The sequence below is a fragment of the Heterodontus francisci genome, unplaced genomic scaffold (genome assembly GCF_036365525.1).
Source record: "Heterodontus francisci isolate sHetFra1 unplaced genomic scaffold, sHetFra1.hap1 HAP1_SCAFFOLD_78_2, whole genome shotgun sequence".
Taxonomy (NCBI): Eukaryota; Metazoa; Chordata; class Chondrichthyes; order Heterodontiformes; family Heterodontidae; genus Heterodontus; species Heterodontus francisci.
Genome location: NW_027142277.1, coordinates 2,726,374 through 2,798,462, shown reverse-complemented (window position 1 = coordinate 2,798,462; position 72,089 = coordinate 2,726,374). Strand labels below are relative to the sequence as shown.

General features: G+C 42.8%; 1 protein-coding gene across 1 annotated transcript; it reads left to right on the top strand.

Annotated features, from left to right (window-relative positions):
- The first annotated feature begins 41,937 nt into the window (after positions 1 to 41,937).
- LOC137366897 (probable G-protein coupled receptor 139) lies at positions 41,938 to 52,945 on the top strand. Its single transcript, XM_068028457.1, has 5 exons — positions 41,938 to 41,964; positions 45,718 to 45,736; positions 45,851 to 46,707; positions 47,549 to 47,690; positions 52,908 to 52,945. Exons 1-5 carry the CDS (start codon positions 41,938 to 41,940, stop codon positions 52,943 to 52,945), a joined length of 1,083 nt encoding a protein of 360 aa, XP_067884558.1.
- Positions 52,946 to 72,089: the final 19,144 nt, after the last annotated feature.

The following is a 72,089-nucleotide window of genomic DNA, read 5'->3' as shown; positions in this document are numbered from 1 at the left end:
CACAATTCCGTAAGCTTTAAAATACTCATGGACAAAGACGAGAGTGGTCCTAAAGGAAGAGTGCTAAATTGGGGGAAGGCCAACTATACCAAAATTCGGCAGGGGCTGGGAAATGTAGATTGGGAGCAGCTGTTTGAAGGTAAATCCACATGTGATATGTGGGAGGCTTTTAAAGAGAGGTTGATTAGCGTTCAGGAGAGACATGTTCCTGTGAAAATGAGGGATAGAAATGGCAAGATTAGGGAACCATGGATGACAGGTGAAATTGTGAGACTAGCTAAGAGGAAAAAGGAAGCATACATAAGGTGTAGGCGGCTGATGAAAGACGAAGCTTTGAAAGAATATCGGGAATGTCGGACCAATCTGAAACGAGGAATTAAGAGGGCTAAAAGTGGTCATGAAATATCTTTAGCAAACAGGGTTAAGGAAAATCCCAAAGCCTTTTATTCATATATAAGGAGAAAGAGGGTAACTAGAGAAAGGATTGGCCCACTAAAGGACAAAGGAGGAATGTTATGCTTGGACTCAGAGAAAATGGGTGAGATTCTAAACGAGTACTTTGCATCGGTATTCACCGAGGAGAGGGACATGACGGATGTTGAGGTTAGGAACAGATGTTTGATTACTCTAGGTCAAGTCGGCATAAGGAGGGAGGAAGTGTTGGGTATTCTAAAGGGCATTGAGGTGGACAAGTTCCCAGGTCCGGATAGGATCTATTCCAGGTTACTGAGGGAAGCGAGAGAGGAAATAGCTGGGGCCTTAACAGATATCTTTGCAGCATCCTTAAACACGGGTGAGGTCCCGGAGGACTGGAGAATTGCTAATGTTGTCCCCTTGTTTAAGAAGGGTAGCAGGGATAATCCAGGAAATTATAGACCGGTGAGCCTGACGTCAGTGGTAGGGAAGCTGCTGGAGAAGATACTGAGGGATAGGATCTATTGCCATTTGGAAGAAAATGGGCTCATCAGTGATAGGCAACATGGTTTTGTGCAGGGAAGGTCATGTCTTACCAACTTAATAGAATTCTTTGAGGAAGTGACAAAGTTGATTGATGAGGGAAGGGCTGTCGATGTCATATACATGGACTTCAGTAAGGCGTTTGATAAGGTTCCCCATGGCAGGCTGATGGAGAAAGTGAAGGCGCTTGGGGTCCAAGGTGTACTAGCTAGATGGATAAAGAACTGGCTGGGCAACAGGAGACAGAGAGTAGCAGTAGAGGGGAGTTTCTCAAAATGGAGACGTGTGACCAGTGGTGTTCCACAGGGATCCGTGCTGGGACCACTGTTGTTTGTGATATACATTAATGATTTGGAGGAAGGTATAGGTGGTCTGATTAGCACGTTTGCAGACGACACTAAGATTGGTGGAGTAGCAGATAGTGAAGGGGACTGTCAGAGAATACAGCAGAATATAGATAGATTAGAGAGTTGGGCAGATAAATGGCAGATGGAGTTCAATCAGGGCAAATGCGAGGTGATGCATTTTGGAAGATCCAATTCAAGAGTGAACTATACAGTAAATGGAAAAGTCCTGGGGAAAATTGATGTCCAGAGAGATTTGGGTGTTCAGGTCCACTGTTCCCTGAAGGTGGCAACGCAGGTAAATAGAGTGGTCAAGAAGGCATACGGCATGCTTTCCTTCATCGGACGGGGCATTGAGTACAAGAGTTGGCAGGTCATGTTACAGTTGTATAGGACTTTGGTTCGGCCACATTTGGAATACTGCGTACATTTCTGGTCGCCACATTATCAAAAGGATGTGGATGCTTTGGAGAGGGTGCAGAGGAGGTTCACCAGCATGTTGCCTGGTATGGAGGGCGCTAGCTATGAAGAGAGGTTGAGTAGATTAGGATTATTTTCATTAGAAAGACGGAGGTTGAGGGGGGACCTGATTGAGGTGTACAAAATCATGAGAGGTAAAGACAGGGTGGACAGCATGAGGCTTTTTCCCAGAGTGGGGGTTTCAATTACTAGAGGACAGAAGTTCAAAGTGAAAGGGGAAAAGTTTAGGGGGGATATGCGTGGGAAGTTCTTTACGCAGAGGGTGGTGGGCACCTGGAACGCGTTGCCAGCGGAGGTGGTAGACGCGGGCACGATGGAGTCTTTTAAGATGTATCTAGACAGATACATGAATGGGCAGGAAGAAAAGAGATACAGAACCTTAGAAAATAGGCGACATGTTTAGAGAGAGGATCTGGATCGGCGCAGGCTTGGAGGGCCGAAGGGCCTGTTCCTGTGCTGTAATTATCTTTGTTCTTTGTTTGTTAACATTGAGAATCAGAAGGATCCAAAGCTGAAGAATCAGAGGAAATGTATGATTTTGCTTTTCACTAATTCTGCCAAGTTCATACTCTTGTGGATGATGAATGTTGCCCATTCAGTGTAATCGATAAATGCTGCAGTGTTTCAGGGAACATCAACACAAGCTCAAGGAACAGCACCTCATTTACTGATTCGGCATGCGACTGCCCACCGGGCTGAACATTGAGTTCAATCATTTCAGAGCATGATGGGCCCCCTTTTTATTTTTAGATATTTTTATTTTTAGTTATATTTTCTGTTCTCTTTTTCATTTTGATTAGTTAATTTTGTTTTATTTTAGTTTGTTTACTTTGCTTCGACTGTGCTGAACCATTGTTTTTTTTTTCTCATGTTTGTTCAATGTTCGGTCAATTAAGACCCTCTCTGTAATATTGCTTTGTCTTTCACCATACCTTCAGCATACCGTTTGCCTATGCTGCATGACCTTCTGGTCAGTTATTCTCTTTGACCTTCTCTTTTGTTATCTCTTGCCCCACCCCCTCTTTACTTGCTTAAAACCTTTAACATTTCTAAGATTTGCCAGTTCTGATGAAGGGTCACTCACCTGAAAAATTAACTCTGCTTGTCTCTACACAGATGCTGTCAGATCCGCTGAGTATTTCCAGCATTTGTAGCTTTTATTTTATATTACTCAACAAGTTGGGTTTATGTTGCAGCTTCTCAGTTTCTTCACAAACACTTGTATCGATGGACTGACTCAAAGGAAATTCAGAGAGCAGCTGACGAATGGGGTGAAATATTTGTTTACACTGAATGGGAAATTGTGTCAATAACAAGTATTGAATATTGACCTGGAGCAGGGCTTATAATACAACCAGTCCCTTTCCTACTCTGTGTGGCTCCATATCACACTGGGTGGGATCAGTTAACTCAACGCAGGTCACGAATACAGCCAGTCCCTTTCCTACGCTGCGTGGCTTGGTATCACACCAGCTAACACAGCACAGGCTGGGGCTGGAGTCTGGGCCCATCCTGCTCTGTGGACTCAGTAACACAACCCATAAAATGTGCTTTTTATAAACACTGCAGTGTAGTTTACCCCATGTTCAACTCTGTTTATAACGAGAGTAATTTATTGAGTGATCTCTTGAATCAAACAGGGTAACAGGCGGGGGTCTGTCTGCAGAGGGTTTGGGGGTGAGCTCTGATTCCTTACCCTTTCTGGGCTGTAAGAAATAAAGAATGTATGAGACAGAGTGAAGCAATGTGGGAGAAGGGATGAAGGAAGACTTTGTCCATGAACCTGATTAAAAGTGATCCAAACACAAGATAACATTGAGATATCAACAACAGAACATGAACATCATCCGAGCTCCGAGACCTGGTCAGGTTCCAATTGACCACAATGAGGGATGAGTGGGAGGGACAATGTCACTGGAGTTATAGTTTCTTCCAAAACAATGACAAGGGTTAGTAGTGAGTGTGTGGTTGAAATAACTCAGTTAGGAGAGTGTTGGACTGAATATCTAATGACTCTCAGTCTCAGCAATGAGTGATCATTTTGTGTCTCTGGCTTTGATTCCAATTCTTGAGCTCACAACCACATTGAAATTATTAACCCCACATGGAATGGTTGGTTTGGAATAGAGAAACATTAAGAATTGAAAACAAAAACAAGAAATGCTGGAATCACTCAGCAGGACCGGCAGCATCTGTGGAAAGAGAAGCAGAGTTAACGTTTCGGGTCAGTGATCCTTCCTCGGAATTGAAAATGAATTGAAAATGTTTATATCAGAACTCGGAGCAGGAGTAGGCCATTCAGCCCCTCAGGCCTGCCCCACAATTTAATAAGATCATGATTGATCAGTCCCAGGCCTCAACTCCTCTTTCAGGCCTGCTCCGCCTGACGCTCGACTCCCCAAGATTTAAAAAATCTATCTACCTCCTCCTTAAATATATTTAGTGACCCAACCTCCATAACTCTCTGAGGTAGAGAATTCCAAAGATTCACCACCCTCTGAGAGAAGAAATTCCTTCACATCTCAGTTTTAAATGTGTTTTCCCTTATTCTGTATCTATGTCCCCTCGTTCGAGATTCTCCCACGAGTGGAAACATCTTCTCAACATCTACCCTGTCGAGTCTCCTTAAAATCTTATATGTTTCCACAAGATCACATCTCATTCTTCGAAACTCAAATGAATAAAAGCCTAACCTATTTAGTCGTTTTTGATAAGACAAACCCTTCATCCCATGAATCAGCCGAGTTAACCTTTTCTGAATTGCCTGCAATGCTAGTATATCGTTCTTTAAATACGGGGACCAAAACTGGATGCAGTACACCAGGTGTGGCCTCACCAACACCCTGCACAGTTGTAACAGGACTTCCCTATTTTTAAACTCTAACCCCCGAGCAATACAGCCTTCGGGACTTTCTATCTTTGCTGCAGAGAACAGTATCCATTCCCCTAACTATGCTATCCCCAATTACAACTACATTTCTCTTTTCTCCTCCCACTTGAATGGCGCTCTGAACCATGGTGCTGTGGTCAGTTTGCTCATCCTCCCTGCAGTCTGTGCCCTCGTCCACAATGGGAGCAAGAAACTCGTACCTATTGAATAAGGGCAGTGGCTGAGGCTCCTCCAAAGCTAAATTCTGGATCCCCATACCTGCCTCACTCACAGTCACACCCTCCTGTCCCTGATCACGGTCCAGATTGGATGTAATTAATCTAGGGGTGTGACTGTCTCCTGAAACACAGTGTCAGGTAACTCTCCCCTTCCATGATGTGTCACAGTGTCTGCAGCTCGGACTGCAGCTCATCAACACTGAGCCGAAGTTCCTCGAGCAGCCAACACTTGCTGCAAATGTGGTCACTGTGGATCGCACCAGCGTCCACCAGCTCCCACATATTGCAGCTGCAACACATCACCTGCCCAGCCATCTCTATTCTATTTAATTAATTAATTTGATCACAGTATTTAAGGAAAAAAATACCCATACCTTTTTATAAAGTATGCCTGGAGAGTGACTTAATATCTGGGATCGTAACTGTAGGTGTTGTCCACAGTTTACCAGTAAAGAGAATTGACCTACTCCTCGGAAATGATTTGGCTGGATCAAAAATATCAGTTTCTCCTATAGTTACAGCGGAATCATGTGAAATTAAGGAAACAGAGCAATTACAGAAGCAAGTTCCGGGAATATTTCTGGCGTGTGTAGTTACCCGAGCAATGGCTAAACAGGATCCATTGTCGGAGGTAAAAGGTGCACCACAAATCGATAGCCAAGTATCTGAAACCTTATTTGGGGATTTAGATAATCCAAATGAGTTGTTTGACAGTTCGTCTATCACTGCAACACAGCAAGCTGATCCAGAGATCTACCAAATAGCGCATACGGCTCTGTCAGAAACTGAGGCGAAAGGCAATTATATGGCAAACGGGGTTTTGAAGAGGAAATAGAGAACGCCTCATAGGCCTGCCGATGAAGACTGGACAGTTGTTGAACAGAGAGTGGTACCACCTGAATATCGATCAGGATTATTCAGGCGAGCACACGGCATTCCTTTTGCAGGACATCGGGGAATTCGGAAGACCAAATCACACATAATCAAACATTATTACCAGACAGGTCTTACGAAGGATGTGAGGCAATTTTGTAGGCATGCCAAACCTTTCAAATGGTGGGAAAACCACAACGTACCATAAAACCAGGAGATGAAGTATTAGTGTTGTTAACATCACAGGGAGAACCAGTGAAAGCAGTGGTTCAGTGGCCCATATGGAGTGATCAAAAGAGTGGGTAAGGTAGATTAATTGATTGCCACCCCTGATTGCTGGAAGGAGAACAGGTTGTGACACATGAATATGCTCAAACCATATTACCACAGGGAGGAGGATAAGCCAGTACAGTTATGTCAGGTAATTGGGACTGCGGAGAAGGAAAAGGATCGTGAGGATGAGGCAGAAGTAGGCCTAGGAAATTTAGAGATTGAACCTCGAATTATCCCATTAGCGAATGCAGAATGGCTAAGAAAATTAAACCATAGGCTTTTATACTTCGAGGTGGAACCCAATTAATCACTGCCTTTCATTCGGAAAAAGACCTGCTTATTCCTACTCTTTGTTTTCTGTCTGCCAACCAATGTTCTATCGATCGCAGACACTGCCCCCAATCTCATGTGCTTTAATTTTACACGCTAATCTCTGACGTGGGGCTTTGTCGAAAGCCTTCTGAAAGTCCAAATAAACCACATCCACTGGCTACCCCGCATAAACTCTACTAGTTACAGCCTCAAAGAATACTAGCAGATTTTTCAAGCATGATTTCCCATTCATAAATTCATGCTGACTCCGTCCTATTCTACCACTGTTCTTCAATTGCTCTGCTATAAAATCTTTGAGAATGGTCTCTCGAATTTTCCCCACAACCCACGTCAGGCTGACTGGGCTATAATTCCCTGCTTTCTCTCTAACTCTCTTTGTAAATAGTGGGGTTCCGTTAGCTACCCTACAATCTATAAGAACTGTTCCAGAGTCTATAGAATCTTGGAAGGTGGCCACCAATGCATCCACTATTTCTAGGGCCACTTCCTTAAGTACTTTGGGATGTAGATTATCAGGCCCTGGGAATTTATTGGCCTTCAGTTCGATCAATTTCCCCAACACCATTTCTCTGCTAATAGTGGTTTCCTTCAGTTCCTCCCCCTCGCTAAATCCTGTGTTCCCCAACATTTCTGTTATGATATTTGTGTCCTCTTTTGTTAAGACAGAACCAAAGTATGCATTTAGTTGGTCAGCCATTTCTTTGTTCTCCATAATAAATTCCGCTGTTTCTGAATGTAAGGGACCTACATTTTTCTTCACCAATCTTTTTCTCTTCACATACGTATAGAATCTTTTAGTCAGTTTTTATGTTCCCCACAAGCTTACTCTCGTACTCTATTTTCCCCTTCTTAATCAATCCCTTGGTCCTCCTTTGCTGAATTCTAAACTGCTCCCAATCCTCAGGTCTGTTTTTTTTTCCTGGTGAATTGTATGCCTCTGCCTTGGATCTAATGCTATCTCTAATTTCCCTTGTAAACCATGGTTTGGCTATCTTTCCCGTTTTACTTTTGCGTCAGATAGGAATAAAGAATTGTTGCAGTTCATCCATGAGCTCTTTGAATGTTCGCCATTATCTATCCACCGTCATCCCTTTAAGTAACGTTTCCCAATCCATCAGAGCAAACTTGTGCCTCATACCTTCGTATTTCCGTTTATTAAGAGTCAGGACCCGAGTCTCAAAATCAACTACGTCACTCTCCAGCTTGATGAAGTAATTTATCATATTATGATTGCTCATCCCCAAGGGGTCTCGCACAACTGGATTGTCAATTATTCCTCTCTCATTACACAATACTTAAAGAGACAGATGTGTCAGAGGGATACTATCAATTTCCTTTGAAACCCCAGGGTAAGAGAAAATCAGCTTCTGTGACACCGGGTAGGATGTTCCAGTGTCAAGTGATGAAACAAAAAGTTAAGGGGTACTCGAGAAACTTCTCAGAGATTAGTGAACCCAGTAGTGGTCAGTGCTCCTAGCTCTGCAGTTCACCTGGCTGAGGTGATGGATACTTGGAAGGAAAACAGGAAACAATTGGAAGAGTATGCTTGTAAATTTGAAATGGGCTAATTGGAACAACCTTTTCAAATTTTAAAGCCAAAATGTTCTGCTGGAACTTGTTGTTGCTGTCTAAACACTTTTTTTTAGAAATGTGTATATCTGTAATTGTGGGGAAAAAATATGTTCTTTTTTTTAACCGATCATAATGAAATGTTTTCCAGGAATGGCGTTTCCTTCCACCAGGGGTTTGTTGGAGTTGTTCTGGTCCTATAGTTTATTTTTCCCGTGTAAATGCGGTGTACCTTTAAGGCTTGCAAAGGATCAGTACTACTTTTAGAGCCAACAGGTCTCCGGACTTATCAAGAAGGTGCATTTTTGTTGCCATGGATACAACCACTTGGATTGAGCATCATGCGATACATTTGTCACAATTTAATTTTGAACTGGCTTTTCGCTGAACACAGTTTATTCTAAGAGGGAACACAGACAGATAGCTCATGTTAGCCCCTGAAAAAAGAGCTCTCAGCCATTTAAACTGAAAGAAGAGAACTTTAGTCTGTTTAATGGTTATTATCTCTCAAAGTTTAAAAAAAGTCAAGCCAAAACGGAGATCTCTGATAACCTGAACTGAAGGAAAGGAAGTTAATGCATGATAATCTTTTTATCCCTCAAAATCTCTAAAGGCAGATTGATTCTATTGAAAATGTTTGCAAGTTGTTAATTGTTGAAATCCATTGCTGAAGAAGGAAGCATCACTTAATGCTGGAGTAAGACTACAGACTGTTCTATTGTGGAAGAACCTTTTTTCCTCATCGGACGGCTGTGAGGACTTCAAGCAACATTGGACTGTAAATTTGCAAGGACTCTAATGTTTTCGATTAAAATGTAGTTTATATCTTCATAGTGTTTATTATTCAGTTTTGTTTTATTTAACCGTTAATTTGTTGTTTTAAAGTCACCCGGTTTGGTAAGCCTCATTCCAGGGTTAATAGAAAGCACAATTTGGCTGGGCCTTTCTTTAATTTGGAAAGTTTAAAATTATATGTTCGGCAATCTGTGGAGAGATGGGATTGAATTAACAGTGCATTTCTCCCACCACAATCTGAATCACATATTTTGATTGGGGAATTTGACTGGAGCAGTCGGTCGCAACATTATACTGTCTTCAGGATGCCGATCACATCGAATAGCACGTAAATATTTAACAAAGAGAATCTCATCCACTGTCTCCACAAGGGCCAGTGCTTCAGAAGACAAAGTACTTTTAAGTCAATTTTATTTTCTTACCTTCCTAAGCTATGGGACATTTCCAAAACTCACCCATCAAATTTATTATGAAACAAGCTGGACTAAAATATCCACCAGGAAGATTAGCATGAGAAGCATAGTTTAAAAATCACCAGCTTCATGTTCTCTGGGTAACCGAATAGTAGGAACTTAAGTATGCAATCATCCAGATTTAATTTTCTTCATGTTTTATTTGCCGTTAAACATTCTCCACTTTAGCTTATTTCATCGTAGTAGTTAACTCCAGTACATCAAAAGTAGCTTCTGGTCAAATCTCAGTGAACAACCAGTTCAACTGAAAAATTAAGCTTAGCAATTGTACATTTTTTTTCCTGAGATTAAAAAGTCATCTTTCTATGAGGACCGAGTATGATTGGAATACCATCCTCTAAAGCGGATTGTTGATTGAAAGTTATTCCAGAACAGCGTTGCTTGATATCGAAACTAATATATTTAAAAACTCTCCAAACCGAAACAATTGTAAATTCCAGGATAATTTTATTTATTTATTTAGCTATTATTTTATATTTTACTTTATTTATTTATTTTATTTTTTTAATTTTTTATTTAGAGATACAGCACTGAAACAGGCCCTTCAGCCCACCAAGTCTGTACCGACCAACAACCACCCACCTATACTAACCCCACAGTAATCCCATATGCCCGACCACCTACCTGCACTAGGGGCAATTTATGGCAGCCAATTTACCTATCATCTGCAAGTCTTTGGCGGTGGGAGGAAACCGGAGCACCCAGAGGAAACCCACGCAGACACAGGGAGAACTTGCAAACTCCACACAGACAGTACCCAGAATTGAACCCAGGTCCCTGGAGCTGTGAGGCTGCGGTGCTAACCACTGCAGAACCATCCCATAAGAAAACATTAACATGTATCGTGATGATGGCTAAATGTTCCCCTTTATGATTCCAATGAAAAATTGCAGGATTTGCTTTTAGTTGAACACATCTCACTGAAAAGTACTGAACTATGGAGGCATCATTCAGGCCATAGACACAGTTATTCAGTCTCCAATGCTTTCTTAATGCATCTGCTGAGTCTTTGGGTAGTTGCAGAAACACTTGTTTCTGAAAAATTGTGTTGTATAGAGATACGGTGTGTATGTCAACTTACCTATACTCCCATGACTATGTGGCCAAAAAATCTGAAGGTTTTTTAAAGTTACATTTCCAGCTGTGGGAGTGTCCATTCAAACATCTGTATTGTACAGTTATTCTTCAAAACACTGAGCACCTCGACTCGCTTTCGACTTACAAGTCAAATTTACAAGGAGTTTTTCAGCACAAAACAACTGTTAAGACCAGGTGAGAAAGGTGTCTACGGGGTATTTTACTGTATTCACCTGGTCTTATTGTAGCAGGGTTTGATTTTTAAACACACTGTATTTTTAGCTCCCCCTTGATGAATCCTTGTTCACTCCTTTCCAATTATAAGGCAAATAAATCAAACAAACAGGTTTTCTTAGGTTTAAAGAAGAAAAGTGAAATGTTATTAAATTTACTTAACTCTAATTCAGTTAATGCCTATGGATATACGACTTGCCAACGCTTGCATGCACAAGTGATATGCACATGCAGATAGGGACAGAGAAGAGAAGAAGAAAATATAAGGTGAAAGGGTTGATGCAGTCTCTGAAGGGGGATTCTTGTGACTGCTTCTGGGTTTCCAGCTCACTGTAGAGTCGGTGATTGACAACAGCTCTTAACTTTCGTTGGGGCTCATGTGACTAAATTTGTCTGACCAATCCTACCCTTGTGTATTTGTCTTATTCTAGCAGATCCTGGAATGTCTACTCTACACGCAATACCTGGTGATCAAAGGCCTGTTGTGGATTAAATTGGAGCAGGGAATAGTCCCTTTGTCCTTTGAAGTACTGTCTGTTGATAGGCAAATGTCTCTCCAGCTAAAATCGGGCATTTTTATTTTTAAAGCCAGTTCTTTCTTCCCAACAACAGTTATTAAAATCAATGTTCATGCGGTGAAATTAATATTCCTCATTCTTGGCAGTTGGGGCCTGCAAGACACCTCCACTCCCAAGGGAATGAAATGCAATTTGAAACAAATACACATTTCATTAAAAAGTTGTGAGAGAAATATAAGATACAGGAAAAAGAAACCATGCATTTCTCTCATTCACTTCGATTCATTCATGAATCATAAAACTTATTAAAATTGTCTTTTCTGGGTGCCTGTGTTGCTTTAATTTCCCCTTTTGGCATCCCAACAAAGATGTGTTTCTTGAGGGAAGCTTTTGTTCAGTTTTCCCATTTCTATGGCTGCTTATGGTCTTTGAGATGATTAGTCATTTGACTTCGGGGGATGAGTAGTTCCCTTTTCTCTGATTGTGGGGGAGGATTCTTTGTGAATCTCCCCTTTGTTCTCCTGTACACTTCTGTCTGCAGGTATTTGTCTAGACTCTACTGTGGCATTTCAGCGAGGTGAGGCATCACCCTCACGGCTTCCCTGCCACGGAGAGGTCTTTCTTTGTCTCTGCAGGTTCCTGTAAATGCTGTTACCAGCTCTGGTGGGGTGCTTTTAGAGTCTGCATTTACATAGAAGTATGTGGGGTCTAACCTTTCGCTTTTTGGAGTTGGCTGACTGGACTGGAGGGGTTTTCATCCGGGATTCTTCGCAGACTTCCTTGAATCTGCCCTCTTGGTCACTTTTTTCCCCTTCTCTTTCTAAACTTTTGACAGCTTTGTGCCTGCCTGTCCCATTTCTTTATCAGCGGGAGTCCGGCACAATTCACCAGCCTTCTGCTGGAGAGTCCTCCTATCATTGGTACAGGACTTGGGGGTTCAGATTTCGCTGTAGGTTGTGTTTACCCCTCAACCTCGCACATGTGGCAACTCCTGCAGCACTCCATCACATCTTTGTGGAATTTTGGCCCGTCAAACTACTGTCTTATACAGGCTTTGATCTTTTGTATACCAGCAAAGACAGCCACTGTAGCCTCGTGGGCCCTTTTTAATATTTCTCTCCGGTACCTCTGCGCCACCAGCAACTAGTGAGCTACTGCCCACTCTTTGCTCTCAGGTCTGTGAGGAGAACTCAATTTCCTCATCAGTACCTCATTCTTTAAATAGTAGAAATCAGGGACTCCCTCTGCTTCACTTTCAGATTGGGCAGCCTGTGTTAACTTTATCAATACTGGGTCAGCTTGCTGAGCCTCACCTCGGGTAAATCCATTTAATTCATTCCCTGGGTCTCCTAACTTCCCAAGGAAAGTCTCAGACAGACAGATTTAGTCATCTGTCTGCAGTGTTAATTCAGTCTCCTCTGGGGGAGCTGGTTTTATCAAAGCCTGTTCCATTACACATTCAGGGAAACTGCAGGGGACTGTCTCCCGCCACTGCCCTGTCTCTCGGACCTCCTGCGGTCATTCTTTCACTACTGCGGGGGACTAACACCTTCATTCCCATCAGATCATTATCTAGGAGCAGGTCAACACTGTCCACAGGCAAACAAGGGACAATCCCGACAGTCGCTAGTCCTGAAACTAGGTCACACTCCAGGTGCACCCGGTGTACAGGTATAGTCATACACTGCCCTCCAATACCATACACCACCATTCTGGTGTTCACTGCACTCTCTGGGGGGAAGGTCATGCCTTTTCCCAGTAAAAAGTATCTGGTGACCCCTGTGTCTCTGAGAATTACCATGGGATTGCTTGTACCACTCGAGGGTTATGAGGTTATTTGCCCTGTTAACCTTCAGGAATCCTATTAACTTTTCCTGCTCTTGCAGCTGTAAGCTTCCTGGGTTGCACTCTTCCTGCAGTTAAAGCCACAGCTTGTTCTGCTGTGCTCATGATTTTGTACACCTCAATCAGGTCCCCCCTCAACCTCCATCTTCCTAATGAAAATAATCCTAATCTACTCAACCTCTCTTCATAGCTAGCGCCCTCCATACCAGGCAACATGCTGGTGAACCTCCTCTGCACCCTATCCAAAGCATTTACATCCTTTTGGTAATGTGGCGACCAGAACTGCATGCAGTATTCCAAATGTGGCCGAAACAAAGTCTTGTACAACTGTAACATGACCTGCCAACCCTTGTACTCAATACCCCGTCCGATGAAGGAAAGCATGCCGTTTGCCTTCTTGACCACTCTATTGACCTGCGTTGTCACCTTCAGGGAACAATGGACCTGAACACCCAAATCGCTCTGTCCATCAATTTTTCCCAGGACTTTTCCATTTACTGTATAGTTCACTCTTGAATTGGATATTCCAAAATGCATCATCTCGCATTTGCCCGGATTGAACTCCATCTGCCATTTCTCTGCCCAACTCTCCAATCTATCTATATTCTGCTGTATTCTCTGACAGTCCCCTTCACTATCTGCTACTCCACCAATCTTAGTGTCATCTGCAAACTTGCTAATCAGACCACCTATACTTCCCTCCAAATCATTTATGCATATCACAAACAACAGTGGTCCCAGCACGGATCCCTGTGGAAAACCACTGGTCACACGTCTCCATTTTGAGAAACTCCCTTCCACTGCTACTCTCTGTCTCCTGTTGCCCAGCCAGTTCTTTATCCATCTAGCTGGTACACCCTGGGCCCCATGCGACTTCACTTTCTCCATCAGCCTACCATGCGGAACCTTATCAAACGCCTTACTGAAGTCTATGTATATGACATCGACAGCCCTTCCCTCATCAATCAACTTTGTCACTTCCTCAAAGAATTCTATTAAGTTGGTAAGACATGACCTTCCCTGCACAAAACCATGTTTCCTATCACTGATAAGCCCATTTTCTTCCAAATTGGAATAGATCCTATCCCTCAGTATCTTCTCCAGCAGCTTCCCTACCACTGACGTCAGGCTCACCGGTCTATAATTACCTGGATTATCCCTGTTACCCTTCTTAAACAAGGGGACAACATTCGCAATCCTCCAGTCCTCCGGGACCTCACCTGTGTTTAAGGATGCTGCAAAGATATCTATTAAGGCCCCAGCTATTTCCTGTCTCGCTTCCCTCAGTAATCTGGGATCGATCCCATCCGGACCTGGGGACTTGTCCACCTTAATGCCTTTTAGAATGCCCAACACTTCCTCCCTCCTTATGCCGACTTGACCTAGAGTAATCAGACATCTGTCCCTAACCTCAACATCCGTCATGTGCCTCTCCTCAGTGAATACCGATGCAAAGTTCTCGTTTAGAATCTCACCCATTTTCTCTGACTCCACGCATAACTTTCCTCATTTGTCCTTGAGTGGGCCAATCCTTTCTCTATTTACCCTCTTGCTCCTTATATATGAATAAAAGGCTTTGGGATTTTCCTTAACCCTGTTTGCTAAAGATATTTCATGACCCCTTTTAGCCCTCTTAATTCCTCGTTTCAGATTGGTCCGACATTCCCGATATTCTTTCAAAGCATCGTCTTTATTCAGCCTCCTAGACCTTATGTATGCTTCCTTTTTCCTATTAGCTAGTCTCACAATTTCACCTGTCATCCATGGTTCCCTAATCTTGCCATTTCTATCCCTCATTTTCACAGGAACATTTCTCTCCTGCAAGCTAATCAACCTCTCTTTAAAAGCCGACCACATTTCAAATGTGGATTTACCTTCAAATAGCTGCTCCCAATCTACATTCCCCAGCTCCTGCCGAATTTTGGTATAGTTGGCCTTCCCCCAATTTAGCACTCTTCCTTTAGGACCACGCTCGTCTTTGTCCATGAGTATTCTAAAACTTACGGAATTGTGATCACTGCTCCCAAAGTAGTCCCCTACTGAAACTTCAACCACTTGGCCGGGCTCATTCCCCAACACCAGGTCCAGTATGGCCCCTTCCCGAGTTGGACTATTTACAAACTGCTCCAGAAAACCCTCCTGGATGCTCCTTCCGGATTCTGCTCCATCTTGACCTCTGACACAAGTGAATCCCAGTCAATGTTGGGAAAATTAAAATCTCCTATCACCACCACCCTGTTGCTCCTACATCTTTCCATAATCTGTTTACATATTTGTACCTCTATCTCACGCTCGCTGTTGGGAGACCTGTAGTACAGCCCCAACATTGTTACCGCACACTTCCTATTTCTGAGTTCTGCCCATATGGCCTCACTGCTCGAGTCCTCCATAGTGCCCTCCTTCAGCACAGCTGTGATATCCTCTTTGACCAGTAATGCAACTCCTCCACCCCTTTTACCTCCCTCTCTATCCCACCTGAAGCATCGATATCCTGGGATATTTAGTTGCCAATCATGCCCTTCCCTCAACCAGGTCTCAGTAATAGCAATAACATCATACTCCCTGGTACTAATCCAAGCCCTAAGTTCATCTGCCTTACCTACTGCACTTCTTGCATTAAAACAAATGCACCTCAGACCACCAGTCCCTTTGCGTTCATCATCTGCTCCCTGTCTACTCTTTCCCTTCGTCACACTGACTTCATTATCTAGTTCCTTACAGGCTTTAGTTACTACCTCCTTACTGTCCACTGACCTCCTCATTTGGTTCCCATCCCCCTGCCACAGTAGTTTAAACCCTCCCCAACAGCATTAGCAAAAGCACCCCCAAGGACATTGGTTCCTGTCCGGCCCAGGTGCAGACCATCCAAATTGTAATAGTCCCACCTCCCGCAGAACCGGTCCCAATGTCCCAAAAATCTGAACCCCTCCCTCCTGCACCATCTCTCAAGCCACGCATTCATCCTGACTATTCTTTCATTTTTACTCTGACTATCACGTGGCACTGGTAGCAATCCTGAGATTACTACCTCTGAGGTCCTACTTTTTAACTTGGCTCCTAACTCCCTAAATTCTGCTTGTCGGACCTCATCCCGTTTTTTACCTATATCATTGGTGCCTATGTGCACAACGACAACTGGCTGTTCACCCTCCCCCTTCAGAATGTTCTGCAGCCGATCTGAGACATCCCTGACCCGTGCACCTGGGAAGCAAGATACCATTCGGGAGTCTCGTTTTCGACCACAGAACCGCCTATCTACTCCCCTTACAATCGAATCCCCGATGACTATAGCCCTTCCACTCTTTTTCCCGCCCTTCCGAACAGCAGAGCTAGCCACGGTGCCATGAACCTGGCTACCGCTGCCTTCCCCTGCTGAGCCATCTCCTCAACAGTATCCAAAACGGTATACCTGTTTTGGAGGGAGATGACCGCAGGGGACACCTGCGCTGCCTTCCTGCTCTTTCTCTGCCTTTTGGTCACCCATTCCCTTTCTCCCTCAGCAATCCTAATCTGCGGTGTGACCAATTCGCTAAACGTGCTATCCACGACCTCCTCAGCATCGCGGATGCTCCAAAGTGAGTCCATCCGCAGCTCCAGAGCCATCATGCGGTCTAACAAGGGCTGCAGTTGAACACACTTCCAGCACGTGAACGAGTCAGGGACATCAGCCGTGTCCCTGAGCTCCCACATTGAGCAAGAAGAGCATAACACGGGTCTGAGATCTCCTGCCATTTTCAATCTTAAGCTTAACTTAGTGTTAACTTAGATAAATGTAAAAGGAAGGAAAAGTTTTTACCAATCACACGATTGGTAAATACCCTGTCTAGGTTTACTTCTAACATTGCTTCTGCTTCTTCAGATTCAAGGGAAAAATGGTTGGCCACAAGTCTTATTAGTTCAGACTTTCTAGCCTTGCGACGTTCAGTGATCTTACACTGCTCAGACATTTTCCTCAACTCCTCCATAGACTGTGTTTTTAACTTATCCCAAGTTATTTCACCCTGGCTTGAGAACTACTAGGTTCAATTGCAGACATGTTAGTTTTCAATCACACACAACCACCAGAAAACCTGTACTGAAATGTGATATTTTTGATTCGGAATGATTTGCCTTCCCACTTCCATTTGCCCTCGATTGTCTGTGGGTCACTTCTGGATGCTAGCACCCAATTTATTTGTTTTGACCAGGTGAGAAAGGTGTCCAGGGGTATTTTACTGTCTTCACCTGGTCTTATTGTAACAGAGTTTAATTTTTAAACACAATGTATTTTTAGTTCCCCCTTGATGAATCCTTGATTATTCCTTTCCAATTATCAGGCAAAGAAATCAAACAAACAGGTTTTCTCAGGTTTAAAGAAGAAAAGTGAAATGTTATTAAACTTACTTAACTCTAACTATGCGTACAGATATATGACGCGCCCATGATAGCGTGCACACGTGATGTACACATGCAGATGGGGACATAGAAGAGAAGAACGTATAAGGTGAAAGGGTTGATGCAGTCTCTAAACGGGGTTTCTTGTGACCTTTTCTCTGTTTCAAGCTCACTGTAGAGTATTTGATAGTAGACAGCTTTTACTTTTCGTTGGGGCTCAGTATTCTTCTTAAATCTTGTTGACGTCAAAGACTTTTCTCCCTTTGAGGTTCACGTGGCTTCACAAGATACAGTCCTGTGAGAAAGTGATGGGAGCAGACAGGAGAGAGATGTTCTCAGCCCAGGTGCAAAGAGCGTTCTGCCCCCATTCCAAGCTTTGTGGCCAGTTCAAATTCGTGTGATGAAACTGGTCTGACCAATCCTGGCCCTTGTGTCTAGTTCTAGCAGAACCTTTATTACTAAACACATGAGCATCTGTGGTACATGTTACCTCGTTTACTTCTATTGGTCGGTCAGAGTCTGAGATTTTGTAATGAATGGTGACTAATCCTGATGAAAGAAACTTAACAGTGCCTTCCCTAGGTCTTTTATGTATGACTCTCTGATTTATAGGATACTAAATCTCCTGATTTGAAGTCAGTCTCAGATGGTCTTAAACAATGGTTCAGTGCTCTTCAAATTCTCAATTAGTCAGTTATGCAGTGAAATGGAACTAATTATGGTAGCTTCTAGCACAGGAGGACTATTGCACAGAACAAAATGCGATTTGGGATATCGCAAATAAAATAATTAATAGGAACGATAGCCTCCAACTATCTGGAGTGAATTCTTTGTGTGAACCGCCCCTGCCAGGGTGGATGTCAACTTGCAGTGTGGTCACTGACCTGAAACGGTAATTTTGCTTCTCTCTCCACAAATGCTGCCAGACCTGCTGAGTATTTCCCAGCACTAATTATTTTTATTTCAGATTACCAGCATCTGCATTATTTTGCTTTTATTATTGCAGTGTGATTCCTCAGTTATTTATTTATTTATTTGCAATACTTCAGTAATCACCACCTGATTCCTTTCACAGAGTCCATTACTGAAAGGACTTTCAGCTGTGATATTCATGCTCATGATGTTGACACCTTCACCCATGTCTCTGAACACATTACTGGCAAATTCCCCTCCATTATCAGTCAGAAACTTTACTGGTGTTCCAAGTCCGTAACTGTCCAAGACTGTAACTTGTTATTACTTTACTAAATTAGTAACTAGTATCGTAATCAAATAAATAAATAAGGATTTACAGACATGGCAGAGCAGATGTGCCATAACTGCAATATGTGAAGCTTGTGGAGAGCATTGTGATGCTGGACAAGCAGATCTGTGGTTAAGTGTCTACAGCTCGAGTAACTTTGTCTCGAGTTGTTGAGGTGGAGTCTGAGCTGCATACATTGTGCACCCTCAGAGAGGGGGAGAGTTACCTGGACACAATGTTCTAGCAGGGGGGTCACACCTCTTAGGTTTATTTCAAGTTCGGAGTTAGTCAATGGTCAGGGAAAGGAGGATGTGACTGTGAGTCAGGCAGGTCTGGAGATCCAGCATTTAGTGATGGAGGAGACTTGGCTCTTGACTTTGACCAACAGGCATGAGATACTTTCTACCAGTGTGGATGAGAACAAGGACTGCTGGGTGGATGAGCAAACTGACCATAGCACCATGATAAAGGACGCCCTTCAATTGGGGCAGAAAAACAGAATGTGACAATGATAGGGGACATTATAGTCAGGGGATGGATACTTTTATCCATGACCTGGAATTCCAAAGGTTGTGTGCCTTCCCATTGCCAAGATGAAAGACACCTATTCACAGCTGGATCTGAATTTGGAGTGGATGGGGGAGGATCCAGCCGTCATGGTCCAGATAGGAACATAGAAAATATATAGAAACAGGAATGATGTTCCACTGAGAGTGTTTGAGAAGTTAGAGTCCGAATTGAAGTGCAGAAACTCAAACATAATGATCATTGATTGTTAATTGGGTCACAGACCAATTGGAATTGGGACAAGAAGATTAGAGAATTAAATGTGTGGCTCAATGTGTGGTGTGGAAAGGAGGGGCTTCAATTCATGGGGCACTGGGAAAACAGGGAGCTGTTCCATTGGTATGGATTCCACTTAAACCAGGCTGGGATTATTGTCCTGATGAATCGGAAAACTAGGGATATGGACAGGGCATTAAAGTAAAAGAATGTGGGAGGGTTCAGGTGAAGGGAGGTTTATAAAACTAAATAGAAAATTATCAGGAACCAGAGCAGTGTAGTGATTTGACCACAGGCAGCAGAGTAGGACAGGAGGGGACAAAGAGTTTAACGGTAATAATGCATCAGGGAATATGGTCTATGAAAAGAATATCCGTCCAAAAAAAATTAAAGGCTCCTTCTCTGAATCCATTATAAAATGGATGAACTAGTGGCAGAAATGAAGATAAATGTTTTAGATTTAATTGTCATTTAGATCCCGAGATGGAGTTTTGATGATTGAAGGCATCACCGGGTATGGTAGGGCAAAGGGATGGAGCATTAACATGGGTGTTAGAGCAAAAGAGAGTTGTGAGAGGAGGGTGGGTTTTAGTTGGGCTGGAGAATGTTAATGATGTAGAAAGATATTTTCATATAGAAGGATCTAAATTTATTTTAGAATTTTAGAACAAAGAACATAGAAAATCACAGCACAGGAACAGGCCATTCGGCCCTCCAAGCCTGCGCCGATCTTGATGCCGTCCAAACTAAAACCTTCTGCACTTCCGGTGACTGTATCCCTCTTTAAATTCAAGGTTTGGGGATCCTAGGACCTAATATAGTTCAACAAGAATATGCTTGGTGGATGGAGGAGCTTGGATGGGATCGGATGTGGACAGCAGAGGTTTAGTGGAGCTGAGCTTTGTTAATCTTGTCAGTGGAATGTCGACCAGGACCACATTGGATAAAGTGAGTCTTGAGATGACATGAGCAGGGATGAGCGTTTCACCAACACGTGGACTGTGGAGTGAATGGAGGACTTTGATGTTATGGAAGTAGGTGGTCTTTGTGTTGAGAGAATATGAGTTGCTGAAGCTTATCGTGGGGTCGAACAGGGAGCCAAGGTTACAAATATTATGGGTCCAACTGAGACAAAATCCAAGGAATAGTGGTGGAGAATGGAAGGTACAGAGTTTGTGCTGTGGACATGAAGATGGTGGCTCCTGTCCTCCCAAAGTTAAACTGGAAGAAACTGTGAATCATAAATGTTGCACATCATTCAAGCAATCTGAAATTCATTGGCACTGTAAGGGTAGAGTGTGGTAAAGGAGAGGTAGAAATAGATGTTGTCAGAGTCCATGTGGATGCTGACCCTTTGTGCTCTGATCATATCTTTAAAGGGCAGCATGGAAATGGGAAAGAACAGCTGGATCGCTGGCGTAGATACTTGGAGGCTCAAAGCAAAAGCAGGTCAACAGGTAAGAGTAGAACTACACGAGGACAGTACCAGTTATCTGGTGAATGAATCAGAGACATTGAAGGAGAATTGCATGATCAACCATGTCAAAGATTGCAGAGAGACTGAGCAGCTCTTGTGGATGGATACAGAGTTACAATAACTGTCACAGAAGGTGTGATATTTCACTTTGTTTGGGACAGTTTGAATATTGTGGCAGGGGTGGAAACCTGATTGAAGGGAGTCTAATATGATATAGTCAGAAGGATGCACACGGTTTTGGGAGGCGAAAACATGCTGAAGGAATTTGGAGAGGAAAGAAAGGTATGAGATGGGATTGGAGTTTTTTATAAGAACAAAGGGATTGGGCCTTGACTTTTGATGAAGGGGTGACAATAGTGGTTTTGAAAGGGATGGGGAAGAAGGCGAGAATAGAGACACATGTCAATTATCAACCAATATGAGGACCAAGAACTGGAGTGATTATTAATTGAGTAGAAATAAGCTCAAGGTTGTAGGAGGTGTCTTTCATGGACGAGACACATTTGCACAGAGACAGACGGGAGATAGGAGAGAGATTGGTGAAAGAGCTTTGTTTAGGACAGAAAGGATTGTTTTGGTGGGCAATAGAAGGCTGATTTCAACAGGAGCTGGTGAAAAGTTGCTTTTAAACTTAGATGAAAAGAAGGTGCAGAGTTTTTCAGACGTTGTTGGAGGTGAGAGAGGAGAAGGTAAGGGAAAGGGTTTATAAAGTTTGCTGTTAGTGAAGAAGAGATACAGGGGATATCTTTGCATTCCAGGATGACCCTGGAGAAATGACCACATAGAGGACAGTGAGGCTGCTTCATGTAGTCCAGCATGAACCAGCTGTGGAGAAGAAACAATCAAGAATCCATCAACTGACTTGGGACAGGAAATCTGAGGGCAGAACAAGATCTTCTATGAGTGTGTGAGAGAGTCAAAGAACCAGCAAAGATTAAATGTTTCTCTGAATCCATTTTGGCCTCTTTTGAGGAACTTTTTTCTGCATTTGTACCTTTTCTAATCATGTAAGTTTATTCTTGAAAAAATATAGTTGACATGAATTGATCCAATGGTGAATTGTAATGACTGTCAGAACATACTGCCTGAGGTTGTTCTCAGGGTGCAGAATTGGCCATTTATTATTACTGCTCCTTTATGGGGAATTAATTTGAAGTCTTTTGATGGTGTACGGTCACTGCAACTGCACAAATCCAGCAGTTAAATTGACATCTGGATATTTTATGTTCTATCAATTTGTTTATCTACATTAACATTTATCTTTAATATTATTGGTAATTATACATCACTATCCAAAGCCTTGTAAAAGATAATACGTCTTCTCATTGTTTTTCACCTGACCACAAGGATTTCAGGAATATCATGACCAGTGAATTATAAATCTATAAGCCCTGCTCAAGATCAATGTTAGTTATTTGTTATGGACACAATTTCCCATTCAGTGAAAACAAATATTTCACTCCATTCCTCAGCTCCTCTCTGAATTTTCTCTGTGTCAGTCCATAGACACAAGTGTTTGTGCAGACACTGAGAAGCTGCAACATCAACCCAACTTGTTGTGCAATATATATTGGGTTACTGTAATATTTGTCTGTATAGTGAAAGTTTTCCACTGGCTGGTCAATCACAAGGACAACATACGTCATCCACAACAGTATAAAATTGGCAGAAATAGTGAAAAGTAAAATCATGGAATTCCTCCGATTCTTCACTTCTGGATCTTTCTGATTCTCACTCTTGCTCCGGAGTCCCCTGCGAACTCTATTTGCCATGATAATGTGTCTGACGGTCAAAGCATTGAACAGCAGAATTAAACCTATTGGTAAGATTGGGTTTATGATGCCTTTGATACATGCGTGTGCCCTCCACAAGGGGGAGGTGAGGTAATCCGTTGTCGCACCACAATACCAAGGCACGTTGTCAATTATAAATACAGGGTCACCTGTAAAGTAATAGGGAATATTTACAAGACAGCTCACCACAAACAAGATGCCGATAATCATGGACGCTGTTTTCTCTGTGTTATATTTTGATTGCAGCTTCTGACAGCAAAATTTTTACAAAGCGATCAAAAGTGAAGGCAACAGTAAACCAGACAGAACAGTCTGCAGCTACAGCATATGCGACAAGGTTCACCATACACACAGGTGTTATAAACAGGAAACTAACTGGAAAGTACATGATATTAATCCGGTGTAATATCACATGGATGATAATCACCATTAGATCTGCCACTGCCATGGCCACCAGATAGTGAGTGATACATTTGGAGAGACCGCACTTTCCTCGAGACAAAATCACAATCGCCACCAAGTTAACTGTAAGAAACAGAAAACATGAAATTTACCTCGACACTGTCCCCAATCATTTTGAAGAATTATTGAAAGTTGAATAAGACAGTATGGAAATATAAGGTTTCCAGATCCAAATTAAATGTAATTTTTATTTAAAGAACTATTTATTTGTAGCAGAGAAATCTGTGGCAAAATGTAAGGGAAATTGAAATGCAAAACAAGTTCTTGGCCTCAGATAGTGAAAAATATACTGTGGTAAAAGTAAAATTACTGACTTTCTTTCTGGGGAATTCTGGTATCCAAAACACCAGAGCCTCCAAAAACAAGTAACTGCACCTCGGCTCCGCCCTGTTGGGTTCTGATGATGCCTTCGACAACAACACCCCTTCCCCTCACTCCCAGAACTGTGATAGGGCTCCATGTCCTCACTTCCCAACCAACCAGCATTCACATCCAAAGGATTATCCTCTTCCATTTCGACCACCTCCAGTGTGATGACACCACCAAATACATCTTCCCCTCTCCGCCCCTCCCCTCTCAGCATTCTGAAGGGACCGCTCCCTCCATGACACCTTGATCCACTCCTCCCTCACCCCCAATACCTCATCCCCTTTACACGGCACCTTTAATGCAATCACAGGAGGTGTAATAACTGTCCGTTTACCTCTGCTTTCCTCACCAGCTAAGGCCCCAAACACTGCTTCCATATGATGCAGAAATTTACTTGTACTTCTTTCAATTTACTATACTGTATTCACCGTTCACAACGTGATTGTCTCGACATTGGGGAAACCAAACGCATTTGGGTGACTGCTTTGTGGAACACCTCCACTCATTCTGTAAACATGACCCCAAGCTTTCTATTGTTTACTATAATAATTCACCAACCTGTTCCATGTCCTTGACCTACAGCAGTGTTCCAGTCAACATCAACACAAGCTCGAGGAACAGCACCTCATCTTCAGATTAGACACTCTACAGCCTTCTGGATTCAACATTGAGTTCAAACAATTCAGAGCAGGACTGTCTTTTTATTCTAAAATAAAAAGAAAATACTGGAGATACTGGAAATCTGAAATAAAAGCAAGAAATGCTGGAAATACGCAGCAGGTCAGGCAGCATCTGTGGAGGGAGAAGCAGAGTTAACGTTTCAGATCTGTGACCCATCTTCAGAACTGGCAAATGTTACAAATGTAATAGGTTTTAAGCAAATAAAGTGGGGGTGGGGCAAGAGATAACAAAAGGCAAGTTTTTTTTATTTTGAGATACAGCAGTGTAACAGGCCCATCGGCCCACCGAGTCTGTGCCGACCAACAACCACCCATTTATACTAACCCGACAGTAACCCCATATTCCCTATCGCCCCCCTGCACTCGGAGCAATTTACAACGCCCAATTAACCTATCACCTGCAAGTCTTTGGATGTGGGAGGAAACCAGAGCTCCTGGCGAAAACACACACAGACACAGGGAGAATTTGCAAACTCCGCACAGGCAGTACACAGAATGGAACGCGCGTCCCTGGAGCTGTGAGACTGCGGTGCTAACCACTGCGCAACTGTGCCGCCCATAAGTTGTTGATAGGACAGTGGGTCACAGAGAATAACTGACCAGAAGGTCTTGGAGCAAAGATAAATGGTATGTGAATGGTGTGCAGAAAGATAAAGAGTTAGAGCAGAAACGATGTTAATTGACAAAAAAATGAGCAGCCCTGGCCTGAAGCACAAAGATGTAAAAACAGTGGGTAGGCACATGGTAAAAAATGAATGATTAAACAAACTAACATAAAATAAACAAATCAACATAATAAATTATAAAAAATAAAAATAAACAAAAAGGGGGCCCTTCGTGCTCTGAAATTATTGAACTCAATGTTTAGTCCGGCAGGCTGTAGTGTGCCTAATCCAGAAATGAGATGCTGTTCCTCGAGCTGGCATTGATGTTCACTGGAACACTGCAGCAAGCCCAGGACTGATATGTGGGCATGAAAGCAGGGGTGTGTGTTGTAATGGAAAGCAACCAGAAGCTCAGAGTCATGCTTTTGGACTGAGTGGAGGTGTTCCGCAAAGCGGTCACACAATCTGCGTTTGGTCTCCCCAATGTAGAGGAGACCACATTGTGAGCAGTGAATACAGTATACTACATGGAAAGAAGTACAAGTAAATCACTGCTTCACCTGAAAGGAGTTTTTGGGGCCTTGGATAGTGAGGCGAGAGGAGATAAAAGGACAGGTGTTACACCGACTGTGATGCATGGGAAGGTGTCGTGCGAAGGGGACGAGGTGTTGGGGGTAATTGGGGAGTGGACCAGGATGTCACGGGGGGATCTATACATGGTCCATCTCTGAAACTTCCCTTCCCTTCTTCGACTTCTCTGTCTCCATCTCCGGGGATAGGCTGTCTACTAATAATCATTATAAGCCCACCGATTCCCACAGCTAGCTCAACTGCACTTCCCCACACAGTACCTCTTGTAAGGACTACATTCCATTCTCCCAGTTTCTCCATCTCCGAAGCATCTGCTCTGATGATGCAACCTTCCACGACAGCACTTTTGATTTGTCTTCCTTTATCCTCAAACGAGGATTAAACCCCACTGTGGCAGACAGGGCCCTTGACTGTGTCCAGCCTATTTACCACATCTCTATCCTCACCACTTACCCTTCCTCCCAGAACTGCCACAGGGATACCTTTGTCCTCACATTCCACCCCACCTGCCTCCACATCCAAAGGATCATCCTCTGCCATTTCTGCCACGTCCAGCGTGATGTCACTACCAGATGCATTTTCCACTCCCCTCCCCTATCAGCATTCTGAAGGGATCATTCCCTCTGTAGCACTCTGGTTTACTCCTCCATTACCCAGTGGCACAGTGGTTAGCACTGCAGCTTCACAACTCCAGTGACCTGGGTTTAGTTCTGGCTAGTGCATGTGGGGAGTTTGCAAGTTCACCCCGTGACCACATGAGTTTCTGCCGAGTGCTCTGGTTTCCTCCCACAGTCAAAGACTTGCAGGTTGTTAGGTAAATTAACCAGTGTATATCGCGCTTAGTGTCGGTAGATGGTGGGGATGTACAAAGAACGAAGAAAATGACAGCACAGGAACAGGCCCTTCGGCCCTCCAAGCCTGCGCCGATCCAGATCCTCTATCTAAACCTGTCGCTTATTTTCTAAGGGTCTGTATCTCTTTGCTTCCTGCCCATTCATGTATCTGTCTAGATGCATCTTAAAAGACGCTATCGTGCCCGCGTCTACCACCTCCGCTGGCAACGCGTTCCAGGCACCCACCACCCTCTGCGTAAAGAACTTTCCACGCATATCCCCCTAAACTTTTCCCCTCTGACTTTGACCTCGTGACCCCTAGTAATTGAATCCCCCACTCTGGGAAAAAGCTTCTTGCTATCCACCCTGTCTATACCTCTCATGATCTTGTACACCTCAATCAGGTCCCCCCTCAACCTCCATCTTTCTAATGAAAATAATCCTAATCTACTCAACCTCACTTCATAGCTAGCACCCTCCATACCAGGGAACATCCTGGTGAACCTCCTCTGCACCCTCTCCAAAGCATTTGCATCCTTTTGGTAATGTGGCGACCAGAACTGCACGCAGTATTCCAAATGTGGCCGAACCAAAGTCTTATACAACTGTAACATGACCTGCCAATCCTTGTACTCAATACCCCGTCCGATGAAGGAAAGCATGCCGTATGCCTTCTTGACCACTCTATTGGCCTGCGTTGCCACCTTCAGGGAACAATGGACCTGAACACCCAAATCTCTCTGTACATCAATTTTCCCCAGGACTTTTCCATTTACTGTATAGTTCACTCTTGAATTGGATCTTCCAAAATGCATCACCTCGCATTTGCCCTGATTGAACTCCATCTGCCATTTCTCTGCCCAACTTTCCAGTCTATCTATATTCTGCTGTATTCTCTGAAAGTCCCCTTCACTATCTGCGACTCCACCAATCTTAGTGTCGTCTGCAAACTTGCTAATCAGATCATCTATACTTGCCTCCAAATCATTTATGTATATCACAAACAACAGTGGTCCCAGCACGGATCCCTGTGGAACACCACTGGTCACACGTCTACATTTTGAGAAACTCCCTTCCACTGCTACTCTCTGTCTCCTGTTACCCAGCCAGTTTTTTATCCATCTAGCTAGTGCACTCTGGACTCCATGCGACTTCACTTTCTCCATCAGCCTACCATGGGGAACCTTATCAAACGCCTTACTGAAGTCCATGTATATGACATCTACAGCCCTTCCCTCATCAATCAACTTCGTCACTTCCTCAAAGAATTCTATTAAGTTGTTAAGACATGACCGTCCCTGCACAAAACCATGTTGCCTATCACTGATAAGCCCATTTTCTTCCAAATGGCAATAGATCCTATCCCTCAGTATCTTCTCCAGCAGCTTCCCTACCACTGACGTCAGGCTCACCAGTCTATAATTACCTGGATTATCCCTGCTACCCTTCTTAAACAAGGGGACAACAGTAGCAATTCTCTAGTCCTCCGGGACCTCACCCGTGTTTAAGGATGCTGCAAAGATATCTATTAAGGCCCCAGCTATTTCCTGTCTCACTTCCCTCAGTAACCTGGGATAGATCCCATCCGGACCTGGGGACTTGTCCACCTTAATGCCTTTTAGAAAACCCAACACTTCCTCTCTCCTTATGCTGACTTGACCTAGAGTAATCAAACATCAGTCCCTAACCTCAACATCCGTCATGTCCCTCTCCTCAGTGAATACCGATGCAAAGTACTCGTTTAGAATCTCAACCATTTTCTCTGACTCCACGCATAACTTTCCTCCTTTGTCCTTGAGTGGGCCAATCCTTTCTCTAGTTACCCTCTTGCTCCTTATATATGAATAAAAGGCTTTGGGATTTTCCTTCAACCTGTTTGCTAAAGATATTTCATGACCTCTTTTAGCTCTCTTAATTCTTCATTTCAGATTGGTCCTACATTCCCGATATTCTTCCAAAGCTTCGTCTTTCATCAGCCGCCTAGACCTTATGTATGCTTCCTTTTTCCTCTTAGCTCGTCTCACAATTTCACCTGTCATCCATGGTTCCCTAATCTTGCCATTTCTATCCCTCATTTTCACAGGAACATGTCTCTCCTGCACGCTAATCAACCTCTCTTTAAAAGCCGACCACATATCAAATGTGGATTTACCTTGAAACAGCTGCTCCCAATCTACATTCCCCAGCTCCTGCCGAATTTTGGTATAGTTGGCCTTCCCCCAATTTAGCACTCTTCCTTTAGGACCACTCTCGTCTTTGTCCATGAGTATTCTAAAACTTACGGAATTGTGATCACTATTCCCAAAGTAGTCCCCTACTGAAACTTCAACCACATGGCCGGGCTCATTCCCCAACACCAGGTCCAGTATGGCCCCTTCACAAGTTGGACTATATACATACTGCTCTAGAAAACCCTCCTGGATGCTCCTTACAAATTCTGCTCCTTCTAGACCTCTAACACTAAGTGAATCTCAGTCAATGTTGGGAAAATTAAAATCCCCTATCAGCACCACCCTGTTGCTCCTACATCTTTCTATAATCTGTTTACATATTTGTACCTATATCTCACGCTCGCTGTTGGGAGGCCTGTAGTACAGCCCCAACATTGTTACCGCACCCTTCCTATTTCTGAGTTCTGCCCATATTGCCTCACTGCTCGAGTCCTCCATAGTGCCCTCCTTCAGCACAGCTGTGATATCCTCTTTGACCAGTAATGCAACTCCTCCACCCCTTTTACCTCCCTCTCTATCCCCCCTGAAGCATCGATATCCTGGGATATTTAGTTGCCCATCATGCCCTTCCCTCAACCAAATGTAGTGGGGAATGTAGGATGAGTATAAATGGGTGATTGTTGGTCGGCACAGACTTGGTGAGTTGAAGGGCCTGTTTCAATGCTATATCTCTGGCTAAAAATAAAGACAAATTGCTCGTTACCTTTTCATGCAATTGCATGACGTGCAATACCGACCATTTTACCTCCTCTCTTCTCACTATCCAAGGCCCCAAAGACTCCTTTAAGGTGAAGCAGTGATTTACTTGTACTTCTTTCAATGTAGTGTTTTGTATTTGCTGCTCAAAATGAGGTCTGCTCTCCAATGGGGAGACCAAACGCAGATTGGGTGACCACGTTGCGGAACACCTCCACTCAGTCCAAAAGCATGACTCCGAGATTCTGGTTGCTTGCCATTAGAACATACGCCCCTGCTGTCATGCCCGTATATCAGTCCTGGGCTTGCTGCAGTGTTCCAGTGAACATCAATGACAGCTCAAGGAACAGCATCTCATTTACGGATTAGGCACACTACAGCCTGCCAGACTGAACATTGAGTTCAAAAATTTCAGAGCATGACGGGCCCCCCTTTTATTTTTATTTATTTTTTCTTTTAGTTACAATTTGCTATTTCTTATTTGTTCATGTTATTTTAGTTTGTTTCGTAATTCATTTTTTATTTACCATGTGCCTACCAACAGTCTTGTTTTTCATCTTTGTGCTTGAGGCTAGGGTTGTTCATTTTTCTGCCAATTAACACCTTCTCTGCATTAAAACCTTTTCTTTCAGCACACCATTAACATACTGTTTGCTTTTGCTCCATGACCATATGGTCAGTTATTCGCTGTGACCCTCTATCCTAGCAACATATCTCTTTGCTCACCCCTGCTTTATTTACTTAAATCCTTACATTTAACATTTTAATATTTGCCAGTTCTAATGAAGTGTCACTGACCTGAAATGTTAACTCTGCTTCTCTCGCCACAGATGCTGCCAGACCTGCTGAGTATTTCCATCATTTCTTGCTTTTATTACAGTGTTTCTATTCCATTTTATTGCATTTTACTTTGTTTTATTTTATGTAATTCCATTTTTAAACCATCGGCCTGTCTTAACCTCGTTTTTCAGGTTTTTGATTTTGGACTGAGCTGTTCATTATTCTGCCATTAACACTCTCTCTGGACTACTGCTTTGTCCTTTCATATTGCTGAATGCTCCTTTTGCCTTTGTTCCATGATATGTTTGTCATTGAATCTCTTTTGCCCTCCGCCCTATCGCACACCTTCCCTTTCGTTCTTCTTCTCACTCCCTCCTTCTCACTTGCTCAACGTCTATTACATTCCTAATCTTTACCATTTCTGATGAAAGGTCACAGACCCTAAACATTAAATATGTTTCTTCCTCCACAGATGCTGCCAGACCGGCTGAGTATTTTCAGAACTTTCTGCTTTTATTTCAGATTTCCAGCATCCGCAGTATTTTGTTTTTATTATTCTGGAGAGTGCATTCTCCCCCTGTTGGGTGATGGGCTGCACAACCTGGAGAGCGCACTCTCGTCATGTTGGGTTACAGTTGTACAACATGGAGAGCACACTCTCGTCCTGTTAGGTTATAGTTTGTACAACACTGACAGTGAACTCTCCTCTTATTTTTAAACATTGGCCAGGAAAAGTGCAGAATGGAAAAGATTTGTGGATTGGATCATGCTCCAGTTACAGGAATCACCAGGAGTTCCCTTCCACTTCCATTGAGAAACAAATTCAAAGCTGAATTCAAATCCATGCAAACAAGAGAAATTCTGCAGTTACATCATATGTCAACATGAAATAAAATTACAACACAATAACTCTTCGAATCCTTGGTTACTAAGTCAACCCACTAACAACATCAGCATATTTAAAATTGCTCATTTATTTCTGATCTGATGTTCATATAGACATTAAACAGAATTGATATTTTAGCATTTACTATGTTGAAAATTCAAGAAACAATATAACTGTAATTCAGAAATCATATGAAGATAACAGGAGAGTTACTCGCCACTTAACAGATGCCATCAAACAGGGAAAATATAACATGAAGAATCACACATTGATATTTAACTTTTACTGTGTTATTTGACTGTCTTACCAGGAATACCGATGGCTGCAAGAATCGGGTAGTAAATGAGTTCGATCTGGTAAATTGCAGGGTAACCCATTTCTTAGGTGAAACACCAATGTGGAGACTTCTTCAGGGGAGCTCTTTATTAATAGCAAAGACCAACCTCCATGGGGGCAGTCATCTGGGAAATGTGAGCAGAGATATTAGATACAGTCCAGTGAATAAACTGCTTAATGAACCATATTTTTCTCATTTTCTGTAATACAAAAGAGTCATTACCGTATATGGAAAAGAAAATAATTTTATATTCCTCAGAAATTTCTTCATAACATGATTTGAAACTTCTTTTGTTATGATCTCAAGTGTTTATGTGCATGAAGAGTCTCGGGAACAAAGGTCCTGGTGTTGATGTGAATGAACAGTCTCAGGAACAATAACCCTGGTGTTGATGTGGATGAACAGTCTCAGGAACAATAGCCCTGGTGTTGATGTGAATCAACATTCTGAGGAGCAATATCCCTGGTGTTGATGTGGATGAACAGTCTCAGGAACAATAGCCCTGGTGTTGATGTGAATGAATAGTCTCAGGAACAATAACCCTGGTGTTGATGTGGAAGAACAGTCTCAGGAACAATAGCCCTGGTGTTGATGTGGATGAACAGTCTCAGGAACAATAACCCGGGTGTTGATGTGGATGAACAGTCTCAGGAAGAAGAGCCCTGGTGTTGATGTGGATGAACAGTCTCAGGAACAATAACCCTGGTGTTGATGTGGATGAAAGGTCTCAGGAACAATAGCCCTTGTTGTTGATGTGGATGAATATTCTCTGGAACAATAGCCCTGGTGTTGATGTGGATGAACAATCTCAAGAACAGTAACCCTGGTGTTGATGTGGATGAACAGTCGCAGGAACAAGAGCTTTCGTGTTGATGTGGATGAACAGTCTGAGAAACAATAGCCATGGTGTTGATCTGGATGAACAGTCTCAGGAACAACAGCCCTGGTGTTGATGTGGATGAACATTCTCAGGAACAATAGCCCTGGAAGCCGATGGAGGTGAGGGCAAATTATTGACATGGTTAGAAAGTTGGTTGAGTGGTAGGCGACAGAGAGTGGGGATCATGGGTAATTACTCCGATTGTCAGGATTGAACCAGTGGTGTCCCTCAGGGATCTGGGTTGGGGCCTCAGTTATTCACATTATTCATTAACGACTTGGATGATGGCAAAGTAAGTCATATATCCAAATTTGCTGATGATACAAAGTTAGGTGGCATTGCAGACAGTCTAGATCTTAGCATAAAATTGCAAAGAGATATTGACAGACGAGGTGAATGGGCAAAACTATGGCAGATGGATTTCAATGTGGGCAAGTGTGAGGTTATCCATTTTGGGCCAAAAAAGGATAGAGCAGGGTACTTTCTAAATGGGAAGAGGGGGTTCAAGTGCATTGATCTTTAAAATTACACGAGCAAGAGCAGAAAATAGTCAAAAAGGCTCATGGAATGCTTGCCTTAATATCGAGTGGATTGGAGTATAAAGACACAGCTGTTATGCTCCTGCTGTACAAAACCTTGGTTAGACCCCACTTGGAGTACTGTGAGCAGTTCTAGGCACCACACCTTAGAAAGGATATATTGGCCTTGGAGGGAGTGCAATGTAGGCTTCCAAGAATGATACCTGAACCTGTCTCTGGATGCAGAAATCAACAAGCGCATGCGTAAGGCTTCCACTGCTATGTCCAGACTGGCGAAGAGAGTGTGGGAAAATGGCGCACTGACACGGAACACAAAAGTCCGAGTGTATCAGGCCTGTGTCCTCAGTACCTTGCTCTACGGCAGCGAGGCCTGGACAACGTATGCCAGCCAAGAGCGACGTCTCAATTCATTCCATCTTCGCTGCCTTCGGAGATTACTTGGCATCAGGTGGCAGGACTATATCTCCAACAAAGAAGTCCTTGAAGCGGCCAACACCCCAAGCTTATACACACTACTGAGTCAGCGGCGCTTGAGATAGCTTGGCCATGTGAGCCGCATGGAAGATGGCAGGATCCCCAAAGACACATTGTACAGCGAGCTCGCCACTGGTATCAGACCCACCGGCCGTCCATGTCTCTGCTATAAAGACGTCTGCAAACGCGACATGAAATCGTGTGACATTGATCACAAGTCGTGGGAGTCAGTTGCCAGCATTCGCCAGAGCTGGCGGGCAGCCATAAAGACAGGGCTAAAATGTGGCGAGTCGAAGAGACTTAGTAGTTGGCAGGAAAAAAGACAGAGGCGCAAGGGGAGAGCCAACTGTGCAACAGCCCCGACAAACAAATTTCTCTGCAGCACCTGTCACTCCAGAATTGGCCTTTATAGCCACTCCAGGCGCTGCTTCACAAACCACTGACCACCTCCAGGCGCGTATCCATTGTCTCTCGAGATAAGGAGGCCCAAAAGAAAAAAGAAAAGAAAGAAACCTGGACAACAGGGGTTAGGTTACGAGGAGAGATTTCACAAATTAGGCCTATTTTCGCTAGAATTTAGAAGGTTAAGGAGTGATCTGATTAAAGTCTTCAAGATATTAACAGGAAAGGACAGGCTAGATAAAAATAAATTATTTCCACTAGTTGGAGATCCTAAAACTAGGGGGCATAATCTAAAAATTAGGACCAGACCGTTCAGGAGAGATGTTAAGAAGCACTTCTTCACACAACTATCAGTTGAATCCAGAACAGCTGTTAATTTTAAATCTCAGATAGATAGATTTTTGTTAAGCAAAGATATTAAGGGATATTGTCCAAAGGCTGGTATATGGAGTTAGGCCATGGATCAGCCATGATCTCATTGAATAGTGGGACAGGCTCGAGGGGCTGAATGGCCTATTCCTGTTCCTGTCTTCCTATGTTTGTAATACTCTCCACTTCACTGTTCAATTGAATAATTCAAAATTCGAAGAGCACTGAGACATTGGCTGGATTTTACACCCCCCCCCCCCACAAAGGGTTGGATATTGGGGGCTTTGGGGTGTAAAATGGGGTGAGTGGGCAGCTTTTAGCCGCTGCCGCTCTGTGTAAAATGGCAGCCGAGGTGGGATCCGGTCAGGAAGGGTCCCCCGAACATCCCACTCCATTTTACATCCCCCAAAAAAGCCGGATGGTGGCTGGGGTGGGACATAAAATGAAGCGGGAGGCTTGGTGAGGGCCCTTCACAACCGGCTCCCATCCCCAACGTCACGTTACCCAGAGCGGCAGTGACTAAAAACTGCCCGCTCGCCCCAGGCCAATTAGGTCCCTTAAGTGGCCACTTAATGGCCACGAAAGGATCTCCGCCCATCTCCACGGGGATTTTACCTGTGGCTGCTCGCTTGTCAGGACGAAGAAAAGTCGCCTGATAAAAGCAGGGAGTGCTGCCCCCGCTGCCCCAACGACTCCCAATACTCAACACGAGCCCTGTACCTGGCGAGGTAACAAAAGCTTGCCTGTGTTCCAGGCTTCCCGACATCTTCCTCACAAAACTGGGCTGCATTCCCAGCAGCCGCCACCACTGCCTGTGGTGCTGCTGGGACTGAGAGCTGCTGGCCCACTGATTGGTCAGCAGCTCTATTAGGCAGGACTTCCTACCTCAAGCAGGTATCTCCGCCTCAGAGCAATAAAAGCCCAGAGATCCGCAAAATATGGGTCAGATCCACAGGCCAGGTGGAAGCAGGTTCGCCACCGACGTTTTTAGTCAGCGGCTGGCTCCCGTCTGCAAAGAGTAAAATCCTGGCCATTGTTTAAGACCATCTGAGACAGACTTTATTCAGGAGATTTAATAAAGGAGAGGGTCTAAGGTAATGAAAAGATCCTGGGAAAGCAATTGGTGTTGTTGGGAAGAAATAACTTATCACCATAGAAATCAAACTGTTAAGATTCTTTCATCACAATAAATATAAAATCTCAGACTCTGAGCAGCCGATAGAAGCAACTGAGGCAACTTGTACCACAAATGCCGATGTGTTCTGTGATGTCGGTCCTGAGGAATTGTTAATCTGAGTATAGCAGAAAGGGAAGATTGGGGGAAGCAAAATTAGTAACTGGAAGTAGAAAAGGAGTAAGCAAAATTACAAGACAGGTGAAGCAAAGGCAAACATCAAATAAAATCAGATTACAGAATAATGTTAAAAAGTCAGTTATAACACTCTGTCTGAATGCAGACAGCATTCACAACAAGGTAAATGATTTGAAGGCACAAATACACGGAAATGGGTATGATTTAGTTGCCATTTCAGAGACCATGGTATAGGGTGACCATAACGGAATTACAGAATTCTGATGAAGGGTCACTGACCTGAAACGTTAACTCTGTTTCTCTCTCCATAGATGCTGCCAGACCTGCTGAGTATTTCCACAATTTTTTGTTTGTGTTACATGATTGCTACAGTGCAGAATGAGGCCATTCAGCCCATCTTGTTTACACTGGCTGTCCGAACGAGTATTTCATCTAATGCCACTCCTCTGCCTTCTTCCCATAAACCCGAACATCCTTCCTTTTCATATAACTGTCTAAGTCCCTCTTGTTGCCTCGATTGAACCTGCCTCCTGCACACTGTTACAACCAGGTGAGAAAGGAGTCTCGGTGTTCTCTCTCAGCCTTTGCCATTTTGACAGTAGCAGGATTTAATTTATTAAAGCACCATTTGTTAAGCTTCCCCTCCTTGTTCACTGCTCTCTAATTGTAAAGGCAAAAACAAAAGACAACCAGACAGGTTTTTTTAGATTTAAACAAGAAAGGTGTGTTTATTAACCTTAAAACTCTAATTTGGTTAAATCTATGAAAAATACTTGACATAACCATGCCAGCTTGCATACACGATAAACGTACTTAAATGGAGAAAGAAAAGGAGAAAGAATTAAAAGGGAAAGGTTTGAATCAATAACTGGAGTTCATTTACTGTTTGTGAACTGGATGTACAGTTTTTGATTGCAGTTGTTTTTACAGTTCTCGTTGGGGCTCAGTGCACACTTTCAAACTTTTTTAAAATGCAGAAGTCTTCTCTCTCTTGAGGTTTGAGGGGCCTCAGTGGATCTTCCTTGAATTACCTAAGAGAGAGAGGGGGAGATAGGTGCTCTCTTCTTCAAGTTTAGTTGCAGACTGTTTTCAAAGTGATCTGTGAGCACAATTCAAAACTCCAAGTAGGCCAACAGGTTATTCACGGGACTAACCCTTATTTGGACCAACCGCTCTAGCGGTTTGAGGATCCAAAGCTCTCAGACGGGAGTGTAATGCTGTCTCTTACATAGACAAGATATGGATCACAGTTGCCCAGACCAAAATGAGCAGTCATGTTTCAGTGGTCTTTCTAAACCAAACTTTTTTTCCCAGTCCAATAACAGTTTAAAATTAATTCCCCATATGACAAAATTAATATGTCTCATTTTGGCAGGTGTGGTTTTCAAGATACCTCCACATTCAGTGGATTGAACTGCAATTTTTGAAGAGCATTTCTTTCTAAAAAAAATCTCTTGGCATTTCTTCACGGATGAAGATTTTGGGAAGCTTGTAGTTATCAGTTACAGGCCCACTGGTGGCTAGTCAGGCCTATCTGTGACCAGCAGATTCTCCCACAGCGGGTACAAGTGAAGGTGTAGTTGCTGCTGGGGGCAATTGGATCCATTCTTCATCTCATTTGCTCTTCCTTGCTGGTTCTTCGCTCAGTGTCAAAGGTGTCTGCAGCCCTCCTGTTGAAGCGTCTCCAGGCATCACGATCTATGGCCTACGCTTCCCACTGGCGATGGTCGATGTGGCACACAGAGAGGGACTACTTCAGGGAATCCTTGAAACCTTTACATGGGGCCCCTCTGTTCCTTTTACCTGAGGTCAGCTCTCCATACAACACGATCTTGGGCAAGCGACTCTCCTCCATTCGGGTAACATGACCTGCCCAATACAGAAGAATGGTCTCGATGCTGGTGATGTTGTCTGTTTCCAGGACTTCAATGTTTGTGATGTGGTCCTGACTGCGGATCTTGAGGATATTGTGGAGGCAGCACTGCTGGGTGATGAGGACTATGGCTTTGCACACTTTGAGTTTGGTCTGTACTCTGAGGCTGTGGTTGGTCCACACACGTTTGAAGAGTCTGTTGAATCTACTGTTTGCTTTTGAGAGCCTATTGTCCACGTCCTTGTCTATGGTGGCATCAAATGAGATGACGCTCCCCAAATAAGTAAATTACTTGAGGACATTGATCTGGCTTCCCTCGATGACAATGCTTGGTGGTCTGTAATCTTCTTGGGGTGCAGGTTGATGCAGGACTTCCACTTTATAAAAGAAATAAAGAGAGAAAGTACAGGAAAACACACATGAATTTCTCTCATTCATTCTCATTCACAGAGAAATCCTAAAGATTGTTATTGCCTGTCTTTTCTTGGTATCAGTGCTGCTTTAAGTTCCCTTTTTAACATCCCAATAACGTGATTTTTGCGGAAGGTTTTGATTTTGCACATTTGCAAGACTGTTTATGGTGTTTTTGTTCTTGTTGATGTCTGCAGGGGGAGGGTTAGATTTAATTAGCCCTAGTGTTGACTTCTGCTCTTGGGTGGATCCACTCTTAACTCTCCTTCAGTGTTTTGATGAGTCATGCAAGGGCTTTTTGCCTTGGGGGACATTTGGTTCACTTTTCGCCTGACTGTGGTTGAGGATTCTTTGTTAATCTTCCCTTTGTCCTCTGGGACACTTCTGCCTTCAGGTATTGGTCCATATTCCACTGAAATCCGCTGTGGCACTTCGACTCGATGAGGCATCACCCTCACAGGTTTTCTGCCCTCTAGAGGACTATCTTTGTCTCTGCAGGTTTGTGTCAATGCTGTCAGCAACTCTGGTGGGTTGCTTCTGGTGTCTCTATTTACATAGGAGGATGTCGGGTCTAAGTTATCCAACATTTAGGGGTTGGCTGACTGCACAGCAAGGGTTTTCAACTGAGATTCCTCTCACATTCCCTGTAACCTGTCCTCTTTGTCCTTTTTTCCCATTTCTTCTCTTACCTCTGGCCAACCTTGTGCTTGTCTGCCCTTATTATTCTCCGCAGGGATCCCGTACAGTTCCCCAGTGCTCTGATGGAGGATTTCCCAAATACAGATACAGGACTTAGGGCTGTGGATTTCACGACAGGTTGCGGTTTCCCCTCATGGCACATGCGGTAACTCCTGCAGTTCTCCACTACATCTTTGTGGAGTTTGGGTCAGTCAAACTGCTGTCTTGTGCAGGCTTTGGTTTTTCATATACTGACATGTACAGCCACGATAATCTCCCGGCCATTCTTAATATTTCTCTGCGGTACCTCTGCAGCACCACCAGCTGGTGAACCACTATCCACTCTTTGTCCTCAGATCTGTGATGCGAACTCCACTTCCACACCAGCACCTCATTCTTTAAATATTAGTAGTTAGGGACTCCCTCTGCTTTAATTTCAGACTGGGCAGTCTGTGATAAGTCTTTCAGTATTGGGTCGCTCGCTGAACCCCCGTTAGGGAAGATTTATTTAACCCATCCCGGGGGTCATATAACTTTCTAAAGAAAGGTTCAGACATAGGAACATAGGAAAATGGGAACAGGAGAAGGCAATTCAGCCCCTCCAGCCTGTCCCGCCATTCAATGAGATCATGGCTGATCCATGGCCTAACTCCATATACATGCCTTTGGCCCATATCCCTTAATATCTTTGCTTAAAAAAATCTATCTATCTGAGATTTAAATTTAACAATTGTTCCAGCTTTAACTGGTGTTTGTGGGACAGAGTTCCAAACCTCTATCACCCTTTGCGTGAAGAATTGCTTCCAAACACCTCTATTGAACGGTCTGCTCCTAATTTTTGGACAATGCCCCCGGGTTTTTGAATCTCCAACCAGTGGAAGTTGTTATTTTTATCTCGCCTGTCTTTTCCCGTTAATATCTTGAACACTACGATCAGATCACCCCTTAACCTTCTAAATTCTAGAGAAAATAGGCCTAATTTGTGTAATCACTCCTTTAACTTAACCCATGTAGTCCAGGTATCATTCTTGTAAACCTATGTTGCATTCCCTGCAAGGCCAATATATCCTTCCTAAGGTATGGTGCCCAGAACTGCTCACAGTACTCCAAGTGGGGTCTAACCAGGGTTTTGTACAGCTGCAGCACAACCTCTGTGTCTTTATACTCCAATCCTCTAGATATAAATGTTGGCATTCCATTAGCCTTTATGATTATTTTCTGCACTTGCTCGTGTCATTTTAAAGATTTACTTAACCTCTTCCCATTTAGAAAGTACGCTGCTCTATCCTTTTTTGTTCCAAAATGGATAACCTCACACTTGCCCACATTGAAATCCATCTGCCACAGTTTTGCCCATTCACCGAGTCTGTCAATATCTCTTTGCAATTTTATGCTAAGATCTAGACTGTCTACAATGCCGCATAACTTTGTATCATCAGCAAATTTGGATATATGACTTACTATGCCATCATCCAAGTCGTTAATGAATAATGTGAATAATTGAGGCCCCAACACAGATCCCTGTGGGACACCACTGGTTCAATCCTGCCAATCGGAGTACTTACCCATTATCCCCACTCTCTGTCGCCTACCACTCAAGCATGTCAATAATTTACCCTCAACACCATGGGCTTCTACCTTCGTTAACAGTCTCTTATGTGGGAATTTATCAGATGCCTTCTGGAAATCCATATAAATAACATCCATAGGCACTCCCCTGTCCATGGCCTTAGTCAACTCTTCAAAAAATTCAATGAGATTTATCAGGCATGACCTTCCCGCCATGAATCCATGCTGGCTGTCCCTGATTAACTGAAATGTTTCTCGGTGTTCAGTCACCCTCTCCTTGATTAGAGACTCCAGCAACTTGCCCACCACAGATGTCAGGCTAACTGGTCTGCAATTCCCTTGGTTCCCCCTTTCACCCTTCTTAAAAAGTGAAGTGACATGTGCAACTTTCCAATCCAGAGCGACCACTCCTGAATCTAGGGAACTCTGAAAGACTATAGTTAGGGCATCTACAATGTGCTCCCCTACTTCCTTTAACACCCTCGGATGGAAACCGTCAGGTCCTGGGGATTTCTTACTCTTTAGTTCCATTAATTTCCTTGTCCCTGATGTTTTACTTATGTTAATTGTATTAAGTCCCTGTGCCCTATCGGCTGTCAATTTTTTCGGGACTTCCGGCAAGTTATCCTCCATTTCAACTGTAAATACTGAGGCAAAGTAATTGTTCAACACGTTTGCCATTTCCCCATTATCAATGACAATATCCCCATTTTCAGGTTTTAGTGGGTCTACATTGCTTTTAACCACTCATTTTCCCTTTATGTAACTATAACATTTCTTCTTATTGATTTTGATGTCCCTTGCAAGTTTCCTTTTATAATCTCTTTTAGTAGCTCTTAAAAGCTGCTTTGTTACCCTTTTCTCTTTGTATCGATCACATTCGGCCGGATCTGTGCTGTGTTTTGCGTTTTTGTAAGTTCTTTATTTTTGTTTTATGCTGTCCCTAATCACTTTAGTTGTCCATGGCTGTTTTTTCTGTGAAGTGGAGCTTTTTCCTCTCAGGGGTATGTGCTCGCTCTGTGTTTCGTTAAATGTTTCTTTAAATATTCTCCACTGCTCTTCAGTCGTTTGACCCAATAACAGATCTACCCAGTTTACCATGGACAGTCTGTGTCTCATCCCAGTACAGTCAGCCTTACCCAAGTCTAAAATTCTCGTGGCTGATTCGTGCTTTTCACTTTCAAACACTACCTTGAATTCGATCATGTTGTGATCACTACTTGATAAATGTACACGCCCAGTTAGGCTACTAATTAAATTTGGCTCATTACTCATAACTAAATCTAATATTACCTGTTCCCGTGTTACATTTAGGACATATTGCTGCAGGAAACTATCTTTTTATTTTGTTTCCAAAATATACTTTATTCATAAAAATCTATTAAAAAAAATACATTACCAAACTGTTTCAAACAGCAGCAAGTCAAAAAATACAAACAGTGCAAAGGTGATCAGTTTCCTTCAATACAATCATGAGTTGCCTCACAACCCTTCCATTTCACATTTGTCGAGCCAGATACATTTTTGCATTTTACAGGAGAAAAAATTTTCCCGATACAGTTCGAGGGGTTTCCCATGGATGCAGCCCCTCAGTTCAGCTGGGTCGGGGGAACCTTACACTGTGGTCTTTCCCCATTGAGCCTTTGCTGTGGCTGCCCCAAGCTTTAGTGCGTCCCTCAACACGTAGTCCTAAACCTTGGAATGTGCCAGTCTGCAACACTCGGTCGTGGGCAACACTTTGAGCTGGAAGACCAGCAAGTTTGGGCAGACCAAAGGGCGTCTTGCACCGAGTTGATAGTCCTCTAGTTTGTCTCGGTGTGTGTCCCTGGGAACAGCCCGGAGAACACAGACTCCTGTGTTACAGAGCTGCTTGGGATGTACCTAGACAAAAACCACTGCATCTCTTTCCACACCTGCTTTGCAAAGACACATTCCAGGAGGAGGTGGGCAACCCTCTCTTTCCCACCACAGCCACCGCGGAGGCAATGTCTTTGACGGTCTGCTCGGGGAACCATCCGACAGGATCCCCCGTCTCCTTTTCCCGTAGGGCCTTGAGGACGTTCCGTGCAGACCACTGCTTGATGGATAGGTGGTCAAAGGTGTTTTCCCGCAGAAACTGCTCCACGAAGGATCGGTGGTACGGCACGGTCCAACTCCATGGAGCGTTCCGCGACAATGTGATTAGGCCCATCCTTCGCAACAGATCCTTCGGGGACAGATCGAACCTTAGCACGTAGTGACACTTGGAGTTTGCGTACTGGAGATCTACACACAGCTTGATGCAGCCGCACACAAAAGTTGTCATCAGGATGAGGGCCACGTTTGGTACATTTTTCCCGCCCTTATCCAGAGGTTTGAACATCGTGTCCCTCCGGACCCGGTCCATTTTGGATCCCCAGATGAAGCGGAAAATGGCTCGGGTGACCGCCACAGCGCAGGTGTGGGTTTTGGGCCAGACCTGCGCCATGTACAGCAACAACGCCTGATGACCAGGTTCTTACCCACAATGGAGAGAGATCGCTGCCCCAACATGCTCAACTTTTGTTGTACCTTGGCTACTCGCTCCTCCCAGGTTTTGGTGCACGTCCCGGCCCTTCCGAACCATATCCCCAGCACCTTCATGTAGTCTGACCTGACGGTGAAGGGGACAATGGATCGGTCAGCCCTGTTTTCAAAGAACATGGCCTCGCTCTTGCCGTGGTAAACTTTGGCTCCCAAGGCCAGTTCGAACTGGTCGCAGATGCTCATCAGTCTGCGCACAGACAGCATATCTGAGCAGAAGACGGCGACGTCGTCCATGTACAGGGAGGTTTTAACCTGAGTGCCTCCACTGCCTGGGATTGTCACCCCTCTTTTGCTCGCATCCTTCCTAATAGACTCAGCAAAGGGTTCAATACAGCAAACAACAAGACCGGGGAGAAAGGACAGCCCTGTCTGACTCCAGATTGGATCGGGAAACTTTCAGATTCCCACCCATTGATTGAGACTGTGCTACTGATGTTTGCGCCCAGCAGTTTGATCCAATTGCAGATTCCCTCCCCAAACCCCATTTTGGAAAGCACGTCCATCATGTAGGTGTGCGATATCCTGTCAAAAGCCTTCTCCTGGTCCAGGCTGATGAGGCAGGTGTCCACCCTTCTGTCCCATACATAGGCGAACGTATCCCTGAGTAGCGCGAGACTATCAGAGATCTTCCTGCCGGGTACAGTGCAGGTCTGATCGGGGTGAATCAGCAACTCCAGAGCAGACTTGACTCGACTGGCTATGACTTTGGACAGAATCTTGTAGTCAACATTCAGTAGTGAAATGGGCCGTCAATTTCTGATTTCAGCCCTCTCCCCTTCAAAACTGTCCTCATTCATATTTCAATAAATTTATTTCCCATCTTCTTTGTTCTGTATTTACAATTGGATCCCATGTCCTTCTAGAACTGTTCAGTAAATCTCAGTGAGACCAAGAGTGACTCTCTATTGCCTCCTCCTTTACTTTAGTATAAACAATCCCAGCTGATTATAACTGAAGTACTCAGGGGAAGAACATCCTTTGATATTTTCTTGTCTAATATTCTCGACACAAGTTGAGAGGTGACAAAGAACAAACTTTTCATTTGTTTTCAGATACCTCAGAAAAAGATTTGGTGGCACTTTTTCTGTTGGATAAGTCGTTTGATTTTGATGCTAATAAATACATTTAGTGGGACATGACAGGGAAAATAATATCAACATGATTTTAAGTCAATTTCATTCTTGATGGGGTGATTTGTACGTTATTTGGAAAATCTTCCTTTCAATGTGTTACAATTTGTGTATTTCAACAAAAATGCAGAATTTTCAAAGCATTTCCTGCAGCTTAGTTACCTTTGTAGCTCCTGTGCCCTTTTCTTTACTATCTTACAAAGAACAAAGAACAAAGAAATATACAGCACGGGAACAGGCCCTTCGGCCCTCCAAGCCTGTGCCAATCCAGGTCCTCTATCTAAACTTGTCGCCTATTTTCTAAGGGTCTGTATCTCTTTACTTCCTGCCCATTCATGTATCTGTCTAGATACATCTTAAAAGAGGCTATCGTGCCCGCGTCGACCACCTCCGCTGGCAACGCGTTCCAGGCACCCACCACCCTCTGCGTAAAGAACTTTCCACGCATATCCCCCCTAAACTTTTCCCCTCTCACTTTGAACTAGTGACCCCCAGTAATTGAATCCCCCACTCTGGGAAAAAGCTTCTTGCTATCCACCCTGTCTGTACCTCTCATGATTTTGTACACCTCAATCCGGTCCCCCCTCAACCTCCGTCTTTCTAATGAAAATAATCCTAATCTACTCAACCTCTCTTCATAGCTAGCGCCCTCCATACCAGGCAACATCCTCTGCACCCTCTCCAAAGCATCTACATCCTTTTGGTAATGTGGCGACCAGAACTGCACGCAGTATTCCAAATGTGGCCGAACCAAAGTCTTATACAACTGGAACATGACCTGCCAACCCTTGTACTCAATACCCCGTCCGATGAAGGAAAGCATGCCGTATGCCTTCTTGACCACTCTATTGACCTGCGTTGCCACCTTCAGGGAACAATGGACCTGAACACCCAAATCTCTCTGCACATCAATTTTCCCCAGGACTTTTCCATTTACTGTATAGTTCACTCTTGAATTGGATCTTCCAAAGTGCATCACCTCGCATTTGCCCGGATTGAACTCCATCTGCCATTTCTCTGTCCAACTCTCCAATCTATCTATATTCTGCTGTATTCTCTGACAGTCCCCTTCACTATCTACTACTCTACCAATCTTAGTGTCGTCTGCAAACCTGCTAATCAGACCACCTATGCTTTCCTCCAAATAATGTATGCATATCACAAACAACAGTGGTCCCAGCACGGATCCCTGTGGAACACCACTGGTCACACGTCTCCATTTTGAGAAACTCCCTTCCACTGCTACTCTCTGTCTCCTGTTGCCCAGCCAGTTCTTTATCCATCTAGCCAGTACACCCTGGATCCCATGCAACTTCACTTTCTCCATCGACCTACCATGGGGACCCTTATCAAACGCCTTACTGAAGTCCATGTATATGACATCTACAGCCCTTCCCTCATCAATCAACTTTGTCACTTCCTCAAAGAATTCTATTAAGTTGGTAAGACATGACCTTCCCTGCACAAAACCATGTTGCCTGTTACTGATAAGCACATTTTCTTCCAAATGGGAATAGATCCTATCCCTCAGTATCTTCTCCAGCAGCTTCCCTACCACTGACGTCAGGCTCACCGGTCTATAATGACCTGGATTATCCCTGCTACCCTTCTTAAACAAGGGGACAACATTAGTAATTCTCCAGTCCTCCGGGACCTCACCCGTGTTTAAGGATGCTGCAACAATATCTGTTAAGGCCCCAGCTCTTTCCTCTCTCGTTTCCCTCAGTAACCTGGGATAGATCCCATCCGGACCTGGGGACTTGTCCACCTTAATGCCTTTTAGAATACCCAACACTTCCTCCCTCCTTATGCCGACTTGACCTAGAGTAATCAAACATCTGTCCCGAATCTCAACATCCGTCATGTCCCTCTCCTCGGTGAATACCGATGCAAAGTACTCATTTAGAATCTCACCCATTTTCTCTGACTCCACGCATAACTTTCCTCCTTTGTCCTTGAGTGGGCCAATCCTTTCTCTAGTTACCTCTTGCTCCTTATATATGAATAAAAGGCTTTGGGATTTTCCTTAACCCTGTTTGCTAAAGATATTTGATGACCCCTTGAGCCCTCTTAATTCCTCGTTTTCATTCTTAACATATACATACCATTATAGAGCATTTTAAATACAATTGCCTGTAACTATCACATGTCTGGGTTGCATTTTCTGCATTTCCCTGTAGCATACATTTTCCATCCGAAATATAATGGATAATCTCACCAGGAGCAGGAATCCAAGAAGGAATTCCTGCTCCAGACCACAGGAGCAGAGAAGTGAATTGAACAGGGGACTCAAAGTCTTCTTGGGAGTTTCTGCTTCTTTATGTCTTTGTTACCTCAGGCAGTGTTTTAATCTGCTCGGCTGAAGGTAGAGCTGTCAGTTACTGTCTAATTGATCAAACATCTGTTACTTTCATGTATTTATTTCCTTTCAATTATGCATTCCATAAGGTATTTCCTATTATTCTTAAAAACAAAAACCTGTATTCCATTCCACAGGTAATGTTTATAGCATTAGGTAAAGCTTAGATCATGAAATATGGGGAATGAGTTCCCTATTTCACTCCAAATTCCATAAAACATTTCTTTTAGTCTGATGTCTAATTTCCCTGTTTATTTTCTTTCCTCACAGTTAACTTACTGACCATTGTGATCCTATCCCGGGGAAAGTGCGGTCTCTCCAGATGTGTGTCCCGTTACCTGCTGTTTATGGCAGTGACAGATCTACTTGTCATTATCATCGATCTGATACTGAGGCAGATTCCGATTGTTTATCGGGAACAGTTTTTATTCGTGCAATCAATCTCTGTGTGCAATATTCACACAGTCCTGCTTTTCACAGTCACAGACTGTTCTGTCTGGTTCTCTGTCACTTTCACTTTTGATCGATTTGTGGCCATTTGTTCCCGAAAGCTGAAAACGAAATATTGCACCGAGAAAACAGCGGCTGTAGTTCTGGGAACAGTAACTGCGCTGAGCTGTTTAAAGGACATAACCTGGTATTTTATGCTGATAGGATTGTATCAGCTTGACAATATGCCCTGCTTTTGTGCTGTAAAACTCATTGTTAGTCTATCACAGGCATGGGGAGCCATCGAACTCTTACATTATATTCTCACCCCAGGAGTCCCATTTGTTCTGATTCTGCTGCTCAATACTTTAACTGTCAGACACATTTTAGTGGCTAACATAATTCGCAGGAGACTCCGGGGTCACAGCAGTGGGGAGAATCCCAAAGACCCAGAGATGGAGAGCAGAAGGAAATCCATCATTTTATTGTTTGTAATCTCGGGGAATTTCATATTGTTATGGGCCCTATTCATGTTTAATATAATATGTTTCCGAATGCGGATTTTAGGGTATAGGGATGTGTATCCACCCAGGGTTGTACAAGAAATCGGATTCATGCTCCAGCTCTTGAGTTGCTGCACAAACACTTGTATTTATGCTGTGACACAAACTAAGTTCAGAGAACAATTTAAGAATATGGTAACATAACCCTTTACCCGAATTGTACAATTCATTAAATGATGAGAAGAATTGAATAATTCCCAGAATCAGAATTCAATCCCAGCTCATAATCTGACCAACCCCTCAGCAATCAGACACAGTGGGATCAGTCTGTTCCCCGACACCCCCCTTCACCACCCCCCCCCCCCCACCCAGGTCTGTGTTAAATACATAATATGCTGATCTCCGGACTCCCAGGTCCATGGTAGAATATAGCATGCAATTCTGGTCGCCACACCACCAGAATGACATGGAGGTTTTGGAGAGGGTACAGAAGAGGTTTACCAGGATGTTGCCTGGTCTGGAAGGTATTAGCTATGAGGAGAGGTTGGATAAACTCGGATTGTTTTCACTGGAACGACGGAGGTGGAGCGGCGACATGATAGAGGTTTACAAAGTTATGAGCGGCATGGACAGAGTGGATAGTCAGAAGCTTTTTCCCAGGGTGGAAGAGTCAGCTACTAGGGGACATAGGTTTAATAGCGAGGGGCAATGTTTAGAGGGGATGTACAAGGCATGTTTTTGGTTTGATTCTCTGACTTGTTCCCAAGTCCCTTTTCCTTTACCAGAAATGTCCACACGTTCGGGCCTCCCCTGTCATTTACCTTACACTGAATACACACTCCATATCCCTCTTCCCACATGGAAACTCTTCCCGGGAGAGTGCCGCAGCCTGTTATGGATGCAGTCGCTATACTATCTCTTTTATTATTTCTTATCTAAACCGGGAGATCTCCCCCATATGTTTTGTATGAATCATTGTGGCTCTTTAATCTTTCATGTCCACCAATAATCTGAGTTTTCATCCATAAATTGCAAGTGGGGCACATTCAGCTCCTTTGTCCAGAGTCCAGTTAATAATGGTGGTCCTGAATGCTATTGTTGTGTTTATTGTATTCACCATCTTTCAAGTATCAATACAAGCATGCAGGTCCACATTTTCACCTGTAGGGAGAGCAAATGTAAGATCTTACTCCTTAACATCATCAAATTACCGTGAAACCACCTCAGTTTTGTTTGTTTTTTTGACTGTGTAACACGTTCAATAGATATACTGCTGGGTTTAATTTGTTAGCTATAGAGTGGGGGACCGACCCATTTCACATCAAAAGAGTGCTTTTTAATGGAGGAATTTAGTCAGTTTACTTGGGGTCTCCAACCCCATATTCAAATGATTTGATTTTCTTCTCAAATCATCGTTGAACTTGATTTTGTGACCTTCCCAGGTTTTCTGCCACTCACCATGGTCTGTTATTGTCTGCAACCACTTCTGACTACACGGCTGTAGTTTTCAGAGTGTTCTATTCCCCAGATTTACTTGTCCCGGTATCCACATTTATCTCCCAGTCATAGCCTTATATGGACTTATCCCCTTTACCTTGTGGAACGTATTTCCATCAAACATGGAGGCATCATGTCAGTCGATTGAGTGGGGTGCCCTCTACACAATTTGCTTAACATGGTTTTTGAAGTACAATTACTCTTTTCCACAATCCCTGATGATTGTGGGTAGTGTGCAATGTACAATTTATACCTTATTTGGAGCATGTTCTACACTGCAGTAAAAATTTCCCCTGTGAAGTGTGGACCCTGGTCACTATCCACTTGTATCGGTATTCCCCACCTACAGAACACCTCACTCCAAAGGATTTGTGTGACCATACGTGCTTCATTGTTCCTGGTTGGGAAGACCTCTATCCATTTTGTAAATTTGTTCACCACCACAAGAACATACTCATAGTTTCCCTGTCACATTGTACAGGGACCAATCTTGAAGTGTGTCCATGAGCCATTGGGAGGAGGTTGTGACCAGGGTAGGGCGTGATTAGAGCAGGACAGAGGATTAACCTGCAAACACGTTAGCATCTATTGACATATTGTTCTGCATGTTGTTCCATTTCTGACCACCAACAGGCTCCGGTTAGCTTTCATAGTGTAGTATCAGCTGGTTAATGTCCAGTCATTGGGTGAGAATGAAAGAAGGCGAACATTTCCTCTTTAAGTTGAGGAGGATTAGAAACTACCAAAGAATCATCTTTATTTTTAATCATTAACAGGGAGGGGCTTCCTTTATGTTGGTGCTGAAACACTGTGGAGTTTACCCACCAGGTGGGCTGTGGTAGTGAACACCCCTGTTTGTGTCATTCTATGACCTGAGCGTAAGGAGTGAACAAAGTTTGGAGTTCTGTCACATCAATGGTTTTTTTATTTCAGTGGCGACTTTTACAACAGGTGTTTGGGATCTGGATTCTCTGCAGATTATTTAGCAAACCAATTGGCTGCATTGTCACCCTGACTGTTGGGTGATGGATCTTTCCACTGGGCTGTTACCTTTCCTATATGACAGAGGGTGACCCGTTCCTGGAGCAATTCCCATAGTTTACGGAGGAGACCAGAATTTAAAAAAGGTTTACCATAAAGAACAATAATCATGTTTAAGATACAGGATCAAGAGCATAATTGCATTGCCAATGTAACTACTATCTGACCAAATAGTAGTTGTTTCTGATGCTGTATAATGGACAGTGAGGATGATAGCTATCAGATCTGTTTGTTGAGATGAATGGGCAAGAATGTGGAATCCCATTGTCCAATCAGGAGTCTCCATATTAACTATAGCACACCCGGTTTTGGGGATGGCCAATCAACATACCAGGGCGAGCCGTCCACGTACATGTTTCAGGCTTCCGGGATCGTGCAGGCTTTTACTGGGTTTAATCCCATCTCCAACACACGTAACAGACACTGGTGTGGACTTCCCTCATAAACAAGCAGAAGGGGGTGATGTCCAAGTCTCACTGCAGTAACTCAAGTGTCCATTTGCTGATCCATTGCAAAGGCACTTTAGTACCACATGGTTTTAATAGAAGATAAAGGGATGTATGCAGAGAATGTAAAATCACTTTCTGTAGTCCAGCAATTTTTTTTATTCCTTCATAAGATGTGAGTCCTAATTGTAGCTTTCCTGTCACTACTCTGTCAATTGTCAAATAACAAAGAACAAAGATAATTACAGCACAGGAACAGGCCCTTCGGCCCTCCAAGCCTGCGCCGATCCAGATCCTCTCTCTAAACTTGTCGCCTATTTTCTAAGGTTCTGTATCTCTTTTCTTCCTGCCCATTCATGTATCTGTCTAGATACATCTTAAAAGACTCCATCGTGCCTGCGTCTACCACCTCCGCTGGCAAAGCGTTCCAGGTGACCACCACCCTCTGCGTAAAGAACTTTCCACGCATATGCCCCATAAATATTTCCCCTTTCACTTTGAACTCGAGTCCTCTAGTAATTGAAACCCCCACTCTGGGAAAAAGCCTCTTGCTGTCCACCCTGTCTATTCCTCTCATGATTTTGTACACCTCAATCAGGTCCCCCCTCAACCTCCGTCTTTCTAATGAAAATAATCCTAATCTACTCAACCTCTCTTCATAGCTAGCGCCCTCCATACCAGGCAACATCCTGGTGAACCTCCTCTGCACCCTCTCCAAAGCATCCACATCCTTTTGATAATGTGGCGACCAGAACTGTACGCAGTATTCCAAATGTGGCCGAACCAAAGTCCTATACAACTGTAACATGACCTGCCAACTCTTGTACTCAATGCCCCGTCCGATGAAGGAAAGCATGCCGTATGCCTTCTTGACCACTCTATTTACCTGCGTTGCCACCTTCAGGGAACAGTGGACCTGAACACCCAAATCTCTCTGGACATCAAACGGTATACTTGTTTTGGAGGGAGATGACCGCAGGGGACTCCTGCGCTGCGTTCCGGCTCTTTCTCTGCCTTTTGGTCACCCATTCCCTTTCTCCCTCAGCAATCCTAATCTGCGGTGTGACCAATTCACTAAAAGTGCTATCCACGACCTCCTCAGCATCGCGCATGCTCGAAAGTGAGTCCATCCGCAGCTCGAGAGCCGTCATGCGGTCTAACAAGAGCTGCAGTTGGACACACTTCCTGCACGTGAAGGAGTCAGGGACATCAGCCATGTCCCTGAGCTCCCACATTGAGCAAGAGGAGCATGACACGGGTCTGAGATCTCCTGCCATTTTTAATCTTAAGCTTAACTTAGTTAAATGAAAAAGGAACGAAACGTTTTTACCAATCACAATAAAACCAGAGAAATCGAAAAAGCCTTACCTTATAAACACCCCACCGAGTCCTTTTTTTTGTTGGTTAGAGGAGGAGGGCGGGTGGGAGACACGACAAGTGTGGTGTCTCGGGTTCAGAAACCGCCCAAATATATAGTGTTTTACTTACCCAGCAGCCCCCTGGCCTCCGTCGAAAAACAAAATGAAATTAAATTTACTTTCAAACTGACCTTCCCAGCTGCTCACTCGCTCACTCTCTGCTCCCGAAAAAAGCTGCTGCAATGAAAGGAAAGTTATTTTAAACCGCCCAAATATATAGTGTTTTACTTACCCAGCCGCCCCCTGGCCTCCGTCGAAAAACAAAATGAAATTAAATTTACTTTCAAACGGACCTTCCCAGCTGCTCACTCGCTCACTCTCTGCTCCCGAAAAAGCTGCTGCAATGAAAGGAAAGTTATTTTAAACCGCCCAAATATATAGTGTTTTACTTACCCAGCAGCCCCCTGGCCTCCGCCGAAAAACAAAATGAAATTAAATTTACTTTCAAACTGACCTTCCCAGCTGCTCACTCTCTGCTCCCGAAAAAGCTGCTGCAATGAAAGGAAAGTTATTTTAAACCGCCCAAATATATAGTGTTTTACTTACCCAGCAGCCCCCTGGCCTCCGTCGAAAAACAAAATGAAATTAAATTTACTTTCAAACGGACCTTCCCAGCTGCTCACTCGCTCACTCTCTGCTCCCGAAAAAGCTGCTGCAATGAAAGGAAAGTTATTTTAAACCGCCCAAATATATAGTGTTTTACTTACCCAGCAGCCCCCTGGCCTCCGCCGAAAAACAAAAGGAAATTAAATTTACTTTCAAACTGACCTTCCCAGCTGCTCACTCGCTCACTCTCTGCTCCCGAAAAAGCTGCTGCAATGAAAGGAAAGTTATTTTAAACCGCCCAAATATATAGTGTTTTACTTACCCAGCAGCCCCCTGGCCTCCGCCGAAAAACAAAAGGAAATTAAATTTACTTTCAAACTGACCTTCCCAGCTGCTCACTCGCTCACTCTCTGCTCCCGAAAAAGCTGCTGCAATGAAAGGAAAGTTATTTTAAACCGCCCAAATATATAGTGTTTTACTTACCCAGCAGCCCCCTGGCCGCCGCCGAAAAACAAAAGGAAATTAAATTTACTTTCAAACTGACCTTCCCAGCTGCTCACTCGCTCACTCTCTGCTCCCGAAAAAGCTGCTGCAATGAAAGGAAAGTTATTTTAAACCGCCCAAATATATAGTGTTTTACTTACCCAGCAGCCCCCTGGCCTCCGCCGAAAAACAAAAGGAAATTAAATTTACTTTCAAACTGACCTTCCCAGCTGCTCACTCGCTCACTCTCTGCTCCCGAAAAAGCTGCTGCAATGAAAGGAAAGTTATTTTAAACCGCCCAAATATATAGTGTTTTACTTACCCAGCAGCCCCCTGGCCTCCGCCGAAAAACAAAAGGAAATTAAATTTACTTTCAAACTGACCTTCCCAGCTGCTCACTCGCTCACTCTCTGCTCCCGAAAAAGCTGCTGCAATGAAAGGAAAGTTATTTTAAACCGCCCAAATATATAGTGTTTTACTTACCCAGCAGCCCCCTGGCCTCCGCCGAAAAACAAAATGAAATTAAATTTACTTTCAAACTGACCTTCCCAGCTGCTCACTCTCTGCTCCCGAAAAAGCTGCTGCAATGAAAGGAAAGTTATTTTAAACCGCCCAAATATATAGTGTTTTACTTACCCAGCAGCCCCCTGGCCTCCGCCGAAAAACAAAAGGAAATTAAATTTACTTTCAAACTGACCTTCCCAGCTGCTCACTCGCTCACTCTCTGCTTCCCGAAAAAGCTGCTGCAAATGTCCTCTAACTCCTCGTTCTCTAACCTTATTCCTTTATATATTATGGAGCACCTTGTCAAAGACCTTTTTGAAAATCCATAGAAAATACATCTACTGTATCACCATTGTCGACTCTCTCTGGTATCTCCTCAAAAATCAATAAGGTTGGTCAAGCAATGATTTTTCTTTAGAAATCTATGCTGATTATTCATTGTTATATTTCTCATTTTCAGGTGAACTTCTATTATCTCCATTTGTAGGAATTCCATGAATGTTCCTGCCATTGATGTTAAGATAACTGGTCTAATGTTTCCTGGGAATGTTCTTTCACCCTTCTTACATATTGATGTAGTAAGAAAACTATGGAAACTAAATAAATGTGTCTATTGTCTGAATGATACCTCCAGGGTGTGGTATTTTTCAGTAAGATCAGTGTTGTTGAAAATAGGATATGGCCAACTAAAGGAAGATCCCACAATGTTTAAATCTGTTTTTCTCTGCACAAATGCTGCCTGACTTGTTGAGTATTTGAAGCATTTTCTGTTTTATTTGTTTCATCAAGGGAAACTTTCAGGCATTTTCATGACACATGCTGCCGATTCCTTATGGGATGGTACTGGAGAATTTGTGTAACGTGTCTTCAAATGATTAGGTTAGGTGTTAAAATTAGGAGTCAAAGATTGAGGGGCATTTAAATATATTTGTTTCAATTTTAAGATAAGTAGGTTTGGAATAACATTAAATCAACAATCCTATTTAGTGACTGTTGTTCCCATTCTGATTAATTATACCAGGTCATACAGAAAGATGAGACAGAGTGATTCTGAATGATATGTGAATAATCATTCCATGTGGGATAACACACACACTACAAAAAGTCTGACTGAGAAAAATTTACAGATTGACCTTATTAGCTTCAAACAAATGCGGGAGAGAAAGGAAATCTCTAAAATTAAATAGAGGGATGCAAGTCATCAACTGTCTGATTGTTTTACAGAAAACTGCATGTTTGAAAACAATTACACTGAGTCCTGGAGGAGGTGTGTCTTCCAAGGTAATGCTTTGACCAGATTATGCAGGTCTTTGATTAACATTTTTTATATTTTGCTTGTATATATAAATTTTATTGTTTATATAAAGTGATAGAATGAATCTGCTGATTGTATATTTATTGGCCAGTTGAAATGTTTGTGCACTCGCACTTGACCAGATGCTGACTTTGATGTGTTGGAGTTACATTCTACAATAAAACACCCAAAAGTAGAGCATGTTTTAATAGCAAAAACATTCAGAAAATTCAATCTGGCTAAATGCACTAAGGTTCCCATTCTTCGGTGACCCAAAGAATATGAAGCTAGTCATTTTTAGGGATGCTTTATATGCTAATCTTCCTGACAGTTTTGTTATATTTATTAATGGGTGAGAATGGCAAATGTCCTTTGTCTTGGGAAACTAAAGAAATGAAAAAGTTTGCTAAAAGTACTCTGGCTTCTGAAGCACTGGTTCTTGTGGAAGCAGTTGATCCAGGATTCTATCTGCCATATCCTTTAAGTGAGATTCTGTACAATGACCGTACTGAAGATAGTATACCTATTGAATATTCAGTAGATAATAGTTCATTGTGGGATAATGTACACTGTACAACAAAGTGTGAGTGAGAAAAGGTTACGGATTGCTCTTGCTGACTTGAAACAAGTGCTGCTGAGAAAGGAAATCTCTAATAATAAATGTGTGGATGCAATCCCTCAACTTTCAGATTGTTTTACAAAAGGAAATGCATGTACGACAAAACTCTCATTTTTATTTAAACAGGCAGAAGGGAATCTGCTCATTCTCTGTTAATTGTAATAAATTCTATGCAGCTGGTGGGCAATAACTGTGGATTCACTTGTGCCCCTATCAATAGACACCAGCAGAAACTATGGTTATTGGGAGAGGAGCTACAAGTTTGTAATGTGTATCTCTGTTGGTAATTGCTTATGAAAATGTGTGAGGATTGGCTCCAGTTCCATCCTTCACCAGCAGGCTTGCTCGATGATAACATTTCTAAGTTAAGATACTTGCCTTCGAGGGGTGCAACAGAGTTTCATTCGATTGATTCCTGGGATGAGACAATTGTCCTATATGGAGATTTTGAATTGAATTTGTCGCTGTTTTCTGGAGTTGAGAGGAATGAGAGGTGATTCAATTGAAACATATAAGATTCTGATGAGACTTTGTTGGGTAGAGTTTGATAGCCTCTTTCCCCTGGCTGGATTATGTAGAACTATGGAACATAATCTCAGGATAAGGGAATGGCCATTGTGGACTGAGATGAGGAGAAATTCTTTCTCTCAGAGGTTTAGGAAGTTTTGGAATTCTCTAACCCAGAGGCCTATGGATGCTCTGTTGTTGATTATATTCAAGGCTGAGATCCGGAGACTGTTTTTGGACTCTAAGAGAATCAGAGGATATGGGGATCAGCTGGAAAATGAAGCTGAGGTTGAAGAACAGCCATGATCTTATTAAATGATGGAGCAGTCCGAGGACAGTATGACCTACTCCTATCCCGATTTTTGAAGTTATTATGTATTGTTACAGTCCAATAAGATAGAACAATCTGAAATTGTTAATATAAGATGGGGTAAATAGAAACCGATGCATTCCAGACATTGATGGGGCAAGAATGAGAGTTCAGAGCTGCAGAGACTTCATTACACAAATAGTCATTGTGTTGTAGAATTCACTTCTAGGGTTACTGTTTGAGGCTGAAATTAATTCAATGCTGAAGATTAGCTCTGGTAGGGAGATGATGGAAAAGTGGTTGATGGATGTGGAACCAATCTGAGTAAATGTGATTAGAAATGTCTTATTCACAGACATCCAGGTCAGAAATGCTCAGAGAAGTGAGTGAAGAGGACATTGATTTTTGAGAAGATCTAGTAGATCCAATGCATTGCAACAGTGAGGAATTTGGGACTTTTAATCACAAAGAATTTTACCATCAAAAAGTTCAGTGTAACATATAAGTGTGGTGTGAGGATTTCAGCTTTTTAATAAGTAAAGAAAATACCTTTCTCTGTAATTTGGGGCATCAGCTACTCACAAAATACTGTTTAGATAATTGGGGATTTCTTTCAGTTTAGTTGTTACAATTAATGTCTGAAAACATGAAATTGGTCTGAGAGTTAAAATCTTGTGTTTTTCCCGTTAACACTCTCACTGAGGTTATAACAGAGCTGCAATGCAGTCGTTCAGAAACTCAAAGCATATTATAATTGAACAATAAAAGAAAAAAAGACTTGCATTTATATAGCGTCCTTCACTAGCTCAGCATGTCCCAAAAGGCAGAATATCCCATAGGCAGCATTCCTTCAGGACTGTACTCCAGTGCCAGCTGGGAGTTTTGTTACTTGACCCCACAATCTCTGACTCAGTGGAGAGAGTACAATTTACTGAATCACAGCTAACACACATAACGGCACATTAGACATATAATTATCTCAGACTTTAACAAAAACACCTGTAACTGTAACAATTACTTCTCTGTAAGAAAGGAACTGATATTCCATTGTGACATTTCCATTGACTTCCAGCTTTCCTTACTGGCCAAGAAGCAGCAAACACATGGAGAGCAGAGAGGAAAATCCAAAAGCAACAGATTTCACTGTCTTAACAGGAAAGAGTCCCATGAAGATCAATGTAATGAGAATCAGTTCCGTTCACTTCAGCATGATTCAATTAATTGCTGGGCAGTTGTCCACTTGTTGATGACAGTGTGTCCTGTGCAGGGGAGATCTACAAATGTTCTATAACTTCACCATTGTGTAACTGCTGGAGGAAGGATTGGAATGCGGCTCTCGAACTGTGCAATGATATTGGTCAGAAACCCAATCAATCAGTTTAAAATCTGCTAACAGTCAGTGATACTCTGTCAGCAGATGAAGGGTGAGAAAGTTATAAACTTTCAAAGGCACACTGTTCCAATGGGTGATCCAGAACGGAAAATACTATCCCACTTTAAAAGACTTTGACTAACAGTTACATAGTCAGGTGAAGTGACCAACTCAAAGTAATGTTCCCATTAAATTTGACCAGTAGGAAAATTGGGAGCGATAACTATGGAGAGCTGAACTTTGTCAACATTCCACATGTTCAGTGCATGTGAGTACAATTGCTCCACCTGAAGCATCTTATGCCTGCGTCAACATCCTGTTTGTAATACATACTTCCAATTTTAATTTCCTTTATTAATTTACATAATAAAAGCTGCTTCGATATCTTTGTCATACTGTTATTACATGCTGGCACTGCAGCTCCTCAACTTTGCTCCTCAGCCTGTATTGCAAAGAACTACAGTCCCCTTTGCCAACCTCACATGTTTCACAAATTACCAAACAATTTCGTTATAAGTCTGTATCTTCTTCTTTGGCCTCCTTATCTCGAGAGACAATGGATAAGCACCTGGAGGTGGTCAGTGGTTTGTGAAGCAGCGCCTGGAGTGGCTATAAAGGCCAACTCCAGAGTGACAGGCTCTTCCACAGGTGCTGCGAAGAAATTTGTTTGTCGGGGCTGTTACACAGTTGGCTCTCCCCTTGCGCCTCTGTCTTTTTTCCTGCCAACTACTAAGTCTCTTCGACTCGCCACACTTTCGCCCCATCTTTATGGCTGCCCGCCATATAAGACTGTATAATCTTATATCTAGCCACATTTCCTGTCTACAACTCTGAAGAAAGAAACAAAAATCTTGCCTTGAAACTCATGGATTGAAAACAATTGACCTGGTTTGGAAATGAGCTGAATGACAGGAAACAAAGAGTAGGGGTACATAGAACATAGAACATAGAACATAGAAAATACAGCACAGAACAGGCCCTTCGGCCCACGATGTTGTGCCGATCCTTTGTCCTCTGTCAAGGACAATTTAATCTATACCCCATCATTCTCCTTTATCCATATACCTATCTAAAAGCCATTTGAAAGTCCCTAAAGTTTCTGACTCAACAACTTCCCCAGGCAATGCATTCCATGCCCCGACCACTCTCTGGGTAAAGAACCTTCCCCTGACATCCCCCTTATATCTCCCACCCTTCACCTTAAATTTATGACCCCTTGTAACGCTTTGCTCCACCCGGGGAAAAAGTTTCTGACTGTCTACCCTATCTATTCCCCTGATCATCTTATAAACCTCTATCATGTCACCCCTCATCCTTCTCCGTTCTAATGAGAAGAGGCCTAGAATGTTCAGCCTTTCCTCGTAAGACTTATTCTCCATTCCAGGCAACATCCTGGTAAATCTCCTCTGCACCCTCTCCAAGGCTTCCACATCCTTCCTAAAATGAGGCGATCAGAACTGCACACAGTACTCCAAATGAGGCCTTACCAAGGTCCTGTACAGCTGCATCATCACCTCACGGCTCTTAAATTCAATCCCTCTGCTAATGAACGCTAACACCCCATATGCCTTCTTCACAGCCCTATCCACTTGAGTTGCAACTCAATGGCAGGTAATGGGCAGGTACTGTCATTGGCAGGATGGGATTAGTGGTGTCCTGAAAGGATCTGTGGTGGGACCTCAACTATTCACCATATTTATTATACAATGTGATGATGGGATAGAAAGACACAGAGATACAATGTTACCAATGACACAAAGAGATGGCAATCCAGGCAGTGTTGATGGAGGCTTAACATTAAAAAGAGATATTCATTGATTAAGCAAATACACAAAACTGTAGCAAATGGATTTCAATGTGGTCAAATGTGAGATCATCCACTTTGTAGCTAAAAATGATAGAACAGGGTACTTTCCGAATGGTGAAAAGCTAGAAACAGTGGAGATCCAAAGAGACTTGTGGGCCCAGGTACAAAGATCATTAAAATGTCCTGAAAAGGTACCAAAATTAATCAAAAAGCTGAATGAAATGCTGGCCTTTATAATTGGAGAACTAGAATACAAGAGGGTAGAAGTCATTCTTCAGCAATATAAAGCCCTGGTTAGACTGGTGGTGGGGGAGGTGCGAAGATCAGAGCAGCAGTGGCCCGCCATGGAGCAGGACACTGGGAGTACCAGACCCGATCTCCACACGGCAGCAAGGTTCCATGGTGACTCCGCACTGCTGGGTGATGGGACCTGATTTTGAAAATGCAAATTAAGAAAATGAATACATTTAAATAAATTGGTCAGTGATCTTTCCTGCTGCCCGAGATCTGCCAGCGAGTTGGGGAAGGGGCGTTACTTAGCATTTTCAGTGTAGTGGGTCAGGGTGGGTACGGGGTCAAATGTACATTAATTATGTGGGCAAAGGGGGCAAAGGGGGGAAATCTGCACTTTGAACAGTTTCGGGGGTCATGGGGGAAGGTCAAGTCTTGCATGTAAGTCTTTTTTGAGCATGAGAGGGCAACTATTATCTGTAAGTGTTATGGGGGGAGGGACACTATTCATTATTAGGGGGTACTGTGGGGGGGGGAGGGGATAGTTTTAGATATTTAAATATATTGTCAGATCTGACGGACTTTTAAGGATGGCGCCCGCGCCTGTGCACTGACAGCTGACACCACTGGGGGCGTCACAGAGCCGGCCCGAGATCAGGTGATTGGGAGGGGGCCTGAGCGTCATATTGGACAAGTTGAGTCATGAAGAAAGATGTGAGTGTATTGTCTGATTAACAATTGCACTGGGAGGGATTGTCGGCTCACTCAGAGTTTACAGTAATAAAGTGATAAAGAAAGATGTGAGTGGATTGTCTGGTTAACAATTGCACTGGGAGGGATTGTGGGCTCAATCAGAGTTTACAGTAATAAATTGATAAAGAAAGATGTGAGTGTATTGTCTGGTTAACAATTGCACTGGGAGGGATTGTAGACTCACTCAGAGTTTACTGTCATAAAGTGATAAAGAAAGATGTGAATGTATTGTCTGGTTAACAATTGCACTGGGAGGGATTGTCGGCTCACTCAGAGTTTACTGCAATAAAGTGATAAAGAAAGATGTGAGTGTATTGTCTGGGTAACAATTGCACTGGGAGGGATTGTAGACTCACTCAGAATTTACAGTAATAAAGTGATAAAGAAAGATGTGAGTTTATGTCTGTTAACAATTGCACTGGGTGGGATTGTAGACTCACTCAGAGTTTACAGTAATAAAGTGATAAAGAAAGATGTGAGTGGATTGTCTGGTTAACAATTGCACTGGGAGGGATTGTGGGCTCAATCAGAGTTGACAGTAATAAAGTGATAAAGAAAGATGTGAGTGTATTGTCTGGTTAACAATTGCATTGGGAGGGATTGTAGACTCACTCAGAGTTTACAGTAATAAAGTGATAAAGAAAGATGTGAGTGTATTGTCTGGTTAACAATTGCACTGGGAGGGATTGTCAGCTCACTCAGAGTTTACAGTAATAACGTGATAAAGAAAGATGTGAGTGTATTGTCTGGTTAACAATTGCACTGGGAGGTATTGTAGACTCACTCAGAATTTACAGTAATAAAGTGATAAAGAAAGATGTGAGTGTACTGTCTGGTTAACAATTGCACTGGGAGGGATTGTAGACTCACTCAGAGTTTACAGTAATAAAGTGATAAAGAAAGATGTGAGTGTATTGTTTGGTTAACAATTGCACTGGGAGGGATTGTAGACTCACTCAGACTTTACAGTAATAAAGTGATAAAGAAAGATGTGAGTGTATTGGCTGTTAACAATTGCACTGGGAGAGATTGTAGACTCACTCAGAGTTTACAGTCATAAAGTGATAAAGAAAGATGTGAATGTATTGTCTGGTTAACAATTGCACTGGGAGGGATTGTTGGCTCACTCAGAGTTTACTGCAATAAAGTGATAAAGAAAGATGTGAATGTATTGTCTGGTTAACAATTGCACTGGGAGGGATTGTAGACTCACTCAGAGTTTACAGTAACAAAGTGATAAAGAAAGATGTGAGTGTATTGTCTGGTTAACAATTGAACTGGGAGGGATTGTAGACTCACTCAGAGTTTACAGTAATAAAGTGATAAAGAAAGATGTGAGTGTATTGTCTGGTTAACAATTGCATTGGGAGGGATTGTAGACACACTCAGAATTTACAGTAATAAAGTGATAAAGAAAGATGTGAGTTTATGTCTGTTAACAATTGCACTGGGTGGGATTGTAGACTCACTCAGAGTTTACAGTAATAAAGTGATAAAGAAAGATGTGAGTGGATTGTCTGGTTAACAATTGCACTGGGAGGGATTGTGGGCTCAATCAGAGTTTACAGTAATAAAGTGATAAAGAAAGATGTGAGTGTATTGTCTGGTTAACAATTGCACTGGGAGGGATTGTAGACTCACTCAGATTTTACAGTAATAAAGTGATAAAGAAAGATGTGAGTGTATTTTGTGGTTAACAATTGCACTGGGAGGGATTGTCAGATCACTCAGAGTTTACAGTAATAAAGTGATAAAGAAAGATGTGAGTGTATTGTCTGGTTAACAATTGCACTGGGAGGGATTGTAGACTCACTCAGAATTTACAGTAATAAAGTGATAAAGAAAGATGAAAATGGATTGTCTGGTTAACAATTGCACTGGGAGGGATTGTAGACTCACTCAGAGTTTACAGTAATAAAGTGATAAAGAAAGATGTGAGTGTATTGTTTGGTAAACAATTGCACTGTGAGGGATTGTAGACTCACTCAGACTTTACAGTAATAAAGTAATAAAGAAAGATGTGAGTGTATTGTCTGTTAACAATTGCACTGGGAGAGATTGTAGACTCACTCAGATTTTACAGTCATAAAGTGATAAAGAAAGATGTGAATGTATTGTCTGGTTAACAATTGCACTGGGAGGGATTGTCGGCTCACTCAGAGTTTACTGCAATAAAGTGATAAAGAAAGATGTGAGTGTATTGTCTGGTTAACAATTGAACTGGGAGGGATTGTAGACTCACTCAGAGTTTACAGTAATAATGTGATAAAGAAAGATGTGAGTGTATTGTCTGGTTAACAATTGCACTGGGAGGAATTGTAGACTCGCTCAGAATTTAAAGTAATAAAGTGATAAAGAAAGATGTGAGTTTATGTCTGTTAACAATTGCACTGGGTGGGATTGTAGACTCACTGAGTTTACAGTAATAAAGTGATAAAGAAAGATGTGAGTGTATTGTCTGGTTAACAAATGCACTGGGAGGGATTGTATTGTAGACTCACTCAGAGTTTACATTAATATAGTGATAAAGAAAGATGTGAGTGTATTGTCTGGTTAACAATTGCACTGGGAGGGATTGTCGACTCACTCAGAGTTTACTGTAATTAAGTGATAAAGAAAGATGTGAGTGTATTGTCTGGTTAACAATTGCACTGGGAGGGATTGTAGACTCACTCAGAGTTTACAGTAATCAAGTGATAAAGAAAGACGTGAGTGTATTGTCTGTTTAACAATTGCACTGGGAGGGATTGTAGACTCACTCAGAGTTTACTGTAATAAAGTGATAAAGAAAGATGTGAGTGTATTGTCTGGTTAACAATTGCACTGGAAGGGATTGTTGACTCACTCAGAGTTTACAGTAATAAAGTGATAAAGAAAGATGTGAGTGGATTGTCTGGTTAACAATTGCACTCGGAGGGATTGTAGACTCACTCAGAGTTTACAGTAATAAAATGAGAAAGAAAGATGTGAGTGTATTGGCTGGTTAACAATTGAACTGGGAGGGATTGTAGACTCACTCAGTGCTTACAGTAATAAAGTGATAAAGAAATATGTGAGTGTATTGTCTGGTTAACAATTGCACTGGGAGGGATTGTAGACTCACTCAGAGTTTACAGTAATAAAGTGATAAAGAAAGATGTGAGTGTATTGCCTGGTTAACAATTGCACTGGGAGGGATTGTCAGCTCACTTAGAGTTTACAGTAATAAAGTGATAAAGAAAGATGTGAGTGTATTGTCTGGTTAACAATGGCACTGGGAGGGATTGTAGACTCACTCAGAGTTTACAGTAATAAAGTGATAAAGAAAGATGTGAGTGTATTGTCTGGTTAACAATTGCACTGGGAGGGATTGTCAGCTCACTTAGAGTTTACAGTAATAAAGTGATAAAGAAAGATGTGAGTGTATGTCTGTTAACAATTGCACTGGGTGGGATTGTAGACTCACTCAGAGTTTACAGTAATAAAGTGATAAAGAAAGATGTGAGTGGATTGTCTGGTTAACAATTGCACTGGGAGGGATTGTGTGCTCAATCAGAGTTTACAGTAATAAAGTGATAAAGAAAGATGTGAGTGTATTGTCTGGTTAACAATTGCACTGGGAGGGATTGTAGACTCACTCAGATTTTACAGTAATAAAGTGATAAAGAAAGATGTGAGTGTATTTTGTGGTTAACAATTGCACTGGGAGGGATTGTCAGATCACTCAGAGTTTACAGTAATAAAGTGATAAAGAAAGATGTGAGTGTATTGTCTGGTTAACAATTGCACTGGGAGGGATTGTAGACTCACTCAGAATTTACAGTAATAAAGTGATAAAGAAAGATGAAAATGGATTGTCTGGTTAACAATTGCACTGGGAGGGATTGTAGACTCACTCAGAGTTTACAGTAATAAAGTGATAAAGAAAGATGTGAGTGTATTGTTTGGTAAACAATTGCACTGTGAGGGATTGTAGACTCACTCAGACTTTACAGTAATAAAGTAGTAAAGAAAGATGTGAGTGTATTGTCTGTTAACAATTGCACTGGGAGAGATTGTAGACTCACTCAGATTTTACAGTCATAAAGTGATAAAGAAAGATGTGAATGTATTGTCTGGTTAACAATTGCACTGGGAGGGATTGTCGGCTCACTCAGAGTTTACTGCAATAAAGTGATAAAGAAAGATGTGAGTGTATTGTCTGGTTAACAATTGAACTGGGAGGGATTGTAGACTCACTCAGAGTTTACAGTAATAATGTGATAAAGAAAGATGTGAGTGTATTGTCTGGTTAACAATTGCACTGGGAGGAATTGTAGACTCGCTCAGAATTTAAAGTAATAAAGTGATAAAGAAAGATGTGAGTTTATGTCTGTTAACAATTGCACTGGGTGGGATTGTAGACTCACTGAGTTTACAGTAATAAAGTGATAAAGAAAGATGTGAGTGTATTGTCTGGTTAACAAATGCACTGGGAGGGATTGTATTGTAGACTCACTCAGAGTTTACATTAATATAGTGATAAAGAAAGATGTGAGTGTATTGTCTGGTTAACAATTGCACTGGGAGGGATTGTCGACTCACTCAGAGTTTACTGTAATTAAGTGATAAAGAAAGATGTGAGTGTATTGTCTGGTTAACAATTGCACTGGGAGGGATTGTAGACTCACTCAGAGTTTACAGTAATCAAGTGATAAAGAAAGACGTGAGTGTATTGTCTGTTTAACAATTGCACTGGGAGGGATTGTAGACTCACTCAGAGTTTACTGTAATAAAGTGATAAAGAAAGATGTGAGTGTATTGTCTGGTTAACAATTGCACTGGAAGGGATTGTTGACTCACTCAGAGTTTACAGTAATAAAGTGATAAAGAAAGATGTGAGTGGATTGTCTGGTTAACAATTGCACTCGGAGGGATTGTAGACTCACTCAGAGTTTACAGTAATAAAATGAGAAAGAAAGATGTGAGTGTATTGGCTGGTTAACAATTGAACTGGGAGGGATTGTAGACTCACTCAGTGCTTACAGTAATAAAGTGATAAAGAAATATGTGAGTGTATTGTCTGGTTAACAATTGCACTGGGAGGGATTGTAGACTCACTCAGAGTTTACAGTAATAAAGTGATAAAGAAAGATGTGAGTGTATTGTCTGGTTAACAATTGCACTGGGAGGGATTGTCAGCTCACTTAGAGTTTACAGTAATAAAGTGATAAAGAAAGATGTGAGTGTATTGTCTGGTTAACAATGGCACTGGGAGGGATTGTAGACTCACTCAGAGTTTACAGTAATAAAGTGATAAAGAAAGATGTGAGTGTATTGTCTGGTTAACAATTGCACTGGGAGGGATTGTCAGCTCACTTAGAGTTTACAGTAATAAAGTGATAAAGAAAGATGTGAGTGTATTGTCTGGTTAACAATGGCAATGGGAGGGATTGTAGACTCACTCAGAGTTTACAGTAATAAAGTGATAAAGAAAGATGTGAGTGTATTGTTTGGTTAACAATTGCACTGCGAGGGATTGTGGACTCACTCAGACTTTACAGTAATAAAGTAATAAAGAAAGATGTGAGTGTATTGTCTGTTAACAATTGCACTGGCAGAGATTGTAGACTCACTCAGAGTTTACAGTCATAAAGTGATAAAGAAAGATGTGAATGTATTGTCTGGTTAACAATTGCACTGGGAGGGATTGTCGGCTCACTCAGAGTTTACTGCAATAAAGTGATAAAGAAAGATGTGAGTGTATTGTCTGTTTAACAATTGCACTGGGAGGGATTGTAGACTCACTCAGAGTTTACTGTAATAAAGTGATAAAGAAGGATGTGTTTGCATTGTCTGGTTAACAATTGCACTGGGAGGGATTGTAGACTCACTCAGAGTTTACTGAAATAACGTGACAAAGAAAGATGTGAGTGTATTGTCTGGTTAACAATTGCACTGGGAGGCTTTGTAGACTCACTCAGACTTTACAGTAATAAAGTGATAAAGAAAGATGTGAGTGTATTGTCTGTTAACAATTGCAAAGGGAGAGATTGTAGACTCACTCAGAGTTTACTGTAATAAAGTGATAAAGAAAGATGTGAGTGTATTGTCTGGTTAACAATTGCACTGGGAGGGATTGTAGACTCACTCAGTGTTTGCTGCAATAAAGTGAGAAAGAAAGATGTGAGTGTATTGTCTGGTTAACAATTGCACTGGGAGGGATTGTAGACTCACTCAGAGTTTACAGTAATAAAGTGATAAAGAAAGCTGTGAGTGTATTGTCTGGTTAACAATTGCACTGGGAGGGATTGTAACTCACTCAGAGTTTACAGTAATAAAGTGATAAAGAAAGATGTGAGTATATTGTCTGGTTAACAATTGCACTGGGAGGGATTGTAGACTCACTCAGACTTTACAGTAATAATGTGATAAAGAAAGATGTGAGTGTATTGTCTGTTAACAATTGCACTGGGAGGGATTGTAGACTCACTCAGAGTTTACAGTCATAAAGTGATAAAGAATGATGTTAATGTATTGTCTGGTTAACAATTGTTCTGGGAGGGATTGTAGACTCACTCAGAGATTACTGTCATAAAGTGATAAAGAAAGATGTGAGTGTGTTGTCTGGTTAACAATTGCACTGGGAGGGATTGTAGACTCACTCAGAGTTTACTGTAATAAAGTGATAAAGAAAGATGTGAGTGTATTGTCTGGTTAACAATTGCACTGGAAGGGATTGTAGACTCACTCAGAGTTTACAGTAATAAACTGATAAAGAAAGATGTTAGTGTATTGTCTGTTTAACAATTGCACTGGGAGGGATTGTAGACTCACTCAGAGTTTACAGTAATAAAGTGATAAAGAAGGATGTGTTTGCATTGTCTGGTTAACAATTGCACTGGGAGGGATTGTAGGCTCACTCAGAGTTTACAGTAATAAAGTGATAAAGAAAGATGTGAGTTTATTGTCTGGTTAACAATTGCACTGGGAGGAATTGTAGACTCACTCTGAGTTTACAGTAATAAAGTGATAAAGAAAGATGTGAGTGTATTGTCTCGTCAACAATTGCACTGGGAGGGATTGTAGATTCACTCAGAATTTACAGTAATAAAGTGATAAAGAAAGATGTGAGTTTATGTCTGTTAACAATTGCACTGGGTGGGATAAAAGAACAAAGAACAAAGATAATTACAGCACAGGAACAGGCCCTTCGGCCCTCCAAGCCTGCGCCGATCCAGATCCTCTCTCTAAACATGTCGCCTATTTTCTAAGTTTCTGTATCTCTTTTCTTCCTGCCCATTCACGTATCTGTCTAGATACATCTTAAAAGAATCCATTGTGCCCGCATCTACCACCTCCGCTGGCAATGCGTTCTAGGTGCCCACCACCCTCTGCGTAAAGAACTTTCCACGCATATCCCCCCTAAACATTTCCCCTTTCACTTTGAACTCGTGTCCTCTAGTAATTGAAACTCCAACTCTGGGAAAAAGCCTCTTGCTATCCACCCTGTCTATACCTCTCATGATGTTGTACACCTCAATCAGGTCCCCCCTCAACCTTCGTCTTTCTAATGAAAATAATCCTAATCTGCTCAACCTCTCTTCATAGCTAGCGCCCTCCATACCAGGCAACATCCTGGTGAACCTCCTCTGCACCCTCTCCAAAGCATCCACATCCTTTTGATAATGTGGCGACCAGAACTGTACGCAGTATTCCAAATGTGGCCGAACCAAAGTCCTATACAACTGTAACATGACCTGCCAACTCTTGTACTCAATGCCCCGTCCGATGAAGGAAAGCATGCCGTTTGCCTTCTTGACCACTCTATTGACCTGCGTTGCCACCTTCAGGGAACAGTGGACCTGAACACCCAAATCTCTCTGGACATCAATTTTCCCCAGGACTTTTCCATTTACTGTATAGTTCACGCTTGAATTGGATCTTCCAAAATGCATCACCTCGCATTTGCCCTGATTGAACTCCATCTGCCATTTCTCTGCCCAACTCTCCAATCTATCTATATTCTGCTGTATTCTCTGACAGTCCCCTTCACTATCTGCTACTCCACCAATCTTAGTGTCGTCTGCAAATTTGCTAATCAGTCCACCTATACTTTCCTCCAAATCATTAATGTATATCACAAACAACAGTGGTCCCAGCACGGATCCCTGTGGAACACCACTGGTCACACGTCTCCATTTTGAGAAACTCCCTTCTACTGCTACTCTCTGTCTCCTGTTGCCCAGCCAGTTCTTTATCCATCTAGCTAGTACACCTTGGACCCCAAGCGCCTTCACTTTCTCCATCAGCCTGCCATGGGGAACCTTATCAAACGCCTTACTGAAGTCCATGTATATGACATCGACAGCCCTTCCCTCATCAATCAACTTTGTCACTTCCTCAAAGAATTCTATTAAGTTGGTAAGACATGACCTTCCCTGCACAAAACCATGTTGCCTATCACTGATGAGCCCATTTTCTTCCAAATGGGAATAGATCCTATCCCTCAGTATCTTCTCCAGCAGCTTCCCTACCACTGACGTCAGGCTCACCGGTCTATAATTACCTGGATTATCCCTGCTACCCTTCTTAAACAAGGGGACAACATTAGCAATTCTCCAGTCCTCCGGGACCTCACCCGTGTTTAAGGATGCTGCAAAGATATCTGTTAAGGCCCCAGCTATTTCCTCTCTCGCTTCCCTCAGTAACCTGGGATAGATCCCATCCGGACCTGGGGACTTGTCCACCTTAATGCCCTTTAGAATACCCAACACTTCCTCCCTCCTTATGCCGACTTGACCTAGAGTAATCAAACATCTGTTCCTAACCTCAACATCCGTCATGTCCCTCTCCTCGGTGAATACTGATGCAAAGTACTCGTTTAGAATCTCACCCATTTTCTCTGAGTCCAAGCATAACATTCCTCCTTTGTCCTTTAGTGGGCCAATCCTTTCTCTAGTTACCCTCTTTCTCCTTATATATGAATAAAAGGCTTTGGGATTTTCCTTAACCCTGTTTGCTAAAGATATTTCATGACCCCTTTTAGCCCTCTTAATTCCTCGTTTCAGATTGGTCCTACATTCCCGATATTCTTTCAAAGCTTCGTCTTTCATCAGCCGCCTAGACCTTATGTATGCTTCCTTTTTCCTCTTAGCTAGTCTCACAATTTCACCTGTCATCCATGGTTCCCTAATCTTGCCATTTCTATCCCTCATTTTCACAGGAACATGTCTCTCCTGCACGCTAATCAACCTCTCTTTAAAAGCCTCCCACATATCACATGTGGATTTACCTTCAAACAGCTGCTCCCAATCTACATTTCCCAGCTCCTGCCGAATTTTGGTGTAGTTGGCCTTCCCCCAATTTAGCACTCTCCCTTTTGGACCACTCTCGTCTTTGTCCATGAGTATTTTAAAGCTTACGGAATTGTGATCACTATTCCCAAAGTAGTCCCCTACTGAAACTTCAACAACCTGGCCTGGCTCATTCCCCAACACCAGGTCCAGTATGGCCCCTTCCCGAGTTGGACTATTTACATACTGCTCTAGAAAACCCTCCTGGATGCTCCTTACAAATTCTGCTCCATCTGGACCTCTAACACTAAGCGAATCCCAGTCAATGTTGGGAAAATTAAAATCTCCTATCACCACCACCCTGTTGCTCCTACATCTTTCCATAATCTGTTTACATATTTGTACCTCTATCTCACGCTCGCTGTTGGGAGGCCTGTAGTACAGCCCCAACATTGTTACCGCACCCTTCCTATTTCTGACTTCTGTCCATATTGCCTCACTGCTCGAGTCCTCCATAGTGCCCTCCTTCAGCACAGCTGTGATATCCTCTTTGACCAGTAATGCAACTCCTCAACCCCTTTTACCTCCCTCTCTATCCCGCCTGAAGCATCGATATCCTGGGATATTTAATTGCCAATCATGCCCTTCCCTCAACCAAGTCTCAGTAATAGCAATAACATCATACTCCCAGGTACTAATCCAAGCCCTAAGTTCATCTGCCTTACCTACTACACTTCTTGCATGAAAACAAATGCACCTCAGACCACCAGTCCCTTTATATTCATCAACTGCTCCCTGCCTGCTCTTCCCCTTAGTCACACTGACTTCATTATCTAGTTCCTTACAGGCTTTTGTTACTACCTCCTTACTGTCAACTGACCTCAATTGGTTCCCATCCCCCTGCCACATTAGTTTAAACCCTCCCCAACAGCGTTAGCAAAAGCACCTCCAAGGACATTGGTTCCAGTCCGGCCCAGGTGTAGACCGTCCAATTTGTAATAGTCCCACCTCCCCCAGAACCGGTCCCAATGTCCCAAAAATCTGAACCCCTCCTTCCTGCACCATCTCTCAAGCCACGCATTCATCCTGACTATTCTTTCATTTTTACTCTGACTATCACGTGGCACTGGTAGTAATCCTGATGTGACTACCTTTGAGGTCCTACTTTTTAACTTGGCTCCTAACTCCCTAAACTCTGCATGTAGGACCTCATCCCGTTTTTTACCTATATCATTAGTGCCTATGTGCACAATGACAACTGGCTGTTCACCCTCCCCCTTTAGAATGTTCTGCAGCCGATCTGAGACGTCCCTGACCCGTGCACCTGGGAGGCAACATACCATTCGGGAGCCTCGTTTTCGACCACAGAACCGCCTATCTACTCCCCTTACAATCGAATCCCCTACGACTATAGCCCTTCCACTCTTTTTCCTGCCCTTCGGAACAGCAGAGCCAGCCACGGTGCCATGGACCTGGCTACTGCTGCCTTCCCCTGGTGAGCCATCTCCCTCAACAGTATCCAAAACGGTATACTTGTTTTGGAGGGAGATAACCGCAGGGGACTCCTGCGCTGCCTTCCTGCTCTTTCTCTGCCTTTTGGTCACCCATTCCCTTTCTCCCTCAGCAATCCTAATCTGCGGTGTGACCAATTCACTAAACGTGCTATCCACGACCTCCTCAGCATCGCGCATGCTCCAAAGTGAGTCCATCCGCAGCTCGAGAGCCGTCATGCGGTCTAACAAGAGCTGCAGCTGGACACACTTCCTGCACGTGAAGGAGTCAGGGTCATCAGCCACGTCCCTGAGCTCCCACATTGAGCAAGAGGAGCATGATATGGCTCTGAGATCTCCTGCCATTTTTAATCTTAATTTTAAACTTAGTTAAATGAAAAAGGAACGAAAAGTTTTTACCAATCACAATAAAACCAGAGAAATCGAAAAAGCCTTACCTTATAAACACCCCACCGAGTCCTTTTTTTTGGTTAGAGGAGGAGGGCGGGTGGGAGACACTACAAGTGTGGTGTCTCGGGTTCAGAAACCGCCCAAATATATAGTGTTTTACTTACCCAGCAGCCCCCTGGCCTCCGCCGAAAAACAAAAGGAAATTAAATTTACTTTCAAACGGACTTTCCCAGCTGCTCACACGCTCACACGCTGCTCCCGAAAAAGCTGCTGCACTGAAAGGAAAGTTATTTTAAACCGCCCAAATATATAGTAGATTGTAGACTCACTCAGAGTTTACAGTAATAAAGTGATAAAGAAAGATGTGAGTGTATTGTCTGGTTAACAATTGCACTGGGAGGGATTGTAGACTCACACAGATTTTATAGTAATAAAGTGATAAAGAAAGATGTGAGTGTATTGTCTGGTTAACAATTGCACTGGGAGGGATTGTAGACTCACTCAGAGTTTACAGTAATAAAGTGATAAAGAAAGATGTGAGTGTATTGTCTGGTTAACAATTGCACTGGGAGGGATTGGAGACTCACTCTGAGTTTACAGTAATAAAATGATAAAGAAAGATGTGAGTGGATTGTCTGGTTAACAATTGCACTGGGAGGGATTGTAGACTCACTCAGAGTTTACAGTAATAAAGTGATAAAGAAAGATGTGAGTGTATTGTCTGGTTAACAATTGCACTGGGAGGGAGTGTAGACTCAATCAGAGTTTACAGTAATAAAGTGATAAAGAAAGATGTGAGTGTATTGTCAGGTTAACAATTGCACTGGGAGGGATTGTGGGCTCACTCATTGTTTACAGTAATAAAGTGATAAAGAAAGATGTGAATGTATTGTCTGGTTAACAATTGCACTGGGAGGGATTGTAGACTCACTCAGAGTTTACAGTAATAAAGTGATAAAGAAAGATGTGAGTGTATTGTCTGGTTAACAATTGCACTGGGAGGGAGTGTGGGCTCACTCATTGTTTACAGTAATAAAGTGATAAAGAAAGATGTGAGTGTATTGTCTGGTTAACAATTGCACTGGGAGGGATTGTAGGCTCACTCAGAGTTTACAGTAATAAAGTGATAAAGAAAGATGTGAGTGTATTGTCTGTTTAGCAATTGCACTGGGAGGGATTGTAGATTCACTCAGAGTTTACAGTAATAAAGTGATAAAGAAAGATGTGAGTGCGTTGTCTGGTTAACAATTGCACTGGGAGGGATTGCAGACTCACTCAGAGTTTACAGTAATAAAGTGATAAAGAAAGATGTGTGTGTTTTGTCTGTTTAACAATTGCACTGAGAGGGATTGTAGACTCACTCAGAGTTTACAGTAATAAAGTGATAAAGAAAGATGTGAGTGGATTGTCTGGTTAACAATTGCACTGGGAGGGATTGTGGGCTCAATCAGAGTTTACAGTAATAAAGTGATAAAGAAAGATGTGAGTGTATTGTCTGGTTAAGAATTGCACTGGGAGGGATTGTAGACTCACTCAGAGTTTACAGTAATAAAGTGATAAAGAAAGATGTGAGTGTATTGTCTGGTTAACAATT

Bases quoted from the DNA above. Each gene is read 5' to 3' on its own strand.
- LOC137366897 (XM_068028457.1), top strand. From the start codon at position 41,938: ATGGCTCGGGTGACCGCCACAGCGCAG. The intron at 46,708-47,548 runs GTAACATAACCC...ATAAATTGCAAG, and splicing joins GAGAACAATTTAAGAATATG to TGGGGCACATTCAGCTCCTT. The intron at 47,691-52,907 runs GTAAGATCTTAC...TCTCATTTTCAG, and splicing joins CACCTGTAGGGAGAGCAAAT to GTGAACTTCTATTATCTCCA.